Source organism: Sciurus carolinensis, unplaced genomic scaffold (genome assembly GCF_902686445.1).
Source record: "Sciurus carolinensis unplaced genomic scaffold, mSciCar1.2, whole genome shotgun sequence".
NCBI lineage: Eukaryota > Metazoa > Chordata > Mammalia > Rodentia > Sciuridae > Sciurus > Sciurus carolinensis.
This window is the reverse complement of record NW_025920119.1, coordinates 325,560-397,648: the sequence shown is the minus strand read 5'-3', so window position 1 is coordinate 397,648 and position 72,089 is coordinate 325,560. Positions and strand designations below refer to the sequence as shown.

Genomic DNA, 72,089 nt, shown 5'->3' with positions numbered 1-72,089 from the left:
CAATTTATATCAATGCCTTTGTGGCTGTTACTATTATTGTCTTATTCCCATGGGTATTGAAGGGCAGAGTTTAAATATTGATAAAGCACCAAATGAGCATCCTGTGTGCTAGAATTAGTTATAGAATGATAACTGTCTCCTTCTTTGTACATCATTACTAAGGTTGTCACTGTGAACTCTAAACTTTATTATTCTGTTAACTGTCTGTTTAAAAAGACTTCTGAATTTTTCCTACTGTGCAAACAAACATGCACACAAATACAACACTGAACAGGCACTGAAAGGGAAATTTAAAAGGCAGAGTTCTTGTTTTGGTTCTTATGTGTGTGTGTATATGTCTATTTAGGTTTGGGGACTTTGTTTATTTTTTGGTTTGGGATTTTGTGAATAACCAGGTGCACATTGAATAATGATCTTAAAATAAGATCATTCTTTTGGGCATTCATTGGGTATGATATGGGCATTTTTGGTGGTTGAACTGCAGTCATTATTTTCTTGTCATAAAAAATCAAGGATCACTCCCTCATTTGTGAGAATATATAAAAATGAAGAGAGATGTGAAGGACTGTTGTGGAAGGCTCCTTATGGACCATGTGCACCTCTTCTGCATGCGTTGTTTCCAACATGACCTTGGGAGTTAGTTTTAAGACTCTTAAATAAAGGATAAGAATGTCTTAGATCAAGTGCCTCACTTTCTGATGCCCCATCCAACTGCTGACACAGGCAACCGGTGGGCTGTCTGCTTCCTAAGACTGAGCTCTTTTTTTCACACCATGCTAATTACTAAAAAGGCATGAGATTGACATGTGAGACTTATACCTTCTCATAAATGCAAATGCAGAAAAGCAGAGGAAAGAATGCTCACCAGCTCTGGCAGAAGCACAAAGTGACAGATTTATTCTGGCCCTGCACTTAAGTGGTGCTGTAATTTTAATGTAATAAATATTTAGATCTGCTTTTTGTTTTCTACCCACAGAGTTCTGTCCCAATTCTCTGGCTAATGGGTGTATGGGAGACGCTCTTCATAATAAATTATGGTGTTTATGTGTGAATGGGTGGAAGGACACATCAGAGATATGTAGTGTGTACTGCTTTGGTATTAGCACAATAGGCTGTCTTTATGAAGTTTAATATTCAAATCTATGTACCAGTGCACTTGGAAATCGAGAATTTGCTTCCTATTTTTACTTAAAACTATCTTTATTTTAGTTAACAGGAATGCAGTTTAATCATCCATCTTTATAGTTAAAGGAGTTCTACAGGCTTATAATACTGTCAGATTCTAGGTTATATAAATAAGAAATAGAAAGACAATTTTAGAGAAGAAATGGGCCTTCTTTTTCTCCCCCCCCCTTCCCCTTTCTTGTCTGTTCTCTCCTTCTCTATGAAGAAACTATTCTGCAAGCTAGGAAGTATCATTGAAGGTATATGATTTCACTAGTTGGATTTCATCTCAGGATATCTGTCAGATTCATACCTGTCTGAAGCTTCATTCCAATGTTATCACCCCAAGGGTTAACCTGGAATGTGAGCACTTTTTTATAGTGGTAAGAGAAAAAAATTGTAGGAGTGTCTATGTGTTAGAATCAGAGGTGAGTTGGTTTAACAACCAGCTATTCAGGGGTTTCATGGGGGAGTGCAGAAAGAATGGGGTAGGGAAAGACTGAATTATGATGTTTGCCAAATTCTGTGGTGTAAATATTCCCACCATGGCCAATTTCAAGGTTTTTTGTCCCCCTATGTTTCAATACGACAATTCAAGATGTTTTAAGAAGCAACAGTAATAGAAACTCATGTGGTTCAACTGATACTCACTTGTAAACTGAGATAGCATTTCATTTATGCAATTCAAATAGCTATTAGTTTGGATACCTTAGTGTTATTTCCACAAGAAATATTTTCATTGTTTCCTAAAAAGATAATAATAGACATTCATGATATAATTCAGGAGATATCATTTTTGTTTGTTTTATCAAGCATCTCATCATTAATGCTTTGTATAAAACTAGATTTATGAAAAGACCCAGGAATTTCACATTATTATATCATCTCCTGTTAGTTTGAAAATATGAGACATTTATTTTCCTAGTATGCTTTCCTGATTAAGATATTGAGACAGCAGGCTCTTAAACATTTTTCTCAAGGCAATACAATAGTAGACTAGGAATTGTCAAATTAAATAGTGATAATTTTTATTATATAAATTTTTTATTGTAAACAAATGGGATACATATTGTTTCTCTGCCTGTACATGGCTTAAAGGCATACCATTTGTATAATCATAAATTTACATAGGGTAATGTTGTTTGATTCATTCTGCCATTTTTTTCCCTTCTCCCCCACCCCTCTCACCCCTCCCCTCCCTCTATACAGTCCTTCCTTCCTCCATTCCTGCCCTCCTCCCTAAACCCAACTCCAACCCCAACACTAACCCCTCCCACCCCCCATTATGTGTCATCATCCACTTATTAGCGATGTCATTCTTCCTTTGGTTTTTTGAGATTGGCTTATCTCACTTAGCATGATATTCTCCAGTTTCATCCATTTGCCTGCAAATGCCATATTTTTATCATTCTTTATGGCTGAGTAATATTCCATTGTATATATATACCACATTTTCTTTATCCATTCATCAATTGAAGGACATCTAGGTTGGTTCCACAATCTGGCTATTGTGAACTGAGCAGCTATGAACATTGATGTGGCTGTATCTCTGTAATATGCTGATTTTAAGTCCTTTGGGTATAGTCCAAGGAGTGGGATAGCTGGGTCAAATGGTGTTTCCATTCCAAGTTTTCTAAGGAGTCTCCATACTGCTTTCCAGAGTGGCTGCACTAATTTGCAACCCCACCAGCAATGTATGAGTATACCTTTCTCCCCACATCCTCGCCAACACCTGTTGTTGCTTGTATTCTTGATAATCACCATTCTAATTGGAGTGAGATGGAATCTTTATTATATAAATTTTAATCATAATTATAAAGAATCCTTAAGTCCACAGAACATCGTTGAGAGTCCTCAAAATATACTAATATAGGATTTTTTTTCTAGAGATATTAGAATTATCCCACTGGGAATTTATTTTATTTTTAATTTATTTATTTTTAATTACTTTTAGTATTTGATTAACATGTAATAATTGCACATGTTTAATGGGGTACAGTGTGATTTTATAGGGAGTAAAATATATGTATACAGCATGTACTGATCAAATCAGGGCAATCAGCATTTCTATCTTTTTATCATTACTTTTTGTTGGGAGTCTTCAAGCCCCTCTCTTGTAGTTCTTTATAAAGTATAAGAGGTTATTGTGAACTGTAGTCAGTTCACTGTACTGTGGATCACCAGAACTTTTTCCTTTGTTCTGTGTTTTGGTATTCATCATGCAATACCTCTGTATGTCCCCTACCCACTTCCTTCCATTCAAATTGACTTTTCTTTTTGGTTTCATGTATAAGATAGAATATGTAGTATTTCACTTGACTTTCTGTGTCTGGCTTCTTTCACTTAATATAATGTCTTTCAGTTGCATCCACTTAGCTGAAAATGATAGGATTTCTTTCCTTTCATAGTTGAATAATATTTTTTTGTGTGTGTGACCTTTTCATCTACTGATGGATATCTAAGTAGATTCCATAGCTTTACTATTATGAATAGTGCTGCAATAAACATGGGCATACAGGTATCTCTTCAGTATGCTGATTTCATTTCCTTAAGCTATATACCCAGAAGTTGGATAACTGGATCATACAGGAGATGTATTTTTAATTTTCTTTTGGAACTTTCAAACTGTTTCCTATAATAGCTGTATTAATTTCTAGTCCCCAAAACAGTATATTAGAGATGCCTTTCCTCTACATATTCTCCAGCATTTTTTAATTATTGTCTTCTTGATAGCATTTGTTGTTTTTTGTCTTTTTGTCCATTTTAACTAGGGCAAGAGATCTTGTGGTTTTGGTTTGCATTTCCTGGATGGCTTATGATATTGAACATCTTTTTTACATATATGCTGGCATCTTGTGCTTTTTATCCCATTGGATAAACATGGTAGAAAATTTAATTTTATCCAACTAAATGGAAAGGTCCCATGGAGACTTGGACTCAGATGGCTGGATTCAGAGTCCAGAGTGCTCACCATTACACCATGCAGCCACTATATTTAATTTTAAACTGCAATTCTCTCAAATTGTGAAAGAAGCTAATACATTCTATGTTCAAAGACAAAGTTTCTTTTTTTATTTTTAGTTATATATGACAATAGAATATATTTGACATACATAAAATATGACTTATTCTATTAGGTTTCTACTCTTGTGGTCATACATAACATGGAGTTACCCTGGTAATACGTACAAGTATAAGGCTAGGAAAGTTATGAGCAATTAATTATAATTTTCTTCCTGTTTCCCTCCTCCTCCCCTCCCTCCATTGTCCCCTGTCCAGTCCAAAATATTTCTATTATTACCCTCCACAACCTCCCCTTCAGGGTTAGAATCCACAAATCAGAGAGAGCATTTGGCCTTTGACTTTTTTGGGGATTGGCTTATTTCACTTAGCATGATATTCTCCAGTTCCATCCATTTACTGGCAAGTGCCATAATTTCATTCGTCTTTATGGCATAGTAATATTCCATTGTGCATTACCGCATTTTCTTTATCCATTCATCCATTGAAGAACACCTAGGTTGTTTCCATAACTTGACTATTGTGCGTTGAGCTGCTATGACCATGCACGTGGCTGCAAAAGTGTACTATGCTGTTTTTAAGTCCTTTGGGTATAGACCAGGAGTGGGATAATTGGGTGAAGTGGTGGTTCCACTCCAAGTTTTCTAAGGAATTTCCATGCTGCTTTCCATAGTGGTTGCACCGATTTGCAGTCTCACAAACAATATATAAGAATACCTTTCTCCCCACATCCTCACCAACATTTATTTTTACTTGTATTCTTTATACATGCCATTCTGACTAGAGTGAGATGGAATCTCAGTGTAGTTTTAATTTACATTTCTCTAATTGCTAGAGATGTTGAACATTTTTCATATTTTTTCACCATTCATCTTCTGTGAAGTGTTGTTCTGATCCTTTGCCCATTTTTTGAATGGTGCTGGGAAAACTGGAAATCCATATGTAATAAAATTGAACTCCTATATCTTGGCCTGCACAAAACTCAACTCTAAGTGGGTCAAAGACCTAGGTATTAGACCACAGACTCTGTACTTCCTAGAAGAAAAAGGTAGGCCCAACTCTCCAACAAATCAGTTTGAGAACTGAATTCCTCAACAAGACTCCTAAAGCATAAGAACTAAAATCAAGAATCAACAAATGGGATGGTATGAAACTAAAGAGCTTCTTCACATCAAAGGAAGCAATCAGGAACGTGTACAGAAATCCTACACATAGGGAGAAGATCTTCACCACCAGTACCTCAGATAAGGCATTAATTTCCAGGATATACAAATAACTAAAAAACAACACCAGAAAAATTTTGTATTTTTTTGAGAAATGTTTATTCACACCATTTACTTATTTTTAAATTGGATTTTTTGTTTTTTGTTGTTGAGGTGCTTTTGAGTTCTTTATATAATCTGGATATTAATCCTTTGTCAGAAGAACAGTTGGCAAATATTTTCTCACATTCTCTAGGTTTTCTCCTCATCCTCTTCATTGTTTTCTTAACTGTGCAGAAACTTATTAGTTTGATTTAATCCTATTTGTTTAGTTTTCCTTTTGTCACTTATGCTTTTCGGCTCTGAGCACTGCCCAACTTTCAAGTTTCTACATGATGATTACACAAAAAAGACTAAACTTTTTTTAAAAATTAATTAATTTAAATGATAAAAATAATAATTTTGTTATCATTTAAATTAATTACATGATAAATGATGTATTTAATTTCCAATATAAATGCTTACTTAGTAGGAAATTCAGAAGTTTATGTTCACCTGAAAGTGATTTTAAAACTCTTCCTGTATCTGAAAGTATAAGTTGAAGTAGTTCATGTTCAAATTAAGACTTTCAGATGGTTAAATACCTTTTATGTACATGGGTCAACCAGACTATGCCAAAACATAATAAAAAGAACCCTATTGTTTTAATTACTTCTGTTCTCCAACAACCTGCACCCTGACCTTTGTTGCAGATGTTATTTATTCACTCATTCATTCATCCATCCATTTATTGAAGACACATCAATAGTACCAGGTGCTGCTTAGACAGCAAATGTGCCAAAGTGATAAAGACACATACAAGAAACCATTGTTCTCAGAAGTTCACATTAATGAGAGCTTCAGTTCATAAAAAAAGTAATACCAGATATTGATGAGTATTACTAATATAATTTTAAAAGGATGATGTGACCTGATGATAACTAGGTGATGATTGTAGATTATTCATAAATAATGTGTTCATGTATTCATGAATAAAATAACATTTTCAATGAGACTTGGATGACAAGAAATAGTCACACATGCAAGACTCAGATGGGAAGGATTTCAGGTATGGCAAGTGTCCAGTGAGCCTGACATAAGTTTCTTTTTCTTGAACAGATCAGAGGCTAAAGAATAAGGGGTATGAAGAAAGCTGGTGTAAGATGAAGACAGTGAGTGAGGCAGGTCCAAATCATCAGGGACTTTACAACCAGACCAAGAAGTTCACATTTAATTCTCTACGGGGACAGAACACATTGGAGGGAGTTATTCTGGGGTGTGATGTAATTTGATTTACATTTTAAAAGATCATCTGGCTGTTGTGTAAAAATGGATTATATATGACATGACAGAAAGCAGTTGGGGAGGCTAGGTAGAAGATTATTTAGGGATTCTGGTGGAACACAATGGAGACTTGGTCTAGGATACTAGTAGTAGAGATGCAAAGTAGATTCTATAAATGTTTTGGAGATAGAAGAATAAAGATGTGCTAAGGAATTGGCATATGGAGTTGGGAACAAAGAAAACAGAATTAAAGTCTAACTAAAATTTTCAGTCACAGTAACTGAGTAAATGGTGCTGGCATTTACTAAGATAGGTAATATGAAGAGAAGGGTAGACTTGGGAAGACAAAACCTTATTCTTTTAGGTTGGCCATGTTCATATTTTGAGATGTCTATTAAATATCTAAGTCGAACTGTCATGTGGGCAGTTGTTACATAAGTTTTAGTTCATGGGAGAAACACAGAATGGAGATGGATTTTGTGAGCCTATAACACAAAGATAGTTCACAGATAGTACATACAGATAGAAAAGAGAAAGGAGCCCAGGATCAAGCTCATGGGCACTCTGACATTTACAAATGAGCCTAGAAAATAAAAGCCAGAAAAAGAAATTGAGAAGGGGCAAAAATAAAGTAGAAGAAAACTAAAGGGCATGGAATAAGGTACATGGGCATGGTGATTAGAATATTTAATTGGGGATTTATTTAAAAGAGTGATGAAATTAAATACAACACAGAAAAGGATAAGATGAGGAGACAATTTATGAGTCTTTTTGCATTTGTTTTTCTCATCTTAAAATCAGAGTTTCTAAAAAAAAATCAGAGTTTCTGACTCTTTCAATACTGTATAGTGAACAGCTTTGAGAAATGTAAGGTACTCCTCCAGAGCAAGAGAATAAATGCATTAGCTATTCAGTACGATAAAGATAATAGATCCTTCTGGAGCAAAGATTAGACAGGCTTACTACCCATTATAAAATACAGATTCCTAAGCACATGGTTCCTATTCTATAACAGTTACTTGTGTGTATCAGGGGCATCTGGTCTTCTCTATATTGCCAGGAGAGAAATGGGACTCAGGGAGCCAGAACAAATGCTAACACTCTGACTACTGCTTTTGTTATAATACAAAGTACTTGATCTCTGACTGAAACTTTCATATCCTCTGCTGGCATCCATGAAACAGTGACAAGTTGACTTTGTAGGTAGAGTAGGCTAAAATCTCACATCCTTCACTGTTCTTCACACATGGTAGATGATTTTGATTGTTCCCTTGGGATCTGTGGTCATGGGGACTTTTTTTTCTGCAGCAGTATTCACTGGATCTGATGCAGAGATAGTGCAAGGAGATGAATTTATGGCTTAGATCTTTAATATGAGTGTCTTACTGAATGATCACATAGCTCCATTCATGTACTCATAGTGTCCTACTACCTGAGTGTGTAGTTTCAAGAAGACCAGTATTCAGACACTGGTGGGTAGTATGCTAATAAATATGCCAGCACATTTAGATTTTTCTAGGAGTTACTAAAATAGCACATACTTAATCGCTTGTTACAACCAAATTTTATATTCTTGTATTTAGATGACAAAATTCCAATTAAAGAACTGGGTCTTATCTGATACCCTAATATTAGTAGTACTTCACAGAGGCCATGAACTACATTTAATTAATATCAATAATTAATAATATATGACACATTTTAGAGCATATAAGAAAGTAATTAAGTATTACATAGGAATGCACTCTATATCTGTTTTATTAGGTTGAAAATCAATAAATATAGTTGGCTTTTTAAAAAAAAAGTGATTTAATTCATGAATTTTTAATTGAGTTGAGGGAAGTTCCTTTACCACCTGGTTGCCAATGTCTCTCTGTAAAAGACTATTATCCCTAAAGGGCAGTTAAGTAGATACTGTCTATAAAGCAATTTATTGAAAATGACATTGTCGCTGCATATGTGCACTGAATACGGATATAACATATTGTGGGACCCTGAGTATTTAACAGTCAGCGTTGTCTACAGTGAATTGTACAAGGGAGAGCCATGTATGAATCCAATCTTTGCTCCTAGGTTTATACTTCCTCTCCTACACTTCCTTTTCCATTTTTGTTTCTGATATACAAAGGCATCTATAATCTCCCAAGTTCTGATTGACTTATATCCAATTGAGTACCAGAAAATTGCCTTCCCTCCCTTGTGTGTGCTGCTGCAGGCCAGGAAGTATTTGTTCAATTCTAATCTGAATCCTGTCACTCATTAAGTGTCTATTTTGTATGTAGTTCCTTTGGCAGAAGCAGCTTTATATTAAGATTGAAGTTTTCTTAAGTTTTTTTGCATACCTAACATTTATCTTGTGTCTGCTGGGATTCTTTCATTGTTGAAGGGTCTAGGAATAGAGAGTGGAGGATTTTGATATTGTGGAATCATGTCCAGTGTCCTCGATGGAGAAAAAATGAGGGGCAGAAAGCCCCATTAAATCCACCTCTCCACTTTTCTCCTGCTTTACTCGTCTACGTATCCAGCAACTCTGCTTGAGTTGGCAGAGACAAGCAGCAGTGAAACAGCCTCAGTTATGACAGTAGTTCATGGATTTAAACTTCAGGGGCACTATATCAAGAGAATAGATAAAATATATAATTGTTGGACTGAGGACAGAACGTGTCTATGTTCTCTACTGGGGTCCTCATTTAATACTAATACCCAAGAAAGACAAACATCTGATATTGAGAATGGGATCACTAAGGCAGGGAAATATAAACAGATTTAGGATTTTACCTCCAAGACATGCTGCCAGTCAGAAGATGGCTTTCCCCTGCCAGGAGCCTGAAATGGTAATCAGGAACCATTGTGTTCAGAAGTAGCCCAGAAAATTAAAAGCAAAGTACATTTGCAGAAGGGTGTGCTACCAAATCAGACTTTCAGAGCAATCACATATAGGTGGGCAGTCCACAATCTTTTATCCCTAATGCAGCTCTGACCCTTGACCTGATGAAACAAACTTAGGGGTACAATTTATGCATTTGACTATAATTGAGGTATAATTGAGACTCTTCATTTCTGTCTAAAATATACTTAAAAATAAGATTTAGTCCTACTGGTAAACATTAACATATAATGGTAGGATCATTGGATTAGAAGAGCACTTGACTTTGGTTTGGTGGGGACATAATTAGTTAATATTGCTGATGTGTTACCTCCCATTATGGACATAACAAAGGCACTAGACTGTGTTGGCTTTGAGCCATTCTCCAGTAAGTAATATTCACTTTGGAAAATCAATATAGCCTCCCTTGATTTCTTTTGATTGAGAGAAAGAAGTACAGTGGGAGGCTTTAACCTCACATTTGGTGCTACATAATCCTATGGAACCAGTCTTTTAGCACCATCTTACTTGGTAGCATGTAGTCCCAGACCACAATTATTGAACAATTCCCAGGATGTTTAAAGGTCTTTCATATCCAGCTTTTTATGCTGTTGTAACATGACTGCTTCAACTCTTTTCATCTGAATGGTGTATAATGCTAACTTGTATTATAGGTTGTGTACCCCTTCTGCAAAATCTTTGGGACTAGAAATGTTTGACATTTCCAAATATTTGCATATATACAATGAGATAGCTTGCTTAAGGGAAGTCACTTCAAAACATGAAACATTTATATTTCATATACATGTAGCTTGATATTTAGGATGGGGTGCATTTCTTTCTTCCTTTATTGTTGTGTTCTCTGCAGTTGGGAGTCTTGAACTAAGGACCTTGCACATGCTAGGCAAGCACTGTGCCACTGAGTTACATCCCCAGCCTCTGATGAAATCTTATGCAGTATTTGAAAACACCTTCTTTTTTCTAGTACTGGGGATGGAACCCAGCAGCACATAACTACTGGGTCACATCCTCAGCTCCTTTAACTTTTTATATCATATTTTGAGACAGTGTTCTGCTAAGTTGCTTAGGGCCTCACTCAATTGGCAGGCCTTAAACTACCAATTGTCCTACCTCGGCCTCCTGAGCTGCTGAGATTAGAGGCATGTGCCACCACACCGTGCACACCTTCTTTTGACTGTGACCCATCACATGAGCGTGCATGTGGAATTTTCCCCTTATGTGATATTGGCACTCAAGAAATGGCAGATTTATGAGTATTTCAGGCTTTTTTGTTAGGAATGGTCAAACTGCATATCATACTCCGATGAGGAACATCTATTGAAAACTGAAGTAATATACACTTGATTCACCTTCACTTGTCTATAGACATCTCAATGCAAACCTTTAACTTCACAGTTAGTATGCTACATAATTTTCAACTATTTCTCTTATATTAATACATGAATGAATGCCCTACAAGACCTTTGATACTAGTATACTTGGGTGTGAGATTTGATTGTAGTAAAGCATACATGTTTTTACAGATCAAATACAGAGTTTCACATCAAAGCCATCAGCACTGTCAAAAGTTTCAATTTCTTGGAGACCGAATTGCAAAAGCTCCCCAACTATGGACAATCTCCCTACTGAGAATTTCTGGCACTGAAGGTAAAATGTACACTTTGGGATGACTGTAGGATTGTTTTAAATAACTGTTCTGTGTTTTTTTACTTACCAAAAAATTCATCTAATATTTATTGAGTACTTCCTATGGACACTTGTTAGGTATCATGGCATAATCCTGTGACTATCCTGTGAACATACGTATTCTTATGCAATTCCCATTTTATTGATGTGGAAAATTCCTAAGTCTGACCATCAAATAGTTGGTTAAGGCAGAATTCAAGCTGACACACTATGACTGCAAAGCTTGCATTCTTAATCAGTATACCATCTGGTTTCTCCATTGATGTTTCTTGTGAGCTTCATTCATTCACTAAGTGCCTCATTAAACCACATAGTAAGCAGTGAGGATACCATGTAAGATGCAGCCTCACTCTCTTTCCTCAGAGATAATGGAGAGGGTAGAAAAGCAAACATGATACTGAGAAAATAGTAAAATAAATTTAAAATAAGCCTCCTCCCACTCCCCTGGATCTTGAGAAAAAAAAAACTGCATTGTTTTGTCCATTTATGGATTCCATCTTCCTTTGAAAGTAAGGGCTAACAGATGTTGGGCATAAAGCAGTGTTTTCGTGAAGTCTCAGTCTCAGGCATCTGCATGTTTGAAAGCACCAATGATAAGAAGTGACAATGAGAGGAAGGAGTGAACCTCTGCCGCTGTTCTATCAAGGAACATCCACTTAGTCCTGTTTTATATTTTGAGTTACAATATAAGATCATACTTACAGAAGGGGAAAATGCTACCACTTACCTTCCCAAAATAAAAGAAAAAGATTTAAAAGCCATTGCTAGAGATAGGTCACATAGGTAGGACTAGGGCTTTCTTTTCACTTGCTGCCCTAATCCCTTCAGTCCAAACACGAAAAAATAAAAATAAATTACCTAAGATTAGTAAGAGCCAAAATCACATTCTCTCACAACCTCTGCCTCTCTCTCTCTCTCTCTCTCTCTCTCTTTCTCTTTCACAAAAACACACACAGTCACACACAAATACATAAGCACATGCATGCAGAGATACCATCACCACCACAAAATAATCAAAAACTGGCCTTTCCTCTCAGGGAAATCTACATTTAACATTTAGAGCAACTACAGTGAGTGGGTTTCTCATTACCAAGGCAATGGGTTAAAGAGTTTTGCATGTTCCAGGCATTCTCTTCTTTAAACTCTAGGCAAATACTTCATAATCTTATTTGTCTCTACTTTAAGAATCATTTCCAGAAAGTATTCAAGATGTTCCCATGTATCTGAGTTGCATGGGACTCTTCACTTTTGGGCAGCCATGGATCTCTATTTGCTACGGATGTATTCCTGTGTATAATTCTAGGAGGAACTCACCAGCCCTTACTCTCAGCAAATCTATAGACCGAACAGATGATTCTGCACGCACTACAGCATCCACCACATAAGTTTGAAGAAGACAGGCTTAGTGAAAAGATACCCTGGGGTATGGTGGAAAGATCAGGAACTCTAATGTCAGGCAGATGCAAATTGGACAACTGGCTGAGGAACAACACAACAACACAAAATATAAGATAATGGCATATGCCCTTGGATCCTTTCTCTTCATCAGTAAGAAAAGACTCATGATAGCCATGTTGCAGTTTTCATGTATAAGAAACAATTCAGAGAAGACAACCTAAGATTCAATCCATCATGGATATCAGCCATTCACCTCATACAGTGGTGCGGTTCATGGGCCTCATGATGACTTGTTTGACCAGTGGCATAGCCATTGTGGACTGCCATTCCTGTGTGCCCTCAGCAACTGTCATTCTTGTGGCAATTGACCTGACCATCCTGCAGAACAGCACTGCCTTGATGGACCTAACCCAGGGTCTTGCATACGTTTGACCTTAAATCCTGGATGGAGGGAACTGAGCTCATCCACAAGTATTGATTCAATGTGTCCCTTCAAAGCCAACCTCCAGTTCTCATTGTATTGGTTAGACTTGTGGCACCATCAAACAGGAGAAGAACATTGGCCTCCTACCGGCAAATGAGACACAACAGACTTACTTTTCCAAAACTCTTTAATAACGTAACATCCATGTGGGCCCTCAGTGTGAGCATGACTGCCATGAGTTTAGCTCTATTTTCTAATCATTCCCTTGGTACATAAAGCTCCCACCTTCAGTGAGTGGAGGCTACAGATATGAAGGCAAAGCTTGGCATTGAAACAGTTCATTCCAGGGCCAGTGTGGGAAGGGAATGGTAGTGGACGTTCCTTTCAGGATAGATGTCCAGCGGGTAGGAGACAGTGTGTTCCAACATGGGAGGCATTTTGTGGAGGGGTGGGGAAAAGGGTATATCCTGAAAGATGAGGATCGGGAGTGGGGATGTGGTCTGGTGCAGTGGCATCTGATTAGATGCGGGCTGCCCTGAGACCACCAGAGCAGCTTGCATAGAAACAGGGGTCTCTGCCCTGCGCATGCTGCCTCTGAGGCCATAATCCCTGGCTTCAGGGGTGTCTGACTCCCACAGACAATCTGGAGTATGGTCTTTCATCTCACTGAAGGTAACAGCTGTGGGAGGGCCTATTTGAATAGCTGCATTGATACCGTGGTGTTTCTGCATATTGATCCAGTACAAGAGTGGACTGTAAATGAAGGTGGAAGCATTCATCACTTCCATCCACTGCTGGGCACAGCACTCCCACCACAGCTTCTTCCTCCAGTGAATAAATATAATGCAGCCACCGGTTACTACACAACACAGTCCCATGAGTCCAAAGTATAGTGAGACCCAGGCTGAGGCAGTAAAAGAAAGAAAAGAGGCAGCTGATTGACTGCTCTGCCTGGGACCTGAACCGTTTCTCATTCCTCTCCTTGATTTGGCTCCTTCATCCATCCATTCCCTCCCTCCCTCCTGACATACCTACCTCATTATTTTATTATTCAGTTAAATCTCGGTCTGCAGGGAGCCTAAGAGTCCATGGTTAACCTTTCAGTGATAAGGGATACTAGGTCTAGAGGAAACAGGACCTGCTGAGACTCAGTCAGGCCTTCTGGCTCCCAGTCCAGGACCCACACCATCCCTCAGACTGATCAACTGAACTTAAGGGCAAGGCCCTCAAGGAACCACTTGACAAGGGCACCAGTGTATCTTTTCTGGTTGGGCACAACATGGTTTCTTCCTTCTCAAACTCCTTAGTTTCCTAGAGGAGTCTGTCTCTTAACTATTTAGCACTCCATGCAGGCAGTCACCACCCCATCAATACAAAGCATCTTCCCTGAAAGTTTGTGCCCACACTCAAAGGACTGAAGGGATACTTACTGCCAGCAAGGCCCAGGTTTGCCATTTGAGGATCCATACCGTTGAGACTTGTTACCAGGCCCATGGCTTGGCAAAGAATCAACTGCCCCAAGAATCTGTCCACCAATGGGAGCCTTCGGAAGGCCCAAGTCCCATTGTTGCCTAAAGATGATGTCACCGGGTTCTGAGCACTGGGCATTCCAGGGCTGGTGCTTGTGGAGTGGCTCTGAGTTGGTGGAAGGAAGGGACTCCATCTTGTGGCATCTCGTGAGCATAGTTCTCTTCCATCAAATACTGTTCCTCCCCAGAATTGTCTGTTCCCAACTTCTTACAGTGAAGTCACAAAACAAACCCCAGATTCGGGGCCTCACACACTCATGGGCTTATATTTATGTTGTTGCTTGTTAGAAAGCCATTTCTGGATATATTTTCCAGTGAGAAGTTGGGCAGTGAACACAGTGAATATTGGGCAGACGTGCCCTCAAGAAGTTGGTGACCAAGGTGTGGGGGAAAAAAGTGAAAAAGCTGTTGTTTGGCTCTGACAGTCTCTCTTTTCCCTCCTCAACAGGGGCTGGCAAAGTTTTCTCTCTGTATCACCAGGCCCCGTGGGAGCTCTCCCCTTTGAAGTCCTGCATCTCTTCCTAACTTCATCTCATCTCGGTCCTTCATATAGCTTTTCCCTCTTGGTGCGCTAGATTCCCCAAAGACCCTGTTTATTCACCTCTGGAGCTTGGCTCAAGCTGTTGGTTCACTCAGTAATGCCTCTCCCATATTTCCACCACTGAACACCGCCTTATCGTCCCAGGTGCTCAGTTATTCCTAGTCTGTGAAAAGAGTCCCTTCAGCTGATTTCCCTGAACCTCATTATCTCCAGTTGGAAGAGACTTGGTGAGTTGTCTAACCCAACTCCTCTCATACGCTTGAGTACTGATGGCACAACTTCCCTACTCAGTAACCCATCCCCCATGGTTCTGTTGACTCAGGGACTTGCTTACCACACCACCTGAGGCAGCTTGCTTCATTTATGACCAGTTCAGATTGAAAGCCATTTCCTAAGCAAGGCTGGCTCAGCCTCCCAGTAGGTTGTGCCTGTGGTCCTGACTTGGCCCCTTGTCACTCTTCAGTTACTCCCATCTTTATCAGTAGCCAGAATGATCCTTTTAAGAATAGATGGTGTTACTCTGCTCAAACATCCCTTGACTTCCCCCTCTCACTCAGTGTGCTTCCTGCAGGCTGTAGGCGGGTCCTGGAAATGCCTTAGTCTCTCCCCCTGTGGTCCAGGTGTGCTCTCATTTACAGTGATTGATGAATTTCTATTTTTCTGTTTAGGACATGTGAAGAAGGCATGGGAAGAAATAGGTGGCTGGTGCTGCAGTGTTTGCCATTGATCCAGAGGTTTGTCAGTGGACCTCAGGTTCCTGCAGGCTGCCTGGGCCCGAGCCAGGGCGTGACCACACAGAAGTTGAGGAAGAGGAGCTCTGCCTGTTCTCTGTTACTCACTTCTTGTCAGCACACCCACATTGAGCTCATCAGAGTGTGGTTTAGTGTTCACAGTCATCAGAAAATGAGTGACATGAATTACAACACCCAACTTTTCAGATCTGAGAATGTTTGACATGCCAGGTGTCATGAGGAATCAGACTTGTGCTCAGAAGTAGCCCAGAAAAGTAAAAGCAAAGTACTTTTGCAGAAGGGTGTGCTACCAAATCAGGTCTGCAGAGCAATCACACGTGGGTGGGCAGTCCACATGCTTTTATCCCTAATGCAGCTCTGACCCTTTTCCTGATGAAACAAACTTAGGGGTACAATTTGTGCATTTGGCTATAATTGAGGTATAATTGAGACTCCTCTTTTCTGTCTACAGTTTACTTAAAAATAGGATTCCATCCTTCTGATAACCATTCACATGTAGTGGTAGAATTATTGGATTAGAAGAGCACTTGACTTTGGTTTGGTAGGGACCTAATTAGTTAATATTGGCTGATGTGTTACCTCCATTATGGACATAACAAAGGCACTAGACTGTGTTGGCTCTGAGCCATTCTCCAGTAAGTATTGTTCACTTTGGAATATCAATATAGCCTCCCTTGATTTCTTTTCATTGGGAGAAAGTACAATGGGAGGGTTTATCCTAACATTTGGTACTTCATAATCTTATGGAACCAGTCTTTTAGCACTGGCTTACTTGGTAGCATGTAGACCCAGACCAGGATTATTGCACAAGTCCCAGGATGTTTAAAGGTCTTTCATATCCATCTTTTTATGCTGTTGTAACTTGACTGCTTCAACTCTTTCCATCTGAATGATGTATAATGCTAACTTGTTCTCTAGGTTGTGTACCCCTTCTGCAAAATGTTTGGGACTAGAAGTGTTTGAGAGTTCCAAATATTTGCATACATACAATGAGATAGCTTGCTTAGGGGTAGTCAATTCACAACATGAAACATTTATAATTCATATACACGTAGCTTGATATTTAGGATGGAGTGCATTTCTTTCTTCCTTTATTGTTGTGTTCTCTGCAGTTGGGAGTCTTGAACTGAGGACCTTGTTCATGCTAGGCAAGCACTGTGCCACTGAGTTACATCCCCAGCCTCTGATGAAATCTTATGCAGTATTTGAAAACACCTTCTTTTTTCTAGTACTGGAGATGGAACCCAGCAGCACATAACTACTGGGTCACATCCTCAGCTCCTTTAACTTTTTATATCATATTTTGAGACAGTGTTCTGCTAAGTTGCTTAGGGCCTCACTCAATTGGCAGGCCTTAAACTACCAATTGTCCTACCTCGGCCTCCTGAGCTGCTGAGATTAGAGGCATGTGCCACCACACCGTGCACACCTTCTTTTGACTGTGACCCATCACATGAGCGCGCATGTGGAATTTTATCCTTATGTGATATTGGCACTCAAGAAATTGCAGATTTATGAGTATTTCAGGTTTTTTTGTTAGGAATGCTCAAACTGCATAACATACTCCGGTGAGGAACATCTATTGCAAACTTAAAGTAATATACACTTGATTCACCTTCACTTGTCTATAGACATCTCAATGCAAACCTTTAACTTCACAGTTAGTATGCTACATAATTTTCAACTATTTCTCTTATATTAATACATGAATGAATGCCCTACAAGACCTTTGATACTAGTATACTTGGATGTGAGATTTGATTGTAGTCGCCAGAGCCTGAACTTGGTGGTGTCCCAGGTGGGGGCCAGGTGGGGCAGGGTGGATGATGTGGGTCCCCAGGTGCCCTGGGCTCCAGCAGGTGTCAGTCCCTCAGTGGTTCGCAGTGGCCCTTGACCTCAGAGGCATGTGTGATAGAACCTCCTCACTGCCGGGGGGTGATGGAGGTCTGTTAGGTGCCTGGATGACAAGTGGACAGTTTAAGCCAGTACCACAGATCTTAATAGATCTGCCTCTGGCTGAGCAGCAGAAGCTCTTTAATAAAGCCACTGCCAGTGTCAGGCACTTGGATGGATAGACGCTGTGCAACTGACTACTCTGGTAATGGGCAGCTAATGGTGATGCTGGTGAACTATGTCTCCAAAGAGCTGAGGACTGAAATTCAGTATGATGACTAGGCTGCTCTTCCTGGGAATTGGGGGTTATGCTTCAATGACTCTGACTCTCCCACAGTAACTGAGGAGTCTGGGGGAAACCCAGTGAATCCCCCTGAGAAATCTGCACATCATCAGTGAATTATCTTACACTGGAGTGGAAGGTCCTCCTGCATACGCTACCACCATACCAGTCATGGCCAACAGTTATTTATGAAGAAGTCGTGTTTCACACTCATGTGTGTTGATGTGCACTGGCAGTACTTCTTAACTGTGAAACTGGAAAGAGCAAAGGCTTAGCATTGTAGGACTTGGCTTTTGGGAATCTGGAAGAGGTTATTGTGTTCAGCTAATTTGCTAAGTATACTTCCTTCTCCTCATCTTGTGAAGATGGCTTCTCTTCCAGACACCTGTTGCAGTACTGGACTCCCAGGATTCAGGGTTTCACTCAGAACCAGTCTATTCCACAGTCATGCTTACCTCATGAGTACATCCCATTTTGCCCAGTGACTTCTCAGTGACCTCATAGGTGTGGCTGGTGTTGAGTGAAGCCTCAAATGCCAAGCAGGCTGGGCCCGTCTCCCACTAGCTACACACCTCAGTCTCCTCTCCCTGGGATCTTGTTTCTCATCTGAAAACTTATGGTAGTTCCCAAGTTAGGCATTTTAAAAGAAATATTTTCAGTAAAAGTATTGCTCTGAGATAGTGGGATCCTAATTCATCTGTAATAAATGTTCCCATCCTAACGATTCCCCTAATATTGTATTCACTTTGCCTTCAGAAATAATTCACAAATCACACTAATTTTTTTTTTGAAAAACAAATTCCTTTTCCTAAATTCTTTTTTTTTTTTGGGGGGGGGAGGGGATATCAGGGCACAGAGGCACATCTGCAGTCCTATTTTATATTTTATTTAGAGACAAAATCTCACTGGGTTGCTGAGCATCTTGCTATAGCTGAGGCTGGCTTTGAACTCATGATTCTCCTGTCTCAGCCTCCCTAGTCACTGGGTTTACAAGCATGTGCCAGTGGGTCCAGTCTAAGCTCTTATTCTACAATGAAATCATTGGTCATTAGCCTTTAAACACAAATTTAAAATCTCTCTCAATTTTATCACCAAGTTCACAAAATACCATTTTACTCTTTGGTTATCTATTAAAGTTTATTATAAATAAAATACATTTGACTATAAGAAAGCTAACAAAGATCATGGTCTAATGCCAAGACTCATTGAAAAAAATGCAATAAAATGTTTCAAAGTTAATGCAGTGAAGTAGACCATGTAACTGTGTTAGAATTATTTTAAATCATATTCTTACTAGGATGCAGAAGATCATTATGTTACTATATGAAAGATAAGAATTTAGCAAATAATTATAAAATTAATTAATTTTAGCAAATAATTATTTAATTACAGTTTGAGTACATATTTATGTATTTAAATACCCATATTTTAAATTAAATTATTTTACAAAATTTTGTTTCCTACTTTTTTTCTAGGAAAAAGTAGAATACATACAATTCTCTCAAAGTGTTCAAGAAGACTAAAAATGATTACTTAAACTTATAATTATCACAGGGAAAGAAAAGAATTCTTAGGCTTGGTTCACACCAAATATTTAAATAACAACAATGAAAGGAGAAATAGGCTTCTGATAGAAAATTCATGTTGTTGCCAGTAAATAGAAACACATGAGTATATGTCAGATTCTTTTCACTTATAGTCTATCTAAACTGAATGCTAAGAATATTAAAGAGCTCTTGGAAAAATCAGGTCAGGCAGTTGTAGCATTTGTTCATTTCATACAGTGAATTGCTAGGCAACAAAACAGAACTTGGAGCATTGAAATTCTTTTAAAAAATATCTTTATTCCACTTCATTGAACCCTGTATCTTCAATCTTCTGATTTTGCTGGGGCTGGGAATGGGGGGTGGTGTGAGGAAATAGGGAGTGGGTATGGAAGGGGGCACAACAGATCAGAGTAATAGTAAGGGCCATACATCAGCCCACACTCAGTTGAGCAAACCCAATCAGCTTCACTTCATCAGAAATCTCTAACCCATAACAGCCAAAAGCCAACTTAAATGTCAATATTTTTAAAGCTTCGGGATCATTTAAAATCTTCTGTAAGTTAGCAGCCACTATAACTTCATCATGACCATAAACCAGGTCAGTAGAGAAGAGCTCCTTAGATAACACCATCTGTTGTATCTCTTCCTGGAGTAAACTCAAGTTGTACATCATTAAGTTTCTTGCTGAAGTTTCCCAATCTTCAGATGAGGTTTGTGGTGCAAGAAGCTTCTCTGTTGTCTTCACTCACATTGGGTTGACCCTGGGAATCATGCATAGAGAAGGACTGTATTTGCTCTGGGCTGCTGATGGTGTTCACTGGGATTTCTAGATTTTCTTCTTTACTCTTTGTAACATTTCCTGAGAAGCAGCTTCTTTCCCCTCTTCACTTTTCTCATCCATTTCCTCATCACTGCACTCCCAGTCCCTTTCTTTGGTTTTCTGGAGGTGACTACCTGAGCCTGGAACTCCTCTTTGGGCTATATGGCATTCTGGTAAGCAGCTTCTCAATCAGGTATTCTATGTTCTTGGCTTTCTAGAAGTAGTTGAATTTAAAAGTTCTGCCACCGTGAGACTTTGGGAAGGATATTTTTTAAAGCACAGTGAAAGTAATTTTCTAACAGACATGCCTTTTTTTATAATTTCTTTATCTTCTATTTAGGTTTCTTAAGTGGGTGGATCATTTTCAAAGTCCATATTAACATGTGCATAGGTAGGTATTTGTGATAAGGTGCTGTTCCTGTTGCTATTTCAATAGACAATATTCCAAAACTCCACGTCAGCGTTGCAGTCATAGGCTCTCACCTGTTCCACAACTTCAGATGCCATCCAACGTGAAGTACAAACAATGCTTTTCTTACTATATTCCTTGTGACATCAGCCCTGTTGCTAAGAATGCACTTACCCCAAAATCTGCAATTTGTACAGAACCATCCTCAACCAGAAGAATATTACCAGTTTTCAAATCTCTATGAATCTGACCATTTCTGTGTAGATAGCTAAGCCTCCCAAAACCTCTTTAATAATTGTTGCTATTACTTCTTCTTCCATTCCTTTCTTATGCTCTCCTTGGTTGACAATGTATTTGATGATGTTTAACACCGAGTCTCCACTTAGCAATTTCATGACCAGGCCAAGTTCAAATTTTACCACAAAAGAGTTGTTATAGGTCACTACGTTGGGATGGCTGCACTGACTCATGACATGAATTTGTTTTAATAGTTCATACATTCTGGACTGGAATTTTTCCAGATTGATCTACTTTATTACTACATGTTCTTGCCTGGACTTGCCTAGGGCAGCCTGAACCACAGCAACAGCTCCAGTGCAGATAACTTCTTGCAGCTCATATGCATCCCTGCAGATGTGCCAGCCCAAGGCCTGGGAAGCTGGGTCAGGTGCCCCTCTTGCAACTGCCAGAATGTGCCAGTCAGAAGACAATCTTCCACTTGAATCTTCCCTTGCCTCACCACCAACACCTCTCCACTGGTGAACACCCTCCCGGCTCCTGCTGCTAAATAATTATTGATCATTTTCTTTGCACATGCAATAAAATTCCATGAGTTAAAGAGTGAGAAAACAGGCCATTCTCAGTTCTAAGAAGGATGGTTATTAGGTTTCAGTGCAAAAGTTAAGATATTGAAAGTTTTCTTTGCAGAGGAAATGATCGTTCAAGAAAAAGGAGCTATAAATGTTGAGTGCTGCTGTTATTCCATCAGTAGGGAAAATAATCACCTTAGCAATGTCCACTAATTAAAACATACTGCTGCTCCACTTGCATTCCAATAAAATTTGTATTACTACTCTAAAATATTTGCTGGAAATAGCTTGCATTAAAACAAAACAAAATAAAACCAAGCAGGAAAGAAATGCAATTTCAAAGATACTAAGACCATGCAATAAGAAACAGAAAAATATAAATTTATTTATATCCCAACAGATGTTTTAAAACATCATACAGTTTCTTTCACACAGAAAAGTATGTCTTTATAATAGATATTTCGGATTAAAAAACTTAGTAGCCAAAAAGAAAAAATTAACTAAATGTATATTTCTTAAAGTAACTAATGCTAAAGAAGCCAAAAAATGATATTTATTTCTCATATTTATTGTTTCACACAGATGCCTCCAGCATGTAGTTAGCTTTATTTCATATATTAAATTAAATGTAGATAAGCTATCATAGAGTTTTGTGCTGAGGTGGTTACAGTTGTATTTGAACATACCTGTCAAATTCTCTGAGCATTCTTTCTGAAGAGGTAATATTTGATAAAGTAAAAAGAAAGAAAGAAGAGTGATTTAATCAGGATAATAGCCAATACTAGGATGGGAATGTGATCCTGTCTCTATAGAAAATATAAAAAAGGGCTGGCACCAAAAAAAAGCCAACACTAATACAGTTGAATAAAGTATTATGGTGGAATAGGTATATGTGTGAATATATGAATACTATATCAACTTATGTAAATTTTACAAAATACATAAATATAACAAGCATATATGATTGTACCATGCATAAAATATAAAGTGAATGTTATATTACAAATGTATACATGAAAGCTAAATAAATACTAATATATATGTTTAAATATGAAAAAATATAATGTATTCAATATACCATTACATTGTATATTTTTTACTGTTATAAATTTTTAAGTAAGTTCCTATTGAATCCTATAAAATAAAATTAACCATGTACCAAATCTCTAATTTTCTTGAAAAGCTGAAATTTATGAAAGTTGATATGAACTTAGTTGGAAATACTATCATTCAGTATAGTTAAAAAAATTCATAGAAATTTCAAAATAACTACCCATAACCAAAATGTCATTCCACTTTTTTCAAATAATGATTTAGAAAGAGATAATTATAATTCTAATAACAATATTAAATAACATACACAAAGAAATGTTTATGATTTGAATATACTTTAGACTTCACAAACCCCCCAAAATAAACATAAGACTTAGAGAACTTATTGAGAAATATTCTGAGCCCTTTGGCTAAAAGAAATTCTTGATTTTCTTTTCTTTCTCTGCCTTTCTCTCTATGTTCCATCACATCCTCTGCTGCCTATACTACATCTGCCCGAGTATTAATTACTCCATATTTACATGTCTTAAAGAGATAGTGGTCTCTCTGACCATGCAGAGGAAATGTACACTCTGTACATATATACATAAATTGCAAACAAGGACATAGAAGATTACACTGTGGAGTCCAGTTGGAAATAAAATCACTTTATACAACAAACCTAGGTCACATTGACAGAAGAAAGTTGCATACTGTGAAGGCACCACATTGAATTTAAGAAATATCCATCCCAGCAGATGAGCAAATCTTACCATAGCAACACAAGCAAGACAGAAAAACAAGGTAATGTGTCAACTTCTAAAATTTAGCATTCCATACTATCATTCCAAAAATACCAATGTGGATGAAATGCCAGACAAAAAATTCAACATACAATTAAAAAAAAACTCAGTGAAATCTGAGAGAATACAAATAAACAATTCAGAGAATTAAAGAAAAAGATACAAAATATAAATGAGCAATCAAATAAAGAGAAAATTTTGGGGAAAAGAACCAAACACAAATCTTAGAAATGAAATACTCAATAAACTTGTCAGATAAAAACTCAGCTGAATATCAATATAGTAAACTAGATCAAAAGGAAGAGAGAATATCTGAACTCAAAGATGATTTTGCCAAAATATTATATTCAGACTGAAATAAATAAAAAGAAGAAACCTCTAAAACACCATTAAAATATCAAACATTCATATAATTGACATACTAGAAGGTGAAAAGCTACATTCAGAGTGCATAGAAAAAATATAAATTGAAATAAGAGCCACAAATTACTCAAATATTAGGAAAGACATGGACATCCATGTTTCAGGGATATTTAGAGCCCCAATATAGAAATAATCAGAGATGAACAACTAAATGACATGTTATAGGTAAATTGTCAAAAATGCAGAAGAATATTAAATTTGCAAGAGAAGGTGAGTCATGCCACAATAAATGATAACTCATTAGACAAACAACAGATTTTACAGTCAAATCTCTAAAGGCTATAAGGGCATGAAATAATGTGCTTCAAGTTCTGAAAGAAAATAACTCAAAGAACATTAATATAAGAGCAAGGTTATCATTCAGAATTGAAGAATAATCAAAGACACGTCAAGATAAGCATAAACAGAGGGAATTCATAATCGCTAGGACAGCATTATAGATGATATTTAAGAGAACTCTATCAAGAGAAATAAAGACAATCATAATCATTAGACTATGTGAAAGAATAAATCACAAAGGTCAGCATGCTAAAGAGATATAGGAAGGAATCAAATATTTATGTAGTAGGCCATCAAACTTATGAGAAGAATAAAAGATGAATAAATGAACATAGAATATTCAAAACGACCAGAAGAAAATCACTGAAATGGCAGGAACAAACACATACATTTTAATAATAATTCTGGAATTAAATAGTCTTAATTCTCTGATTAAACAGACTGACTAAATACATTAAAAATAAATAAGACTTAACAGTGTGCTACATATAAGCAATTTACCCAAAATGCAAAGACAGACTGAAAGTGAAAGGAAGGAAAAAGTATTAAAGGCAAATGGAGAAGTAACTGTTGCAGCCAGCGGGAGCTGGGAGGTGATATCAAGTCTCCAGTCCCGGGAAGTGCCCAGCGGGAAAAGGAGGAGGTGACCTTGGCGGTCCAGAAAGAAGTCCCGGCCATGCCTCTGCTCAGCCAGGATGTCGCGGACTCTGCTGCTCCTGAAACCCCGGGCGTAGCGGCAGGAAGCTGGGAGACTGGGGGCGCCCCAGATGCGGGGTTGGGAGTTGGGGAGCGCGAGCAGCCGCTCGGCGTGGCTCCCCATTCTCCCCTCCGCGCCTCTCGCTGGGCGCCCTGGTCGCTTTTGTCCTTGCCCTGCTGCTAGGTGCGGGGCCCAGGATCTGGGCTGCCAGGGCCACCTGGCTGCAGACGCTGCTGAGCATGTGCTCTCACAGCCACAGACTCCTCTTCAGCATCGCCTGTGCCTTCTTCCTCACCTGCTTCCTGACGCGGACCAAGCGGGCCCGGGCCCTGGCCAGAGGGGCGGCTACTGGTGGCTTCTGGAGCTGCCCGCCTGCTGCTACCGAGGAACTTCTTAGTGTGGCAGTGTTGGTGTTGGCCTGTGGGGGACGTGGCGGCGGCGGTGGGGGGCAGGTTGTTGTTGGTGCTGAGCTGCATGGATCTGCTGACTCGTGCACCTCCTTCCGCTCAGGCACAGCATCCTGGTGCTGCTCTTCGACAGTCACTATGGCGGTGGCAAAATGTTCAGGAGACCTTCGTTGCCATGTGTTTCGAGGGAAACAGATGATTCTTTGGGATTGGGACTTAAATCAGTGGTATAAGCCTCATTACCAGAATTCTGGAGGCAGAAATGGAGTTGATCTTTCAGTGTTAAATGAATCTTGAAATATGGTGTCAGATCTTCTGAATGACCCAAGTCTTCCCCCACACGTCATTTCTTCCCTACAAAGTATCAGTAGCTTGATGGGTGTATTTCCTGGGTCCTGTAGGCCAAAGATTAATCCTCTCACAACATTTCCTGAATTTTACCCCTGCTCCAAAATAGAGGATCCAGCTGAGAAAGGAGATCAAAAACTTCCTCCCAGAGGAAGAAGAAAAATGTAAAGCCAAGGGAAATAAATTGCAGGTAGAGAAAACCTCCTTATCTCAAGTAGATGACATTCAGGTCATTGAAGAAGCAGATGAAGAGGAAGAATGACAGTTCAAATAAAATAAGTCACACAAAAGAAACCTAGAAGGCAGTGCCCAGGGTCAGAAATCATTATCTAATGTTCACTGTGCTGACTTTCAACTGACCAGTCCCACATGGACAGGCCCTGATACTGTGAGAGGATCTTGGCTGTGTTGTCAATTTTCCATTCCTAAGTACTTTCATCACACGTACTAGAAAACTACTCTTCAAGCTAGGTTTCGGCTGATCCTTGTTGCAAAGCCCTTATTCAAAGCCTTCACTGGTGTTTAAGTACTTTGTCAAAATACTGCTTTGCTGGGTAGTGAGCTTTTATTTTTCATGGGGGAGGGTCTGTAATGAAAACCTCAAGTGACTTACTTTAGTTTCCAAAGTGGCCTGAACTTTCTGCTTCTGTGAAAACAGATTCATTTTTATTTCCAAATGTGTCTTTTATGTCTCTGAACATTTTGAAAAGTCTGTTCCTATCTAAAAAGAACCCATGTGGCCTTTCTGAGAAATTTCTGCTAAATCCAATATACTGTTCACTGCTGTTCTACCAGCTAGGATTATGTATGAAGGATTGAGTGACCTTTGTTATATTTAACAAAATCCAGGTGCTTCAATTTCTGATGTGTTTTACTGTTGTGTATTATCTACTATGTGTGTTTTATTTCTGCTCAGCGTATTCAGGTATGCTATGAATATCAGAAGTCTAAATTCTGGTCTTATTGACTTTATGTTCCATGGTTGAATTTTAAAGTTTTTTAACAATGAAGAAATTTTATTCTTTAGTCAAAACTGTTGTTTTTACCCTTGTGCAGGATTTTTGAACATTTAGTTAATATAAACCATATAGATTTGTTAGAAGAAAAAAGCTGTCCTAATATTGATATCAACCTTTTATGATATTAGCATCATTTTCTCTGTTCTTAGATGAATTTGAGACTAATTAAAGCCAAGGAAAAAGATATGTCTTTTGCCTTATTGTAAAATCAAATGAAATTAATTCTATCAAAGATAAAAAACAAAAGAAAGATTGTGAGTTCTAAAGGATAAATATGTTGAATAAAATAATTGGAATATGTAGTTATCTTCACATCCATATCATAGGCATTATGTGTTAATTTTTTTCTGCCTCAAGATCACATGACAGGAATGATCTGTCACTACTCAAAAATTCTAAAGTTCAACTGCAAGACTGATTTCTGAGATAAATGATGGAAATACATAATTTTTATATACAAATGAAATATTTTAGTATACAATTTCACATGAAAGCATATAACTAAATTATCACATTGATGATTGTACATAAAATGAACTATATTTAAAATATTTATGAACTTATTAGGCTGTGGATATGTACTCTATTTGTAAAAATTATTTTAAGTTATAAAGAGCAGTCAAGATGGTATCAAGCTGGTTAACTAATATTTTGGAGCCATGAAACTTTGGAGACAAACTACTAATTTCCAAATTAATCCCTACAATATCAGTAGTTTCTTACCTATCTAGAAATATTTGGGTTATCAGAAAGATACAAATTAAAGCTCTACTGAAGTGTTAGTATTTTTGATCTTGCACAGTGTCATGATAATATTTAATGAATCACTAAGCTTTATTTATTAAATATATTGAGTGCTAAGTTTCTGCTATTTTTGCAAACATTGCCACACCATTTGTAAACTGATCCCACCATATATTACTGAGTAATAAAATTTTAACTGAAAAAAAGCAAATGGAATTCTAAAACAAAGATAGCAATAATTATATTCAACAAAATAGACTTAAACAAGGCCTGTGAAACAAAGAATTTCACTATATATTGATCAAGTGAACAATATATCAAGAATCTATAACAATTACACTTGTAAATGTCCTGAAATATGGAGCCCCCAATTTCATAAAATGAATATTACCATACATAAAGTGTGATATAGGTCTTATTATAAGAATGATGAATAACTTTAATACCATACTCTCATCAACAGATAGATCATCCAGACAAAAATCAATGAATGAACATTAGAGTTATATTACACATCAAGTGTATTTCTCAAATGTCCACAGAATATTCCATCTACCATATGCAGAATACACATTCTTTTCATCAATATGTGGATCTTTTTCCAAAATCTACCACATATATTCCACAAGTAATTCTTTAAAAATTTTTTGAGTTGACATAGTTTATTACATCTTATCTCATCCCAAATGGAATAAAACTAGAAATTAATAACAAGAGAAAATGCAAAAATTATACAAACACATGGAAATTTAGCAGCACACTATTGAATGAACAGTGGTCATTGAAAAAACTAGAGAGGAAATTTAAAGTTTCCTTGAATTAAATGAAAATGGAAACAAAGCACACTTCAATCTGTGAGACATACCAAAAGTTGCCTAAAAGAAAAATTTACAGAATGAATGATTACATTAAAAAAGTAGAGTGATCTTACATAAATAACCTCATGATGCACCTAAAATTCTTACAAAAAGAACAACAAATAAAACCACCAAATTAATGGGAATAAATAGAAAGGCTCAGAGTACAAATGAGTAGTGACTAAATGAACAATACAAGTGATTAGTGAAACTGAGAGTTGGTCCTTTGAAAAGATGAACAAAAGGCCTTAGCTAAATAGCCAAAAGAAAAGGTGAAAACTCAAATTAAAGATGGAGAAGATGACATTAGAACAGACATGAATAAAATGTAAAAGTTCACTAAGAAATATCTTGAAAGACTATATGCCAATAAATTTTAAAATCTTTAAAAAATAGGCAAATTTTGGAGACATAAAACCACTGAAATTTTTTTTTTTTTTTTTTTTTTTTTTTTTTGTGGTGCTGAGGATCGAACCCAGGGCCTTGTGCTTGCAAGGCAAGCACTCTACCGACTGAACTATCTCCCCAGCCCCAAAACCACTGAAATTGAAAGAAGAGGAAATAGAAAATTTAATACATCAGTAACAAGTTATAATATTGAAATAGGAATAGAAAGACAGAACAAGAAAATCCAAGTTCAGTTAGATTCACTGCTGAATTTCAACAGATTTTGGGAAAGAAACACCATTAATTCTCAAACTAAATTGAAAGGAAAGTACCACTTGCCACCGACCAGTGGGAAAAACAACACGTACACCTCAGAGGTTCATGAAGCAGCTTTCTTTATTCAGATAACACCCTCAATATATAAGCAGTCTCATGCATATGCAATTGTAACCAGATATGTCCATCTAATCCTATTAAAGGTCAAGCAATCATTAGCTCAAGTATACATGTAAGATATATCTGTCCACGCTAGGCGGCTGAACCAATTATCATACAGCCAATGGCAAACACTTCCTGTTTTTCTCAAGGCGCATTCAGCACACCGTTTGACTGTCTGCCAGTCGCCATCTTTGGATGCATGTGGCGTAACCTTGGGTCCCAGGTCTCACCAGCCACAGGAAAGAATCACTTTCCAACTCATTTTATGAAGACAGTATTATGTGGTACTAAAATCTGACAAGGTCACAACAAAAAAGAAGACTACAGGCCAGTATCCTTCATGAAAATGAATTAACTGATGAGAAAAACCTTTACAATGAAAATTACAAAACACTGAAGAAATGACCAAAGAAAACACTTCAAGGTGAAAAGACCTCAAATGTTCATAGATTGGTATAATATTGTAAAAATGGCTACACTACCAAAATTAATCTACAGATTCATTTTAGTCATTGAAATGCCAATACTGATACCGCTGTTTACTGGTGACGAGTTCTGCTTCTTCTAATGTTGAAGATTAAGCACTAGAGAAGCACGCCAAGGCAAGCATATTAAGCAGGTTTATTTAAAGGGAATAATACAGACTTCTCCTGGCAGGGAGAAGGGGGCCATGGCTGATGTTCTAAAAGTCCCAAGAAGTGAGCGCACCCTACATCTTTTATAGGTTAAAGTCTCTTTTGTTCTCCAATTCTCTCCTCCCTTATCTCTCTCCTTCCTGCCTACATGACTAGGCCTGGTTTTGCATTACTGAGAAACCATGGGCAAGGGGAGGGCCAAGGTGATTCAGGCAGGTAAGGGCCCAGGGGGCATTAATTAGCAGCTCCTTGCTTGCAGTCCTTGATAAAGGCAGGTAAATTTGGTAATCAATGGGCTCCGGAGATCCTTGACATTCCATTCTTCCAGGGGCAGTCTCCAACTCCAAAGGCAGATGGCTTCATGGCTTCATTTCCTCGAATTGACCCGATTCCCTATTTCTACACTAACTACCTGTCCTTAATTCTGGCTTCAATACTATCTACAATTGTTCATAACAGTTTTATTTGTAATAGCGAAACCCAGAAAAGAATCAGGTATTTTTGAAAGATAAATTATAAGGCAAATTGTGATACCTTCATTTTATGGATAATTCTAAAAAGAAACACTCCATAAATACATACAGATTCATCTGTAGAATTATATTTTCTTATAAATTAAAACTTAAAAGTTTTTATACTGTATAATTCAAATTATGTACCATTTCAAGATGGAAACATTTTGGAAATAGATAACAGATTGTTGATAATTGGATTTTGAGTGCAAAGGGAGTTGTGAGGGAGGTGATCGAGGTTATAAAATGACAGCAAGAGGGATTCTTGTGGTGATGAAACTGCTCAGTATGGTATCTGTGGTAGCACAACAAAAATGTGGGAAACAAAGAGCTAAATGTACACATTTGCACAGACATGCTCACAGATGTGTGCTGTTAAAATTAAGGAAACTAAGATGAGTATATTTTGTCAAAGTCAGTATCTTAGTTGTGACATTATTCCATTATTCTGTGTAATGTTCTCTTTTGTAAGAGTTTGACATTTATTTCTTCATTTATTTTTAATGTGGTGCCGAGGCTCTAATCCAGTTTCTCAACCGTGCTAGGTAAGCACTCTACCACTGAGTTACAATCCTCTGCTGTCAGGGGTGACTGCCACAAGCTGCACCTGGACCTCATCAAGGCGATGTGGCAGTTCTTCCTGATGGTGGCCTATGCCTGCTGCACCATTCCCACCTACCACAGAGGCCAAATTGCCTTCATGCTATGCAGCAAAATCCAGAGCACCAACTTCCAAGGGCCCCAGCAGCGGCTGATACAGACATAGGTGAAGCACATAAAGCTGAAGTACTGCAGCACAGATGTGCACCTTGCAGTCTTTGTGCTGCCTGAATTCACCTGCAAGGCCCTGAACAAAGTGTGCTGAGCCCAGGTGAAACTGCAATGCTGCCCAGGATCTCTGACTAGACTGGGAAGTCTCCCGCCTGGACCATAACCCCCTGTCAGCTAACATCAACCAAGTGGCCCAGGCCCCAGAATGCTGCCAGGCCTGCCCTACTGGGTGAACTCTGTGTGTCTTTCTCTCTAGCATTGAACCCGAGCCTATACCAGCTCTGTACAGCACCATCTCTGCCCTCTCTTGTCCCTCAGCAAACATGTGTATTTATAAAAACAATAAAACATTTTGAGGTGACTGAAGTGTTTTTCTCCTTTCAATACTATAAAAGTATATTCCACTCTCTTCATTCTTTTTTGGTGAGAAGTTTCGTATAATCCCTAACCCTCTTTCTATATATGCAATCATGTTTTTCTCTTACTTGTTTCCAACTTTTCTCCTTTCAATTGCTTTATATATCTATAAATAGTTTTTTAGCTTGTCAGATTTATAGTATTTATTCTACTTGATGTTCTCTGACCTTCCTGAACCTGATTTTGTCTGTCAGTGATGTTGAAAAATTCCAAGCTGTTATTACTTGAAATATTCCTTTTATTGCCTTCCTTCTCTATGTCCCCTGCCTCTCTTCATCTTCTGCCTCCTCTTATTTTCCATTGACACATATGCTATTGTCATAATTCAGGAATAGTTCAGGAATACTCTGTTCATTTTCCCCCATCCTTATTATCCTTTCCATTTCACTTTGAAAAATTTCTACTGGCATACTTTCAAGCTCACTTTTTTCCTCATGTATGTTCAGCCTACTGAGAATTCTCTTTAAGATATTCCTCATTTGTTTCTTATACTTAATTTCTGCACTCTCCTTTGCATAGTTTCTTAGAGTTTGGTTACCTTCCTCAAGTTATAGTATGACACTTATTTTGTATGCTATTTCTTTAGAGGCCATAACATAGCAATCATTGTTTCTAATTTCCCATCCAAAATTTCCCAAACCCGTACATATGTGACTCTCAGTCTCATATTTTTTTTCTTTAGCCTGTATTTTTCTGACCATAAAATTTTGATTAATATAACTTTACAGTATATGTTGAAATTTGGAATGTTTTATTGTTTGAATTTATTCTTCTTTTACAAGATTATTTAGACTATTCAGGGTCCCTTCCAATTCCACATGATTTTCTTAAATTCTCTCTATACAGAAGAATGTTGAATTTTTGATAGGCATTATGTAAACCTGTCAAATTATTTCCTGTAGTATCACCATTATAAGAACAATAAGCCTTTCAATTTCTCAGCACAGATGCCTAGACTTTTATTTCTGTTGCTTTCAATTTCATTCAGTAATGTTTTCTATTATTTTACATGACATTGTAAATGGACTTAAGTTTGGTTTTGAATTGGTTATCACTGATGCATTCAGACAAAATAATTTTACCTTGACTTATACCTTAGGACTTTGCAGAATATGCTGTTCTTTCAATTTTCTTGTGAACTCTTAGAGAACTATGATCTATAGGATCAGGTCCTCTGGAAGTAAAGTTAGTCTGGCCCTTCACCTCAGACTTGGGTGCTTTTAATGTGATTCTTGACTAACTGGTCTAGCCAGAATTTCAAGTACAGTGATAAATAGCAGTGGCAAAAGTAGATATATTTGACCTGCTGCTGATTATGTGAAAGGTTTTCAGGGTTTAATACCACTGAAATGTGAACTTAAAATTGATTTGATGGAAAAATATTAAGAATACTTCATCACAAAAATATTTAACAATCAAATAGAACACATAATAAATGCAGTAAAGGCAGATGTAGATACAAAGAAGCCAAATAATCCTGTCACATGTAAAGAGAAATAGGACACATTTCCTGGCTTTCAAAATGCACCAGAGGATTGACATTCATTTATACAGTGCATTTTCTGTGAACCCTTTTATAAATGTACTATTTCACATTGATTAGGTTGCTGTTAGAAAGTCAGGCTTTGTGTTTTCATTACATTTATTTCCCATTCCTTTCCCTCCCTTATCCACTAGAAAACATATCCAGGAGCAACTTTAGTCTGTGCTTTAATCAACAGCCTCCATCTATTCTATCCTCATATATACACGAAGAAAGCTCTGAAAGTCATTCTTCAACACCACAAATGTACTGACAGTTATTATACATTATCCTGATTCATCCTGAGTTTCTGGTGGAGGAGTTTGAAAGTGACAAGGCAACAGATGTGTTCCAGGGTAACAATGTAAGACTGTCTTTCTTTGCTGTTTTATTTGGTATAATTATTTTTCAATCTACTTCAGACCTTAAAATTGGGCCTAGCCATAAAGCATAATAAAATTATGGCATTTCAGGCAAATGTATGAAATTGGAGAATATCATGCTAAGTGAGATAAGCCAATCTCAAAAAACCAAACGACAAATGATCTCGATGGTAAGTGGATGATGACACATAATGGAGGGTGGGAGGGGGGGCAAGAATGGAGTAAGGAGGGACTGTATAAAGGGAAAAGAGGGGTAGGAGGGGTGGGGGAAGGAAAAAATAACAGAATGAATTAAAAACAATTACCCTAGGTAAATGTATGATTACATAAATGGTATGCCTCTACTTCATGTACAAACAGAGAAACAAGATGTATCCCATTTGTTTACAATAAAAATAAATTTTTAAAAAATTGGGTTTGAACATTTTAGATTACCTAAACAATTTCTTTTATGCAAAAATGACAACAGTATTTTCATTCAACTGACACCTGATTCAGATTGAAATCATATAAGATGGAGTCTGTTACAAGCTATATGGTCCTGAGACTTTCCTTTGCAGCAATTTTCCTGGTTCAAAAGGAATTGGGTGTGTGCCAACAAACTCAGTTTGGGAAATCTTTCATACAAAACTTGAGCCTCTTCTGCAAGTGTACAGAAATACTTTATTTTGTGATCAGTGTCTGGAGTACTACTTCCTATCTGATTTTATCATGCCAACAAAGTAAGCAAAATGTGCGTGGGTTTGGGACTTGATTTCTAAAATAACATACTTATAGTTTTCTTTGCCCCCTGGATTATTGATGTAAGACTATCAAAAATGTGTATGTATTTACACCCTGTTCCATGACATTCTTGTAGTTGTAGAAATATGCTGTATATACACCACATTTGTACCTCACAGTATAGATTGTGTGTTCACTGAAAGTTCTAAGAATCTCTTGTCACTCTGGTTATGTGATTATGTATATCTTTTCTTCATGTGTGAATTCCAGTACCAAAACAAATTTAAAAATTAAAAAATATATAAATAATTAAATAGATTCTACTACCTGTGCTGAGGTTTTCAAGCCTTGTCTTACAATGGTTTGAAATCCTGTTTTCATTTACATAGCATTTTACTACAGGGAATCTGAATTGTTGCAGGAGATATATGCTAATTTTAGTCCTTGAATACTCCTCCTTCATATAATATTTTTAAAAATATTTAAATCCTTTTGGTGTCACATAGAATATGATTTGTTGTTGAATTTTGCTCAATTTATAGTTTTGATTCTGTTAAAAACATTTCTCTTTTAAAATTTTCTTCATCTACAAATGAATTTTATTTTCAATTATTAGCTGCACCCATTGAGCTCCCCCTAATTAGTTATTGCCTTAGGTCAGTAAGGCAAAATATTTTGTAATGCAGATTTTTAAAATTTTTATTGTAAACAAATGGGATAAATGTTGTTTCTGTTTGTACATGGAGTAACAGCATACCATTTGCATATTCATACATTTACATAGAGTAATGATGTTTGATCTATTCTGTTATTTTTTCCTTCCTCCCACCCCTCCCACCTCTCTTTTCCCTCTATACAGTCCCTTCTTTCTACATTCTTGCCCCCCTCCCACCCCCCAATACGTGTCATCATCCGCTTATCAGAGAGATCATTCGCCTTTTAGATTTTTGAGATTGGCTTATCTTACTTAACATGATATTCTCCAATTTCATCCATTTGCCTGCAAATGCCATAATTTTATTATTCCTTATAGCTGAGTAATATTCCATTGTATATATATATATATATACCACAGTTTCTTTATCCATTCATCAATTGAAGAACATCTTGGTTGGTTCCATAGTCCGGCTATTGTGAGTTGAGCAACTATGAACATTGATCTGGCTGTACCTCTGTAGTATGCTGATTTTAAGTCCTTTGGGTATAGGCCAAGGAGTGGGATAGCTGGGTCAAAGGGTAGGTTCATTCCAAGTTTTCTAAGGAATCTCCACACTGCTTTCCAGAGTGGCTGCACTAATTTGCAGTCCCACCAGCAATGTATGAGTGTACCTTTTTCCCCACATCCTCTCCAACACCTATTGTTGCTTGTACTCTTGATAATGGCCATTCTAATTGGGGTGAAATGGAATCTTAGGGTAGTTTTGATTTGCATTTCTCTTATTACTAAAGATGGTGAACATTTTTTCATATGTTTGTTGATTGCATGTAGATCTTCTTCTGTGAAGTGTCTGTTCATATCCTTAGCCCATTTGTTGATTGGGTTATTTGTAAGCTTTGTGTAGAGTTTTTTGAGTTCTTTATATATTCTGGAAATTAGTGCTCTATCTGAAGTATGAGTGGCAAAGATATTCTCCCACTCTGTAGGCTCTCTCTTCGCATTGCTGATAGTTTTAGTTTGAATCTATCCCAGTTATTGATTCTTGTTTTTATTTCTTGTGCCATGGGAGTCCTGTTAAGGAAGTCTGATCCTAAGCCAACAAGGTGAAGATTTGGACCTACTTTTTCTTCTATAAGATGCAGGGTCTCTGGTCTGATTTCAAGGTCCTTGATCCATTGTGAGTTGAGTTTTGTGCAGGGTGAGAAATAGGGGTTTAGTTTCATTCTGTTGCATATGGATTTCCAGTGTTTCCCAGCACCACTTGTTGAAGAGGCTATCTTTTCTCCATTGCATATTTTTGGCCCCTTTGTCTAGTATGAGAAAATTGTATTTATTTGGGTTTGTGTCTGTGTCCTCTACTCTGTACCATTGATCTACCTGTCTATTTTGGTGCCAATACCATTCTGTTTTTGTTACTATTGCTTTGTAGTATAGTTGAAGTTCTGGTATTGCGATACCCCCTGCTTCACTCTTTCTGCCAAGGATTGCTTTAGCTATTCTGGGTTTTTTATTCTTCCAGATGAATTTCATGATTGCCTGCTCTATTTCTGCAAGGTACATCATTGGGATTTTAATTGGAATTGCATTGAATCTGTATAGCACTTTTGGTAGTATGGCCATTTTGACAATATTAATTCTGCCTATCCAAGAACATGGGAGATCTTTCCATCTTCTAAGGTCTTCCTTAATTTCTTTCTTCAATGTTTTGTAGTTTTCATTGTAGAGATCTTTTACCTCTTTGTTAGATTGATGCCCAAGTATTTTATTTTTTTTGAGACTATGTAATGCAGATTTTAATGTGATTGAGGTTCTTTGTATTACAGTTATTCATTTCATAAATTTAAAGTGAATTCAGAATGGTGAGGATGTTTTGAGGAATTTCACACTACATAGTCTGTCTACCTTTGTTTTTAGCATGCCTTTCTGTCTTCTTTTTCCTGAATGGTGTATTTTATTCAGTCAAGTCAGAAGTATGTCATTTCCATTTATATAACACATCATGAGATTGTGTATTACCCATGTGTCTGTAAACTAAATGCCTATTTACTTCCACATTTTCTGGGTTATACAGAATTCTTTTCACAGGTCAACATAATTAAAAACTGCTTTTTTTCCCAATTAACAGATAAGTAGTCACTATCTTAGGACACACAAGTAGAACAATAGGGTGAATTTGTATACACTGATGAACAAGAACATAGAGCTGGACATGTGATTTACCACAGAAACAAGCACATGATATACATATATATGATGACCAATAAGAATTACATATGGACGATTGTTTATGCCTCTACACAGAATTGTAGCTTTTAAAAAAGGCACATTGAAAGTTAATGCTCATATCATGTATTTTATAGTTTAGCTCTCCTGAACCTTCATCCACAGTTATTTTCAGAAGCTATGTTATGTGCTTTCCCATGACTTGGCCCCAGTCCAAATTTAGAGACATTTGTATTTATAATGAATAACTAGAATAATATGATTTTTTTTTTACAAATATTTATTATATTGTATTTTTTTTTGCTACTTGGGATTTAACCCAGGAGTACTCCACCACTAAGCTGCATCCCATGGCCTTTTTCAATTTTATTTTTGAGACAGAGTTATCACTGAGTTGAGGAAGCAGGCCTCAAATTTGTAGTCCTCCAGCCTCAGCCTTCTGAGTAGCTGGAATTACATGTTTGTACCACTGTGCTTAGCAGGATAATAAACTTTTTAATAGATGTTGCTGTGCCACCCAGTCTACTGGGTTTTGTATCTTTCATCATGGTCAGGCAACTAGAACATTCTAGAGAACAATGTTGCTCTTCTTATGGAGTAGATACAAAATGTGCACTCAGAGAGAAAAGGGCAGCATTAAAAAAAAAATCAGATTATTGCAAATCTGAGTGTGGTTGAAATTACAGTGGACTGCTTTCATGCCAAGTAGTCATCTGCTCTAAAATGAACAATGACCTGTGGATTTGAAATCCACAGCCTTAATGAGTGTCTCAGTCATGTCAAGCTATGAGATCTAAGGAAGGACATTTCCACAATAGTTAACCTTCTGATAATTTGCACTGCATGCATTGCATCCGTATTATTCAACTCTCAATACAGACATACGTCCTGGTTTATGGACTCTCCCTATTTTCTGGGAGAGATAATAACACACAGAACTGAATGTACTTGAGAACATGTTCTCCTCATTTAAAAAGCAAAGCAGGCAACCAAGATGTGTGGATCCCTTAAATACTGACCTGTGCTCACTCCTCACAAGAAAATCATCAATCACCTCACAAAGTAAATTCAATAAGTGTGTGGAATTATCTGAGCTTATAGAAATCTAGTATATTATCCCATATTATAAGGTAGTTTCAGAGGTTGTGTACCTCAGGGCAGGTATTATTGCACTGATACCATGGATTTCATCTTGTTCATTGTGTGGAAAGCACAGAGAAAGCCTCAAAGCTTTGAATGAGATCACAGATGCTCAGAGTTGGAACACACCATTTGGGGTAACCAAATTCCGTTAGTGCTGGGTCACTTGTCAGCCCCAGTCCCAAAGTTGAAAAGAAATGGGCCAATCCTTTAGGGATACTTGATGCCATTTTAATTATAAACTCTCAAAGTGATGAAACCCTGGTGAATTTTATACCTTGGGACAGTGATAGGTTAGCCCAGATATCACCATTTTTGTTACTGTCAAGTAAAGCTGATATCTAATATCTTAAAACCAGTGACAAGGTTTAGTACTTCAGGACATGTCATGAACTGGAAAGGAATTGTTTTGAGTCTCCAGATGGGATGAAGAGTTAATAACTTTTAGTCCTGTGGGTTCTTTATTTCAGATCTTAAGGAAAACTGTAATATAATTTTCTTTCCATTGTCTTCATCTTTGTTCAATTTTGATATGAACTTTAAAGTACATATACATATTATTGAAATTTTCAGTAAGATTGAATTAACTTGCTCTATTTTGGCATTAGTTAAAATATTATTGGTGTGTCACATTTGTGTATGAGTGTGTGTGTGTGTTTGTGTGTGTGTGTGTAAGGGAAAGACAAACAGAAATTCTTAGCTACTGATTGAATTTATATGAGAGCTATTTAAGTATTTAAGATGATCATTCCTTCATGTACCATTTTTAAAAAGTTTTTCCATTTTATACATATTTTTATATATATTGGCATACGTCTATTCATAATATATCTTTACTGCCACCTCTTTTATCTGGGGGGATAAATCTTCCTATTAATTTCTAATATGCATGTGAGATTTGCTTCTTGAAACATCTCACCAAAGTCTTGTCCTACTGATCTCAAATAATGTACTTTTGACTTTAATTTTCTATATTAATATCATTTTTAAGAAAATTCCTTAATTTCTAGTCTCACTTGGATGCTCTTTTAAACTATTTTTTGTTAATTGTTCTTTTTTTTCTTCATTATCACTCATCTTCCTCTTAATTTTGACACTTTTATTTGACACATGATAATTTTATATAGTTATGGGTTGCACTATGATGTTTTGATATAACAGTGGTATAATATGTATCTCAATGTTATCATTGTTGTCTCATAATTTATATTTGGTCAATTATTATTATCACTGACTATTAGTATTGTTTAATATTAAATGCTTTTTATGTACATTTGATTTCAAATTAATAAAATTAGGGGTGAAAAAGGAAATGTTATCACAAACTACGGAAATCCAGAGCACCCTTAGAAACTATTTATTAAATTTATACTCTAAGAAGCCAGAAAATCTTGAAGGTATTGACAAATTTCTTAAAGTCTGATTTTAATTTTCTAATGCTACCAAAAATGGCCTTGTACATGAATCTATTCATATCTTTTTCCATCTCTCTTTGGAAAAGGTTTTGAGATTCAGGATTGGTTTGCCAAATGGTCAAAGCCTATGCATATTCCTTTCCATTGGTGTGGAATCATGCTATCCAAGAAATAATGTGTGCACAAGCACATGACAGAGTTGGACATGAGAGTTTTGAAGTTGTGTCACTGTTAAATAAGAACTGGCATAGTATGGCAGTAATGAGGGAACGCATCATTCTCAGGAGAATCAAATACAATAAAGTGCAAAGAAACTTGCCAGAGTGTGGAGGTCCTTATGTGCCATAGTGAGGGGATGTGCTCCTTTCATGATTTGCAGTTGTTAGAGATTGTCAGCAGGAGACATGACCGATACAAATTACAAGTTAGAGAAGTCTCCCTGATGTTAAAGAAAACCTTAGAAGATGGAAAGGTCTCCCATGTTCTTGGATAGGCAGAATTAATATTGTCAAAATGGCCATACTACCAAAAGTGCTACACAGATTCAATGCAATTCCAATTAAAATTCCAATGATGTACCTTACAGAAATAGAGCAAGCAATTATGAAATTCATCTGGAAGAATAATATATTTCTGAACATATAGGGCCAACAATCCAGCATTTAAGCAGAGGCAGCAAATTTCTCAATAAGACCCCTAAAGCTCAGGAAATAATGCCAAGAGTTAATAAATGGAATGACAACATAATAAAAATATTCTACATGGCAACGGAAACAAGTAGGAATGTAAAGAAAAATCTACAGAGGGGAGAAAAATCTTTTCTGCTACTCTTCTGAGAGGACAGAGATCTAAAATATAAAACAGAGCTCAAAAGACTTTACACCAAAAAATTCAAATAACCCAATTAATAAATGGGCAAAAAATTAAACATATACTTTTTTAAAGAAGAAATATATAAATGGTCAGCTAATATATGAAACAACTGTTCAACATCATTAGCAATTAGGGAAGTGTAAATCAAATTGATACTGAGATTTCATCTCACTGATCAGAATGGCAATCATCAAGAATGCAAATAATAATAAATTCTGGAGAGGATGTTAATTAAAAGGAACACTTTTACATCATTGGTTAAATTACTATAACCACTAAGGAAATCAGCATGGAGTTTGCTCAAAAGACTAGGCATAGAACCACCATATGACTGAGGCATACTACTCCCCAGTATTTATCCTGAGGAAATAAACACATCATACTACAGTGCTACATGTGTCCCCATGTATACAGCAGCACAATTCACAATAGTCAGAGTATGGAACCAGTCTAGGTGTCCATCAGTGGATGATCAGATAAACAAAATGTGGTGCATATATATATATACAAAATAGAGATTTATTCAGTCATAAAAATGAAAATATTGCATTTGCAGGAAAATTAATAGAACTAGAAACTATCATGTTAAACAAAATAAGTCAAACTCAGAAGGTTAAAGTTCATATGTCTTCCCTCATAGGCAGAAGCTAGAGAGGAGAGAGAAGAAAAAAAAGGTGGCAGTGGTACTCCTAAAAATAAAAGGGAGATGAGAAGAGGAAAAGGACCAAGAAGGGGAAGATGGGTAGGAAGGGGAGAGTGCTGGGGAATGATACTGGCCAAATCATGTTGTTTTACTGAGGGCATGTATGAATACATAACAATAAATCTCATTCACAACTATAGTTCAGTAATTTAAAAGGAGAGAAGCAAGCACCATAGGAAAACACAATTACTAACAAATTGCTTTGAGAATGGAATATTTTAATATCTTGGGTTTTCTAGTCAAGTGAAACATTATCAGAGATCCTTTATATTGAAAAATGTTATTCAAAATCTTCCTAAAGTCTGTGATGCCCCTAGGACTATGACACAGTGTAAATATTTGAAGGTTGTAAAACAAACAAACAAATATTTTAAGATGGGGTAAAGTTTCTGAGGTCAGCAGAACAAGATAGGAGGTGTCAGCATGTTTGAGTGCTGAACAAAGAGGGATCAGGAGGTGGAAAGAAGTGAAACATGCTCAGGAGACAGAATGCCAAGTGGGTGAATTTGTCCTTCTATGGAGATCCAAGGAGGGATGGTGAGGAGACAAGGAGGATTTTTCCTCATTTGCCCTCATGCGTAGAGACAGGAAGGGAGAGTATAAAATGAATTAAAGGGATGTTAGGTGTTCTTGATAACACATGGTCATTCATTTGCATTAGACTGTTGGAGCTACCATTCAGGTTGAACATCAGAAAATGAGTTCTAGGCACAATATGGATAGAACAAGACCAGGACAAGGACAGAACACAGGGAGACATTCCTACTGACAAAACAGAGGAAAATCTTCAAAGTCAAACAGAACTACACAACAAAATTACACATTTGTTCCTGTGCTTATTCAATCATATAAGTTAAACATGTTCATTAAGGAGCTCCTGGTGTCATTCAGATGGATTTGTTTAATAATTCTCTTCATATATATTTTATATGTATACTTTTTTCTGCTAATTAACTTAACTGAGAAGATTCTGTGCTCATATCCATAACTAGTATGATGGACTGGTAGTTTCTATTTTACTTCTTCCAATTTAGAAGGTTTCATACAGATTCAATATATTTTAGGCATATAATTTATGGGACTGTGCTTTTGCATAAAATGTCCCACTTTTCTGAAGTAAAGTGTCTTTCCTTTTAATGATGTGGGATGATACCAATATAGCCACAGCAGCTCTATGTTGGTTAATGTTCCCATTATATAGGTCTTCAACAATGCTTCTGTTTAGCTTCTTTGCATGCTTATTTCCAGGACATCTCTTTTTTCTGTACTATATCAATCCATTTGCATTTTCTTGAGAAGTATTTTTGTCATATGGGATAATTACTAATGTTGACTTTTTTTATGGTAAAAAAATGGGATACATGTTGTTTCTCTGTTTGTACATGGCGTAAAGGCATACCATTTGTGTAATCATAAATTTACATAGGGTAATGTTGTTTGATTCATTCTGTTATTTTTCCCTTCCCTTTCCCTTCCTACCCCTACCAACCCTCTTTTCCCTCTATACAGTCCTTCCTTCCACCATTCTTTCCACCCTCCTTAACCCTAACCCTAAACCTAACCCTAACCCTAACGCTAAGCCCTCCCACCCCCCATTATGTGTCCTCATCCACTTATCAGCGAGATCATTCATCCTTCAGTTTTTTGAGTTTGGCTTATCTCACTTAGCATGATATTCTCCAATTTCATCCACTTGCCTGCAAATGCCATAATTTTATCATTCTTTATGACTGAGTAATATTCCATTGTATATATATACCACATTTTCTTTATCCATTCATCAATTGAAGGACATATAGGTTGGTTCCACAATCTGGCTATTGTGAACTGAGCAGCTATGAACATTGATGTGGCTGTATCTCTGTAGTATGCTGATTTTAAGTTCTTTGGGTATAGGCCAAGGAGTGGGATAGCTGGGTCAAATGGTGGTTCCATTCCAAGTTTTCTAAGGAATCTCCACACTGCTTTCCAGAGTGGCTGCATTAATTTGCAGCCCCATTGCATATCTCCATTGCATATTTTTGGTCCCTTTGTCTAGTATGAGAAAATTGTGTTTATTTGGGTTTGTGTCCATGTCCTCTATTCTGTACCATTGATCAACCTTTCTATTTTGGTACCAATACCATGCCGTTTTTGTTACTATTGCTTTGTAGTAGAGTTGAAGATCTGGTATTGCGCTACCCCCTGCTTCACTCTTTCTGCTAAGGATTGCTTTAGCTATTCTAGGTTTTTAGGTTTTTTATTCTTCCAGATGAATTTCATAATTGCTTGCTCTATTTCTGTAAGGTACATCATTGGATTTTTAATTGGAATTGTATTGAATCTCTATAGCACTTTTGGTAGTATGGCCATTTTGACAATATTAATTCTTCCTATCCAAGAACATGGGAGACATTTCTATCTTCTAAGGTTTTCTTTAATTTCTTTCTTTAGTGTTCTGTAGTTCTCATTGTAGAGGTCTTTCACCTCTTTTGTGAGATTGATTGCCAAGTATTTTGTTTCGAGGCTATTGTGAATGGGGTAGTTTTCCTAATTTCTCTTTCTGAAGATTCATCACTTATGTATAATAATGCATTAGATTTATGTGCATTGATTTTATATCCCGCTACTTTACTGAATTCACTTATGAGTTCTAAAAGTTTTCTGGTGGAATTTCCTGGTTCCTCTAAGTATATAATCATATCATCAGCAAATAGTGATAGTTTGAGTTCTTCTTTTCCTATTGGTATCCCTTTAATTTTTTTGGTCTGTCTAATTGATCTAGCTAGAATTTCAAGGATGATATTGAATAGAAGTGGTGAAAGAGGGCATCCCTGCCTTGTTCCAGTTTTTAGGGGGAATGCTTTCAGCTTTTCCCCATTTAGAATGATATTAGCCATGGGCTTAGCATAGATGGCCTTTACAGTGTTAATGAATGTTCCAACTATCCCTATTTTTTCTAGTGTTTTGAGCAAGAAGGGGTGATGTATTTTATCAAATGCTTTTTCTGCATCTATTGAAATAATCATGTGATTCTTGACTTTAAGTCTATTGATATGGTGAATTACATTTATTGATTTCCTGATGTTGAACCAACCTTGCATCCCTGGGATGAAACCCACTTGATCATGGTGCACTATCTTTTTAATATGTTTGGGTATGCGATTTGCTAAAATTTTGTTTAGAATTTTTGCATCAATGTTCATTAAGGATATTGGTCTGAAATTTTCTTTCCTCGATGTGTCTCTGTCTGGTTTAGGTATCAGGGTAATATTGGCTTCATAGAATGAGTTTGGGAGGGTTCCCTCCTCTTCTATTTTATGGAATACTTTGAGAAGTATTGGAATGATCTCTTCTTTAAAGGTTTTGTAGAACTCGACAGAGAACCCATCTGGTCCTGAACTTTTCTTTGTTGGTAGGCTTTTGATGACTTCTTCTATTTCATTACTTGAAATTGGTCTATTTAAATTGTGTATGTCCTCCTCGTTCAGTTTAGGCAATTCATATGTCTCTAGAAACCTGTTGATGTCTTTGAAATTTTCTATTTTGTTGGAGTATAGATTTTCAAAATAGCTTCTAATTATGTTTTGTATTTCAATCATGTCTGTTGTGATATTTCCTTGTTCATTCCGAATTTTAGTGATTTGGGTTTTCTCTCATCTTCTCTTTGTTAGTGTGGCTAAAGGTTTATCAATTTTGTTTATTTTTTCAAAGAACCAAATATTTATTTTGTCAACTTTTTGTATTGCTTCTTTTGTTTCACTTTCATTGATTTCAGCTCTGAAATTTAATGATTTCCTGTCTTCTACTACTTTTGATTTTGTCTGTTCTTTTTTTCTAGGACTTTGAGCTGTCGTGTTAGGTCGTTTAATTGTTGAGTTTTACTTCTTTTATTAAATGCACTGCATGAAATAAATTTTCCTCTAAGTACTGCTTTCATAGTGTCCTAGATATTTTGATATGAGGTTTCTTTGTTCTCATTTACCTCTAAGAATTTTTTAATTTCCTTCCTAATATCTTCTATTATCCATTCATCATATAATAGCATATTGTTTAATCTCCAGGTGTTGGAGTAGTTTCTGTTTTTTACTCTTTCATTTATTTCTAACTTCAATCCATTATGATCTGATAGAATACAAGGTAGAGTCTCTATCTTCTTGTATTTGCTATCATTAGCTTTGTGGCATAATATATGGTCTATTTTAGAGAAGGATCCATGTGCTGCTGAGAAGAAAGTGCATTTGCTCTTGGTTGGATGGTATATTCTATAAATGTCTGTTAAGTCTAAATTGTTGATTGTGTTATTGAGATCTATGGTTTCTTTGTTCAATTTTTGTTTGGAAGGTCTGTCCAGTGGTGAGAGAGGCATGTTAAAATCAGCTAGTATTATTGTGTTATGGTCTATTTGGTTTCTAAAATTGAGAAGGATTTGTTTGACATACATAGATGAGCCACTGTTTGGGGCATAGATGTTTGTGATTGTTATAACTTGCTGATTTATGCTTCCCTTAACCAGTATATAATGTCCTTCTTTATCCCTTCTGACTAACTTTGGCTTGAAGTCCACATTATCTTAAATGAGGATGGATACTCCAGCTTTTTTGCTGAGTCCATGTACATGGTATGTTTTTCCCCACCCTTTCACCTTTAGTCTATGGGTATCTCTTTCTATGAGGTGAGTATCTTGCAGGCAACATATTGTTGGATCTTTCTTTTTAATCCAATCTGCCAGTCTATGTCTTTTGATTGATGAATTCAGACCATTAACATTCAGGGTTATTATTGAGATATGATTTGTATTCTCGGTCATTTGGTTCATTTTTTAAATTTTTATTTATTTATTTATTTTTTGGACACCACTTGGTTCCTCCTTTATTTGACAGTTCTTTAGGAAAATTCCTCCCTTTGCTGATTTGCTTCTTTGTTTTTTATCTCTTCCTCATGGAATATTTTGCTGATGTTCTGTAATGCTGGCTTTCTTTTTGTAAGTTCTTTTAGCTTTTTTTATCATGGAATGATTTTATTTCATCGTCAAATTTGAAGGTAAGTTTTGCTGGGTATAAGATTTTTGATTGGCATCCATTTTCTTTCAGAGCTTGAAAAATGTTTTTCCAGGCCCTTCTAGCTTTTAGGGTCTGGATTGAAAAATCTGCTGATATCTGTATTGGTTTCCCCTTAATGGAATTTGGTTCTGTTCTCTCACAGTCTTTAAAATTCTGTCTTTATTTTGTATGTTAGGTATTTTCATTATAATGTGCGTTGGTGTGCGTCTGTTGTAATTTTGTGTATTTGGAGTCCTATAAGCCTCTTGAACTTGATTTTCCATTTCATTCTTCAGATTTGGGAAATTTTCTGCTATTATTTCATTGAATAGATTGTTCATTCCTTTGGTTTGTTTCTCTAAGCCTTCCTCAATCCCAATAATTTTCAAATTTGGCCTTTTCATGATATCCCATAGTTCTTGGAGATTCTGTTCATGATTTCTTTCCATCTTCTGTTTGTTCAACTTTGTTTTCAAGGTTAAATATTTTGTCTTCAATATCTGAGGTTCTGTCTTCCAGATGTTCTATCCTGCTGGTTATGCTTTCTATGGAGTTCTTAATTTGGTTTATTGTTTCCTTCATTTCAAGGATTTCTGTTTGGTTTTTTTTCAATATCTCTAACTCTTTATTGAAATGGTCTTTTGCTTCCTGTATTTGCTCTTTTAACTGTCGATTGGTGTGATCATTCAATGCCTGCATTTGCTGTTTCATCTCATCATTCAATGCCTGCATTTGCTCTTTCATCTCATCATTCGTTTCCCTGATCATTTTAATTACATACATTCTGAACTCCCTTTCTGTCATTTCTTCTGCCATGCTGTTGTTGGATTTTATTGATGTAACGTCTAGATTTGTTTGGGGCATTTTCTTCCCTTGTTTTCTCATATTGTTCAGGTATCAGTGGATCGCTAATGTATTGCAGATTTCCTCGATTGACTTATAATGTCCCTGAAGATTGCTAGTATATCCCCTCTTAGACTTCAGTATCCTGAAGTCTTGGAGGAAGTCGATAATGCAGTGCTCCACAAGGAAGCTGCCTCTCTAGGAGTGGTGGCCTTCAGGTGGGGTATATTCCCTGCTAGTGGGCAGAGGTGCCTCCACTTGTTGACCAATGTTCATCCAAAGCAGAACTAGGCTGTGGGCTGAGGCAAGGCCTGTTTGTGCCTCTGTCTGTGGTTTTACCATCTTTGTGGGAAAACCTCTCCTGGCAGGGAAGTCTCACCCGGTGGGGAGGTCTTGCTGGTCAGTTCCCTGCCTAGAGGTCCCCCTCAATCTACAACTACTGCCTGGGCTGGGCTGCCCTCCTCTGCAATGTTCCCAGGGGCCCAGACCTACCTGCTGGGCCTGGGAGCCTCATCCTTCACAGACGAGTCTCCTTAGGCTGCCTCTCCTCAGAGAATCTGCCTGAAGTCCTGGAAACTTCGCTCCACCCTAAGCGTGTCTCTGTGCGTCTTTTCCACCAAGAAGCCACCTAGGTCCTGGGAACCTTCTCTGCACCTAATCACCTGGCTATGTGGCCCCTCCTCTGAGCAACCACCTGGAGCCCTGTACAGTCACTCTGAGTCCCAGCGACCCACCACACACCTCTTCCTCCGGACAGCCGCCTGGTGTTCTGACGCAGTCACTAGGAGTCCAAGCAACTCATTTTGTGTTCCCTCCTCCTGCCATCCGCCCATAGCCCTAGGCAGTCACTTCGAGTCCAAGTGACCTGCCCCGTTCCTCCTCCTCCTCTGGGTAGTCCCCCGGGGTTCAGGAGCGGTCTCTCCGAGACCAAGCGACCCACCGCGTTCCTCCTCTGGGCAGGTCCCCGGTGTTCAGAAGCGGTCGCTTTGAGTCCAAACAACTCACCAGTCGCCTCCTCCTCTGAGCAGCCACCCAGAACTCTGATGCAGTCACTCCTAGTCCAAGTGACCAGCCGCACTCCTCCTCTTCCTCTGGGAAGCCCCCCCGGTGTTCAGAAGCAATCGCTCTGATTCTAAACAACTCGCCACGCAGCTCCTCCACTGGCAACCGCCTGTAGCTCTGGTGCAGTCACTCCGAAACCAAGCAACGTGCCGCGCTCCTCCTCCTCCTCTTGGCAGGCCCCGGTTTTCAGGAGCAGTCACTTTGAGTCCAAACAGCTCGCCACGCAGCTCCTCCTCTAGGTAGCCGCCAGAGCCCCAGTGGTTGCTCCTTGTCCAAGCGCTGTGCTGAGCGGCCTCCTCTACAATGCTCCCAGTTGTCTGAGTTCACTGCTCCAGTGGGGGGAGGGGTGTCTCATAGGGCAGCTCTACTTCACAAAGTTCCCTGCATTCTGGGTCTACTGCCCCATACGGGATGCCTCCCCAACAGGAGAGACTCACCCGGCAGCTTTGAGTTGGTCCCAAGTCTCTCACTATCTCCTCTTTTGAATCCTGAGTCCTGGAGCAACATGAAATGCAGCCACCCTCTAGTCTGCCATCTTCAAAACCTCACTAATGTTGACTTTGTATCTACATTTCTTTTATTTTATGTTTTCTTTATTGCTTTAATCTTCCTTTCTTGCTTTTCTGCTTTTTATTTCATGAATTCCTTTTAGCATACCATTCTATCATTCCTAGGAATTTACTTTGTATTCTACAGTTGTAGTAATATATTCTTAAGAGTTACAACAGAAAAACTTTAGCTTATTGCCCACATTAAGTGAACACTCCTGTTAAATTTCCTATAATTCCAGAATCTTACAAAAGTTGATAAACTGCCTTTCTTTTGTGATAATTATGATTGCAAGATGTAGTAGGTCTACATAGGTATTACCTACAAAAATAATAGCTGGTATTTAAACATCAATATCATTTTATATTTCTAACATATTTTTCTTATCCCAGTCTTTCCCTAGTCTTGTGCTATGACTGTACAAGACTTAAAAGTTCGCAACTGTCAGGGCTCTATCATTTCAGCACTAAGAAACTGCTGAAATCCCGCTTTCCCTGACTTGCTGAGTTTGGATTTATCTCTTTAGCCTCAGATGTTGATGAAAACCACATGCTGGTCTCTTAAATGCAATCTTTTGTTTTAAAGAAAACCTTTCTAGAGCCCAGTCAGGCTTCTGTAATTCTATAATTGGTAGTAAAATGTCAGAAATTTGTTCCTTGGGGATTTTTTCATGAAGTTATGTTTTCTGTCTTAGCCCCAGTGCTCACAACAGAAACTCAGTCCCATAACACCTCATCACTCTTCCACTGTGGGTCCTATGTTGGTCTTGTCATCACAGTTGACCTATTCGTTCATGGCCTTTGAGGATTCAGGAGAGTTGTACTTGGGGTAACTGATTTATGATGGTGACTGAGAGGGTGAGATACATGTGTGTTTCTTCCTGAGGTTCCACCAAAACTGTACAAAGAATGTCAAAAAGTGCTCACAACCAAGGACATCAGAAACAGAATGAAGAGTGACAGATATTTAAAATCAAATAGACCATTTTAATGGACTTGTATCATAGAAAATCAAATGTCCAGTGTGCACTAAGAATCATACTGAAATGCTTGAATGATTCTCAAAGGACTCTGGGTTGGTGATGATGGACATGTGGTAAGCTGAAATCAGAATTAGTGGCAATAGCATAGAAGCAAGATGGTTTCCATCTTTTATCTGCTGGGAGGATAAACCTATTTACCACATGGATGCTGTGTACTGTGACTACATCTCTTTCATGACCATATCCATCAAACCCTTCCCTCAAAGGAAGCTGACTTGCCAAGGCATGGGTAATAGAAATGTCTTATATTTCTGAGGATGTAACACCTAGGAGAGACCCAGATTATTGTCTGTACTTCCCTATCCCTTCAGTTCTTGTCTTGATACTGAGAAGAAAGTTTTCTGTATTCCCTTTATGCCCAAAGACCTAATATTCCAAATATTCTTCAACCCCCTTCCTATCATAAGAAGTATCTGAAACTAGCTACTAGAGACATTGCTTAGCTGAGGAGCAAAGAATATGGGAAACATTATCCACTGACAAGGTTCCTGCTAGAACCTCTTTACCTAGCAGACAGGTCAGCAATGACAGATGACAGCCTGACTGGGGAATATGCTTGTCTTATACCATTATACCTTCCCACTCAGAATGGGTAAATACAGGAGTATAAAGATAGGTTTGCCACTTTTTACAGTTCTTCAAAATTTAAGCTTTATTTTCATGAAAGATTCAACCTAAAAAGCTTCTCAGCAAAGTAAACAATAAGATGAAGAGAGAACCTAAAGAATGGGAGAAATACTTTACTACATGCACATCAGATACATCAGTAATCTCCAGGATATCTAATGAACTCAAAAAACTTAACATCCCAACAACATATAACCCAATAAATAAATGGGCAAATGAACTGAACAGACATTCAGAGAAGATATACAAATGATTAACAAGTATATTTAAAAAATGTTCAACATCTCTAGCATTCAGAGAAATGCAGATCAAAACTACTCTAAGATTTCATCTCACAATCCATTTAGAATGGCAATGATCAAGAATACAAGCAACAGTAAGTGTTGTCAAAGATGTGGGGTAAAAGGTACACTCATACACTGCTGGTGGGACTGAAAATTGGTGTAACCACTCTGGAAAGAAGTATGGAGATTCTTCAGAAAACTTGGAATGGAGTCACTCTTTGACCCAGGTATCCCACTCTTCAGTTTATATGTACAAGACTTAAAATCAGCATACTAAAGTCATGCAGCCACATCAATGTTTATAGCAACTCAATACACAATAGCAAAACTACAGAACCAAGCTAGATGCGCTTCAACAAATGAATAAAGAAAATGTGATTATATACACAATGGAGTATCATTCATTCTTATACAAAATGAAATTGTGGTATTTTCTTGTAAATTATTAGAGTTGGAGAATACCACGCTAACCAAAATAATCCAATCCTAAAAAACCAAAGGTAATTTTTTTCTCTGATATGCTGATGCCCATCTATAATGGGGGAATGTTGGAGAAGAATGTAATAACAGTGAATTGGGAAGAAGGGTGGGAGGGGAGGGGATATGGGGGTGTGAAGGATGGTGGAATTATTACCCTATTTACATGGATTGTACAAATGATGTGACTCTGCATCATGAACAGAGAAATGAGAAGCTGTGTTCCATTTGTGTACAGTGAATTGAAATGCACTCTACTGTCATGTGTAGCTAGTTAAAACAAATTAAACATTAAAAACAAAGAAAATAACCATTATTATTCTTAGGAAACAAATGGGAAGGTAATACTCTAAAGAATGTTTATGCAGCCTTGAATAATCTTAAGAAATAAAGTGACATTTTAGTATTTTCCCTCCTCTGGAAGAAAGAGGGTAATAAATATTCATGTATTTCTCTAAAATTTAAAGCAAGGTTTTCTAAATAAGTTTTAATGTGGACTCAATGTGAAACTCTTATTATTTTAATAGTTGCACTTTCTCTACACATGAAACAATTCTACATGTTTCTTTCCACAAATTACAATTTTGTCTCATGGTAATTTTCTATGCCACAGAGTTTTTCTGTCTGCTTTTATCTCAAAATTCCTTCCACCTACCAAATCCATTTAAATTATTATCCACCACTACTGAAAAAAATTCATCATTACTTTCATGTTATATTAAATCTTATAGCATCCAACCTATAGAAACCATGTAAATCAGACTTACTACATAATTATTTTTCAATGAATAATGTAAGCTAAACTTGTATCTCCATGTGAATACCCTTTTAAAAACAGTATGGGAATATCACTAATTATGAAAAAGAACAATCACTAATTATACATTCAGTTAATTGAGACAATTCATGTAAAAGAAAACCTAAGGACAGGCTATTACATTTTGGAAGCATGTGGTGGGAACCACTTGTGTGGAACACACTGAAGGGGAAGGCATGTTCCATGACATGTGCACCTTGCAATACTGGCTTCCATTATAAGAGGGTGCACCCAACTCCATGTCTATCCAATGGTATTTGAAATACAATTTATACTCATTTTTTTAAAACTGTGGCCACAACAATTCTGTCTACATTCATGTATCTCTTGTAGGTTCCTCATGCCATCTTCTGAAATGTACATACTGGTGCATGATCTCTCTCTAAAGCAAACACATGGGCAATGTTCCAAACACAGTAAAGAGTGAAGAATGGTTCATGGAAAACAAGGATCTTGCAATATATAATTATTTGGATTATATAATTATGAACCATGCTTACTTTTTGTTTTTCAAATAGTAATCCCTCAAAAAAGGAAAAATGCTGAGGGGTGTAGGTTGTCTTCTTGGAACTCAGAAACCAAAGGGAGAAATGAAAGGTCCATGCAAAGCACACAGTGAAATAATCAGTGTTCTTAACAACACAATTGCTCTGATGAATAAATTTTTCTGCCAAGGAGATCCATCCATTCACACTGTGAACATGATCCGTGGCATGGGGTAGGGGGCAAATATCCTCACAGACTTCCAACAGGTTCATACAACACTTATACACAAATGAAGGTTTGTGTGCTTGATATCTGTTCATATTGATGCACAACCCAAATCCCTGCTTTTTTGTCACATCCCAACCCCAGTGCAAGAAGTCACACACACATACACAGGCATGCAATTCCAACATGCACCTAACCCAGTAGACAAGCTGAATGTAATGCTCCAGTTTTCCCCCTACAAGCCTCTGAACTTTAAAAGCAAGCAGAAATGAGCCCTGCTTTAAGGAGGCTGTGCCTGGAGAGGGTTCCAGAGAGGAGATCCAGTGCAATTCAGCAGCCAAGGCTAAGTTAGTATAGACTGGCTGGGTGATTAAAACAGCACACCCTGGTTAAACACCTTCACCTGTGTTACTCTAAGACCAATATTTATCTCTTAAATCCCTTAAGTGTAATTCAATCAAGGGGCTCCTCTAACACAGGATGATCCCCTAAAAATTCTGTGAAAACAAAGGAGGGCCCCATCTGGAACTCTGCACACAAGTATAGGAGTGTGTACACACACACACACACACACACACACACACACACACACACACAGCAGCAGCAGCTCCACCAGTCCTGAAGCTTGTTGCCTTGGATCCTACATCAGAGGGAGAGAAAATCAAAGCCAAATTAAGCTGGGTGGGGTGACCAGGGCTCTCTCCTGGTCCACCTCTTGCCTTATTCTTGTCCCATTACAGGAACTTGGGTGGCAAACCTCTACATTTCCCAGTCCCAGTCCTGGCAGTCCAACTCTGCAGCAGACCACCTTCTAGAGGTTCCAGCCCCAACCCAGCCCCAAATTGACAGAACAACATCTTTCATTCCCTCCTCAGTTCCTTCTTTTAACTTCTCTAGCAAAACCATTTCCTACTAGAGCCAAAAATAATTTACTCTTTAATAAAGAAATAAGCCAATAAACCAAGTCATCCATTACTGCAACTGGCTTTGCTAAGTCCGGGGTGGCAAGTGCAGTCCTTATCTGGCAGTTAAGCTCCAGATGGCCTCCCCACACTGGTCCTCCATGCCTCGTCAAAATGGAGGGCTAGTGTGGGTCACCATCTATAGGTAATCTTTGAGGCATTCAGAGAGTCGCTGTCCTTAGGCTCTTGAGTCCCTGCATGAAGTTGCACTTCGACTCAATTCCTGTCTCCCCAAAAGTGCTGATGCACCTCTGGGGACCCTCGAAGAGCATGGAATCCAGGATGGCACAGACTTGACCCTTGGTATGTGCTCCCAGCTCAGAGAGCTCCACCCACAGGCAGCTGTGTCATATACCACCACAGGTAGCAGCTATGGCACCTGCCCAAATGACAGTGATCCTCTCTGGGAAGAGCTGCCCCCAGACACTGGTTCCCCTGCATTCACTGGTCCTTTCTGTTCACGCTTCCCCACATGCTACTCTCTTCCTTTTTTCCTCTTGTCTGTCTCCTTTATTTTGTATTCCCTTTTTCAAAAGGAGAAAGGAGATACTCTAAGTGGTAGGACTGTTTGTCCCACCCCAAGAACTCTTCCTCTATTTGGTGGTGGCAGTCCTGGCTTCTGCTGGCCAACTCCTCCTCTCCTTCCTCCCAGCCTTCCTCCTTCCCATCCTCCTCCTAGCACTGGTAGCACAGGTGTTATAAGATCACTTTTCTAAATTTTCCCATCATGGCACTGGCCAAGCTTCTTTTCCTGATTTAACTTCCTCATACCTTCTCCTGCTGGCATGAACTCGCACCCAATCAACATTTGACACCCCGCCCAGATGCCTAGCAACAAGGCTCACTCAATTAAACATCGCCCCATTTCACACCCTTACCTATCAGCCTCTTCCTGGCCTTATATAAGTGTGTACATTTTTAAAATGAAACAGAACTGCTCTGGTGATTAGCTTTGACTCGTGTCTCTGCGTCATTCTTTCATTGATGCCAAAACCTGGAGGGGAAACTCCTCAAAATCTTATCTTTCCTGGGTTTGGTGGATACTTTAGGGCATGAATTCCTAATTACTCCCTCTTAGCAAGACCTTTATATGACATGGCAAAAGGTCCCCAAAATGAGCCACTACCCTCCACTGTTGGCCGGCCTTTCAAAATACTCAAAAGGACACTCCTTCAAGCCCCAGCCCTTCAGATGCCTGACCTAACAAATCCCTTTCTCACATCTTCCTGTTTAATTCTTCTAATAACAGTATCTTACAGTAATAGCAGATGTTAATTTATAAAATATATTCATGTTCATTATATTATTTGATCACAGAAGAATAGAGAAATATTCATATCTTATTAATGGGGTTCAAAGAAGTTCAAGAATCAAAGTTTCATCACTAGTGACTAGAATATTAATCCCTCTTTTAAGATTCTATTTCCAGCACATTTTCTGCTAAACATGAATGTTTATGCCATCTTGAGGGCTACAAACCAATAAGAGATAAAGCCTGAACAATTTCCTCTGCATTTGGTGCCTTTTCCTTAATTTTTATTTAACTTTGTATCTTCTAAAACCTACAATGTAATCTGTATTTTCTCAATATCTCCTTGGAATCATTTTTACCTGAAAATAGCATAAAAGATAAGACTCTTTTCTCTAACTTAAATGACTCTCCAAGTTTTAAAAAATAAGATTCTCCAATGATATTTGATCATAATGAATCCAGGCACTAAAGGAACCTCACAAGAACAGTTGTTCCTACATAGTCAAAGACTTAAATCACCACAAACACATGGTTTTCTGCACTGTTTTTTGGGTTTTAAAATTCTAGTTATACATAATAGAAGAATGCATTTATGCATTTTTGATAAATAATACATTAATGAAGTAAAATTTCTCATTTTTCTGATTGCACATGTTGTAGGATCACATCAGTTATGCAATCATATATGTATATGAGGTAGCATTCTGCAGTGACATAACCACATCAATGTTTATAGCATCTCAACACACAGTACCTAAACTATGGAACCAACCTCAGTGTCCTTCAACAGATGAATGGATAAAGAAAATGTAACACACACACACACACACAGTGGAATATTACTCAGCTTTAAAGAATGAAATTATGGCATTTGCCTGTAAATGGATGGAGTTGGATAATATGCTAAGCATAATAAGCCAATTCCATAAAAACAAAGGCTGAGTGTTTTCTCTGACATGTGGATGCTAATTCACAGTAAGGTGGGGGCTCTAGGGAAAAATAGTCGTGCACTATTTTTAACAATCTCCTTTAACCTATTTCCATGTTTAGTCACTTTTACAGTAGAAAACTCATCCTCACATCTAGAAAAATTTTCTTCTGATTACTTGTTAAGCTTATGTTATCATGTTTCAATCCTTTGTGGACATGAGGAACATCTGATTCTCATAACATGAAGAAATATATGGTTGTCTTCTCACACCTACCCCCACCCATTTTTGCAAGTAAACCTGAAGAGATCTAAGTATCTATGCTGTTAAAATTAGAGAACCTGGAAAAGTTAACTTTTCATGCTTTTGAGATAATTTTTATTTTTGTTTTAAATGAAATTCCCTAGATATAACTTAACAGATATATATGATCATTTATTAAACACCTATTCTACTAGGTGCTTTGAAACAAAGAGAATACCAGACACCATTCCTATTTCAAAGTAGTTGATGCTGTAATTCATCAGGCTGTAAAATAAATGTGGGACACTAAGAGGGTAATTTCAAGTAACACATATTTGTTGAGAGCATGGCAGGCCCTGGACTATTTCATTTATCTATTTAGCAATTAGAGTGAAATATCCCAAAATCCTAAAAGAATAGTCATTACCCAGGGAACACAGTATGGAGAAGGCCAACCTAGTGAGGGAGTCTAAAGTAGGCATATGACTTGGGTAGAGGGGAGCGTCTGTGAACATAAGATAGCATCACCAAAAGCCAAGAGTTGGGAATTATCAGGCTGTGCTCAGACTATGAGGGAGAAGCCCATGGCAGGTGGAACAAAGGTCCAGTTTGGGAACAAGATAAGATCAGGTAGATTGAAGGATTGGAGAATAACTTTAGATGGATTTGCCTGGGTACTTCTGTACTGCAGGATGCACACTCACTGCAACATCTAAATACTTGTCATTCACTTTTGTGAGGCCTTGTTTATCAGGTGTTTACTGATAACATTTCTGAATTAGACCATCACTCTTGCCTTGTCAGTGTTTGCTTGTCTTATACACACACACACACACACACACACACAAATTAAATAAATAAATTAATTAATTAAATAAAACAAAACTACTTCTTTCTCTTTGGAAAAACCACCACCTCTTTTATACCTTAAGGTAACTCCATAGATAATTTATTCATTCAAGATACCAATGTTAGCTGAGTGTTTAACATGAACCAAGCTTTATTCTAGATGTTGGTGATGAAGTATTCAATATGAGAGCCCCTGTTCTCAGGTAAGTTATATTCTAAGGGGTTAGATTAGATTAGAGTGAACTACATTCTTGCCTGCAATATTTTGGTTCCAAAGACTACTTGCTATATCACATAATGAAGAGGGGTAAAACTGGTCAAATAAGAAATTAACATGTTTTGAGGGTCTATATGCAGGAAATCCAGAAGGTAATAAAGTATGGTCTCTAGTCAAGGAGAGGATAAGTGTTCCAGGAAAATGGACCACAATAAGATTACTTAGAAATCAAGTCAGACTTATAAGTATATCTAGTGGAAGGAGAGCACCACTGATGGTAGGAATGGACTAAGAAGTTACTGGGGAGCAGAGACCTAGCTTTGGTAAGACTTGGGTGGTCATCTGTATAGAGAAAATAAAGATGGAGAAGGCAGGCAAAGTGGTGTAGCAATTGCCTTGTTTACATTCATATTTTTCATAGGCAGCTAATAAAATTGACTTTCACTGGCTGTTGGCTGGGAAAAGTATCAAAGTTTTGGTGATCACAGAGAACATCTTTCTGCTTATTTCTAGTTTGCTCTTTCACTTTGGGGCAGAGTTGAGTGGTACAGACAACTATCTACACTTGTGAAGATGTGTCATCAATGAACTTAGCAACAAGCAGAAGGAAGGAAAATTATCCAAGTACCATCCCAGTGCCACCACCATTCACTTAAAATAGTGTTCCACTCAAATTGGGGACCAGAAGTGGGCAAAAGTGAAAAAAATAGGGATAGGCATCACCTGATCTCTGCAATCTGTTGCAGTGACTTCTTGCTTTCCTCACCCATAGCCACATCTGAGGGGAATGGAGGGATTGATTTATAGTCTACCCTACTTCATTTCAACCTGTGATCCCATAGCCAGCTCCCTTCATCCCTACCCTCCTTACTAGCTCTTTTTTGGCTGGTTATCCTGGCTTAAATTCAACAGGCAGCTCTTTCTGCATCAATTAGCATCTGTTGAGAACAGTTTAGCCCTTCATTGGCCTCCGAGGGCCAAGAAGGCATCCAAAGGAAGCAAACCTGTAAGTGGTTTCCATGGAGCTTCTCAGCCCAGAGGTAGAGGGGATAACTTTATTTCTGAAATGCTTTAATTACCATAAAAGCTCCATAGCACACTACTCATGGTAATTAACACAATTGTTTCTAGTTTTCTATGAGAACAATACATTAATTTCACTGAGCTGAAAGTGAAATGGTGTTAGAGCAAGTTTGGAGTGGGAAAGGTCCTCATCCCCCGCCACCCTTCCATAGAAGGAATATATGTTGAGAGGCCACTACAGTGCCACATCAAGTAGGTAGAATAATTTTGTCTTGAGATTATATTGCCAATAGATATTATTCTTAAGTATTTCACCTTTTTTTATAAAATAAAGCACAAGCATATTTTAGAGTATTTTGACATTTTTGTACCTTCACATATTTGAGATTGTATTATCTTTATTGTAAAATACAGCACAGAACACAGATCCATATAAAACAAAAGTAAGTATCACCAAAGTTGAACAAAGGGAACTTTGCCAGCCACCCCAGAAATTCTTCCACATGCCTCATCCCAGTCACATCTGCCACCTGCCTTCCAAAGGTTTCCCCTATTCTGACTTTTATGGTCATCTTTCTTGCATTTCTTCATAGTTTAATAGCCAAGAGTGGATCCTTAGACACTAGTTTCTTCTTGCTCACTTTTTAACTTGGTGTCTACATCCTTTCAACATACAAGTTTCTTACCCATCATTTTTCTCTTTACAACCTACCTTTTCAAGAACATGGGTTGCTGAATCGTAGTCTCCAGTATCCAGGATTTTCGTGACTGAGCATGGCTCTTCTCTACATAACATTTTAAATGTAGAAAGTATGTGATTCAACATATCTTTCTTTGTTCCTGAAAAATGGCTGCTTGGTCCAGAGACTTGACTTAAAGTTTTATCCCTTAGGTGAGAAAATGGGAGTAATCAGCGTGGAGACTTCATACAGACCAGTATGTCCTTTCTCTGCCCCCCTTGCTTCTCTGCCACATGGACACCAGTTACACAGACTTCAGGGCTGCTTGTGGTGTCTTCTGCATTAAAGAATGTAATCAGCTACCTTCCCATCTATTTAATGGCAAATGTTTTCCTCATGCTTTAGTTTTACTGAGCAGTTATGTCTTTATATGGATTTGGGAAGATACAAAAATTAGGCTGTCACATCTGGGCCATGTTCCCAGAATTCTACTAAATGTGGCTCTCCTCTATCATATTGTATGCATTTTAAAGGAGTAGATTCTTAACTTTTCTTTTTTTAAGATTATTTATTTTTTATGTGGTGCTGAGGATTACATGCAGTGCCTCACTCATGCTAGGCAAGCGCTTTACCACTGAGCAACAACCCTAGTCCAGATTCTTAAATTTTCAATGAGAAAAATATTTTATACTCAGAAAATCATTTTACTGGTGACTTTTAGAAAGCATGTTTTTTCTGTATGGTGAGAGATGCTTAAACCTGTTGTTTATCATTTAAGAGTGAAATTGCTGCCAGGAACATGTTGTAGACTTACATTAATTCTTAGAAACAGGATTTTCTGTATATGGCTAATATTTCCAGTACAGATTTATGACCACCACCACCCTAAGACACTTCACAGGATAATGAACTTCTATCTAGGCAGACATTGTCAAAGTTCACTCTTGATCTTAGCTCTTTTCTGACTTTTTTATTATGATTTTTTGTTATTGATTTTCTTTTGAAGTTTTTAATTTAATATGTTCTAATTATACACAACAGAATGCATTTTAACACATACATAAATGGGATATAACTTCCTATTCTTCTGGTTCTACATGATGTAGAGTTACACAGATCGTGTAATCATATATGCACATAGGGTAATGGTGTCTGATTCATTCTATCATCTCTACCCCCATACCCCTTCCCCTCCCTTCACTCCCCTCTGTCTAATCCAAAGTATCTCTCTTCTCCCACCCTCTTGTTGTGAATCAATATCTGCATATCAGAGAAAATATTGAGCATTTGATTCTTTGGGATTGACTTATTTCACTTAGCATAATATTCTTCAGCTCCATCTACTTACCAGCAAATGCCATAATTTCATTCTTCTCTAAGGCTGAGTAATATTCTACTGTGTATATATGCCAAAATTTCTTTATTCATTCATCTGTTGAAGGGCACCTATATTAGTTCCACAGTTTAGCTATTGTGAATTGAGGTGCTTATAAACATTGATGTGGCCGTGTCACATCAATGCTGATTTTAAGTCCTTTGGGTATAAACCTAGGGATGGGATAACTGGGTCAAATGGTGGTTCCTTTCCAAGTTTCCTGAGGAATCTCCATACTGCTTTCCACAGTGATTGTGCCAATTTGTAGTCCCACCAGCAATGTACAAGTGAACATTTTCCCCACATCCTCACCAACATGTTTTGTTGCTCATATTCTTGATAATTGCCATTCTGACTAGAGTGAGATGGAATCTCAGTGTGGTTTTGTGCTATCAACTTTTTTATTGGTTCTTTTTAGTTATACCTGACAGTAGAATCCATTATAATTATACAAGCATGAAATATCTTATTCTGATTAGATCTATCTGACTTTCTAAATATAACCTTTCCAGTGTCTTCACTACCAAAATCTAAATGTTCACTCCCACTTATTTATAGATCTATAGATTTTTCAGGCCTTTGATCTCTCATTCTTTAAGTATCAGCTTGTGAATATGAGACCTGAACCAATGACCATCTCTTTGTGGAATCTGCCTTTCTTAATCTTACACCAGTCCAATTAGCTCCCATTTTCATCCCAGGCATTGTATTTATCATATCATTGTGTGGTCTGCTTTTTTCCAATAACATAACACAAAATCTTTACGTGTTCCTTAAAAATATTTTAAAATACAAGTTAGAGTATATAATTTCCCATCATATAAATGAGCTAAAATACACTTATGAAGCTATGCCTCTAACATGTAGGTCATTTTCAATAAGAAAAACAACTAAAAATTTGGAAATGTATTTATTAAATCAGGAGCAGGTCACACCTCCAACACCTAAACTGAAGTGCAGAATTGCTTGTAAACACTTTGATAGGGATCACGAATGTCTATCCTTAAGGGGTTCACCTTCCTGGGGAATTCCCTGATTCCCCAAAAGGATATCCAGTACTAAATACGGTTTCCAGAAAGAGGCCACTCCTGTGAGGGCAAAGTCCTTGAATCTTTTCATATCTAAAGTGATCAATTCCTCCTAAGCCCATGTTATTTCTTCTAGCATAATATTTTCATCTCAGCACTTCCTTCTAATGCCATAACAGGGCAGTACTGTGCCAGCAATGTCCTGCCAGCCTTTTAGTTGTTATTTGAGGGACAATTGAAGAAGAATGCCATTATAATTGCATGAGAAAGAGAGTCTTCCCTATAATTAATACATGCATACACATACTGACAAGCCTAATAAACCATTTGGACTTAAGCCTACCTAAATCAAAACAAGCTTTGTTCTCTGTTGAATAATTTCCTCATCTCCAAAGGACAGTGCATCAGCAGGAGAACTTATCCTGGTGTTTGTCCCCAGCTGGGGTTAGGATTTACTGCCTGAGACACAAGATTCAGCATCTGCTGGATAGTGAAACTGGGGGAAAGGGAATCCATGAAAAGACCCCCAGGAAACAGGAGAATATAGTCCCAGGGGAGGGCCAATCTAATTCCTCTTAGCCAGGCAGCACACTTGGCCTTACTGTGCATAATACCCAAAAGGGGTCAATGTTGGGGAAATGTCAACTTCATCAGTGCAGAGTGGGATCATTGAAATTGGTTTTGGAGTTCTGGCTCTGAAGCTGAGTTCCTAGTTTTCCTACCCCAGCACTTTGACCACCCCCATCCCATGCACATACATAGTCTAAGCTAAGTGCTTCTCCTATGGAGCCCCCTGTGTTTTCCATCATAGCACTGATCCTACTGAATCTAATTGCAGGTCTATAGCTCTGCCTTTTCATGGGCACACAGGCTCTTATGAAAAGATTTATTTGTATTGCTTGGGGGCCCTTAACCCAAGAAGCTATCACTAGAGATTTTAGCCTTGGCTGCATATTTATATCACTTGCAGAACTTTAAAAAAATGCAGATGCTTGAGCTCCACCCCAGATATTTTAATATAATTGATTGGGATGGGATCCACACATGTTGTAGAGTTCTTTGGGTGTTTCTAATATACAGCAAGGGCCATAAATCACCAACCACTATGAATTTTAGTGCTAGATATTTAGGAGCCTAGTAAGTGTTTTATGTATGCCTAATGAATAAATGAACAACTGAGTCCTGGATTCCATCAACTAGAATGTTGCTATGGCAGAGCAGGGACTAGTCAAACCCACATTACTCCATGGCTTAAGTGCCTTGGAAGCAATGTGCTCCTTTTCTCTCTTAACAGGCAAAATTTATAAGTATTGCCTCTAAGCAGAAGCATTATTCATGGACACTGGGTCAGTACTGCCTGCAAGAATTGATAACAGGTCTTTGCAGACAGGGAGAATAAATGAGAACTGGCTGTCATACCCTGGGCAGAGCACTCTGTCTCCACTTTCTTTGGAAAGCAAAAATTGAGTATGTGAAAGAAAACACTGCACGGCATTGCTAGACCCCTGTTTCACTATCCTTGTGAGAAGGATGCTGGTTAATAAATAAATCTGTCTTTGGCTAATGATGTGGTAATTTGTTAAATTATAAAAAGAAGCAGATTTATTTTTTAAAAAATATTTTTCATTGTAGTTGGACACAATACCTTTATTTTTGTTTTATTTTTATGTGGTGCTAGGATTGAACCCAGTGCCTCACATGTGCAAGATAAGCACTCTACCCCTGAGCTACAGCCCCAGCTCGAGAAACTGGATTATTAAGCAAACATTCTATTGTTCCTGGCAGGGTAATAGAAGTCATTGAAGCCTTTCTAAACTCTAGATTACATTTCTCTGACAGAGTTGAATCACCTTCTTGTTTTATTTGTAGTTTTCAAACTCTGTAGACACATTTCCAATCTGAAGAAATGTGTTTAAAAAACAACCTGAAAATGCATGTGCTACATACTTTATCAGTAGATTTCTTCAAAGATTTATCTCACTAAAAATCATTTGAACCCAGAAAGTCATTTGTGAGAACCTAGGGGATTAAACTTGTTAAGCTGTCAGGTTTAATTTTAAAAAGTAAATTTCAGCTATGCAAATGTCTTACCAACCCCAGAATGCTGAATGTTTCTGGTTTTTGGTTGAGTGCACCTTAGAGACAATGTCAGTCATCACTATTTTAGTGCTTACTATGTGTCAGGCCCTATACTAAGTACTTTACATTGTCCAATCCTTGCCATAATGAGGTAAATGCTGTTTCTATACCATTTCTCAAGTGAGAAAGTAAGAGTTAAAAAAATTCAGGAAAAGTCACATGCTGATATAGTAGCTCAACTTCCAACTTTGGGCATCTGACCTCAAAAACTGTTCTTAAGCAGTCTGCCATGTTCCATTATTGAGCTCACCTTGAGTTCAAGATGCTGGGTTAGGCAAAGGGATTACACAGATGACTTTATCACAAATCCTGTTTTGGGGAACAATTTAACAATTTACTGAATCATAAAAGTATTTTATATAGAAATAATTAAAATCAAAGTAGAAAATACATAGAACTTTAAGTGAATTTAAGATGAAGTTGTATCAGAGATGTTTTGGTATGAAGGGATCAGAGAAGATGGCATTTGACCTCTACCTTAATTCTCAGGTTTATTTAAATTTTTAAAAAGTATACATTAAGCTTCGCTAATTTTAAAGTGGAGTAGTACCCCATTGGTGGCAAATCCTGATAATAAATGGAATCACTGTTGGGCCATGACAGAGGTCTAATCCTTTACAGTTAAAACAAAGAGAAAAATGAACTGGAAGAATGCTGGCAAGTCTCAAGTTAGCACCTAGCTATAAGATACAGTGATGTACTGAGGCACAAAAACAACTAGAAGCCAGCATTTCCACTGATTCAGAACACTGTTTCTTATCTTTTCTCTGTCCATGTTTGCTCTATTCAGAGTTGAGGTCAACATTCTCTTTATAAAGAGAAAATATTTTTAATGCTATTCCCTACCTGGGCATCCCTCAGCACCATATGAACTTATGAAGTTGTTAGCGACAGTGGTTTTAAAGAATGGAGCTTTGGAAGTCATTTCTGAGTTTTTCTTTGTTTGTTTGTTTTCCCTAATGGCTTCAGATAGTTGCTTTTGTATTTGTGTGTTTACTTCAAAAACTTAAGGTCTCCAAAGTTATGCATTCTCCTTGCATTCTTTAAAATAATGCCAATTTTTCTCCACATATCAGATGAAGTTCAAGATTTGAGGGAGAAAATAAGCTTTACCATATGAGTAGATCATTAAATTATTCTTTTTAATCAAATCCAACACTTGGCTTAAGTCAAGAAATTAATGTATTCTAGGTACTTTCCCTTTAAACAACATATACAGGTATTTAAGTTTCCTGTAAATATAAAACAGGTTTTAAAAACCAATGAATAGATAATTCTATCCAAATCAAACAAAAGACATAAAAAGAATTAATATTTATGACCACCTAAAGATTTACAACTGTAGCCAGGGTTACTTCACTTTGTCCTCATAATCTCATGAAGGCAATGTAATCATCTCAGTTCCACAGAGAAAGAAACTGAGTCTTAAATGCTAAAATGATTGCCCAAGGCAATATCTAGTAAATGGCAAAGCCAGGATTCAAACCTAAGTCTTGCAGATTACAAAGCAATATTTTCTAATATAGTTACTTGTGTATATATTTCTCTGGAGAAATGGAATGAAATGTATTCAGTTAGGATGTTTTTATTTCCCACAATACCTACTTATATGGTAGGCTTAACATAACAATAAAGAGGAAGAAATCATGTTTCTTACATTTAGTCTATATTTTTATATATTCCAGATTCCAAAGTATCCTTAGTACTGTGTAATAATCAATAAACAAAACAAACTAATAAAGGAAAAAATAAAAGGAAACAGAAGGTTTCTTATGATATGCTCTTTAGGTTCACTCTATCTACAGGAAAGCCATATCTGTTCACCATTTCTCTCGTGATAAATATTATTCTTCTGTTCATTACAATTCTTTTATTTTGTTTTGCTGTCCTTGCTGAATTATGCTGGATTGAACCAGTGCCTGATAAAAAGATCAGAGCACTTTATTACCAAGCCCTATTGCCTTGTCTATAGAGGAATGAATTTGTGGATGCCCACCTCCTGCAGAGCACCAGCTTCAAAGTGTTGATGAGAGTTACATTTTACTCTTTTAACATAAACCACTAATTTTGGGGGGATTTTTTTTCTTCAATAAAATCTTTTGTATTAAATAAAATCTCAGCAGTATGCTCTGAACAAGAGACCTGCTGCTAGTAAGGTGGTCAGTCATCTTTTGGATCCACTTGAATTGTTGCTCACAAAAAGCTGATTTCTTTATTTTTTTTCTTCCCTGCTGCTGCTGCTTGGGCATTCTGCTGGGTGACCACTTTTGATTGCTTACTGGAGGGAAGTCAACTCTGGCTTCTGCTGTCACCTAGGTACCTATTATCAGATCACTCTGGACAACTGCTCAATCAACCCATTAAAGCACATTACCAATTTTCCTCACAACACTGTTCAATTACTTTCTCACATGCTAAATTCAGCAATTACAACATAATATCTGCTTGGGAGGGTGGATAACATCCTGGTCAGAGGGAGGGAGTCTCAGAGGGAATGGTGTACCCTTCTAGATAGGAAAGGCACAGGGTTTGATATCAGTAGTCTGAACTTGTCATCTCCATTTTCTTGCTCTGATTATCAGGTTCTTTCTTGGTATATTCAAGAATTTATTTAACAAATGACTGCCAGTGAAAACAATTCAGCCAATATTAAAGTGTGAGAGGCAAAAGCTGATCCATTGTCAACTCTGCATACATTCATATTTATTCTCCCAGAATAAATACATCTATAAAACTTACACAGTGTTCTTTCTTCCCAAATTGTTAATGTACATACTATTTGTTATTTTTAATACATTGCTTTATATCTTAGATTTCTCACTAAGAAAAAGGGATGCTTAACCTACATCTTTGGAAAATAAAAATAATATTCACACTGTCATTTCTTATTGTCACTATTATATGTAGTAAACAATTTCTTTTATTTCAGGTTGCACAGAAATGGTACCTGAATAATCATGTTGCCCATGGTATCATGTAAATGGGGAGAATGGTTTGAGAGCTTGAGCACTGGCTTATGATTTGGGAGAACAGCTTGTAATTGCAGCTCTACTGACAAATCTGCTGTCAGGTAAATCAATATTTTGCTTCTGAGAACCACATTCTCTTTATCCATTTCAGCTCATAGATTCTTAGGTTGTTTCCATTTCTTGACTATCATAAATAGTGCTGCAATGAACAAGGGAGTATAAATGTCTCTTCTACATACTATACTGTACTTTTCACTTAGATGATCTTCATTATGTTTTTAGTCATGCATTGTGTGGTAGTGGTGGTTTTATTACAATGGCATATATTATTTTATAAGTAATTCATACAATTTTGAATACATATCTCTGGCCCTACACAGGATCACCAAATCATAATGTTCAGTGATTTGATAATTTAAAAATACCACCACAGGAACAACTACCATAAAATCTCCCCAGATGATTCTAACAACCAGTCAGACTAAGATCCACTGGTTTCAGCATAATAAAGAGTCAACCTTGGGAAACTGTTCTACATTCAATGTTATATTCTTATGTGGGAACCAGAATATTCCTCACAAAATCCTATAGGCACTTAGAAAACAAAATACACACTATGAAAAAACTTAGTAATCACGATAATTATAATGTCAGTCTCTTAAGAATAAGATTTTTGATTTTCTGCTAGGAAAGTTACTTTTAACTGACTTTAGACTTCAAATCCTGGTAAAGCATACTCACATTTGAACTATGTCATCCTTGAAGAAGTAGGTTCTAGAATATTGAGTACTTCAAACTTTCATTTATAAAGTAGATCAAATATTTGAAGTAGAAAAATAGAATGAGCTATTTCATATCAAAATCTCAGTGTGCCAGAGAATTTAGTGATTTTTCATATTAGTACTGGCTTCTCATGAAAATCCTAAATTGAAATAAATGCCATGGTTGACACTTTTCTCCATCTTTTATTATGTTTTTCCAACTAAAAGCATGAGTAAAATGCAACCTTGGAAGTGAGGAAGCATATAGCTGCTCTAAATAACCAAAGCACCCATCCATTTGATTCTAGATGCATCACCTATTAGTTGTATGATGCTGAGTAAGTTATGCAAGTTTTCAGCATCTCAGCTTCCTTATCTGTAAAGTGTAGTAATAACAGAATCAAATTCACAGTGGGTAGAAGAAGTAAAAGAATTAAAACAGGTAAACTGCCTGAAGTGTGCTAGAACATCATAATGCTGATTAAGTTTTTATCTCTAGCATTCTTCTGAGCTCTCAGAATACAGTCATAGCCTCAGCCATGAAAGGCCACAGTTTGAATTTGGATTTGACTTTGAAATTTGTACTTTTTATTTAGTATCCTTCCAACCTTCATTCAGATATTTATCTAACACCTATTAACTCACTATAATCTCTGCATAAAGTGCTGGTCTAAGCATAGTGCAAATATAAAGGTGAATAAGACAAACCCCACCCCCTGCTGACTCTAGTTAAAAGTTTAGAAGATAAAATAAGAAATGTACATAAGTATAAGGTGGAATCTTGGACCATAAGAGGCAGGCACATAGGAATTTTGAGACAAGAGTAAATTCTACATGGTGGGTGGTATCCAGGTGGAAGTAAGAATAAGTAAGTTCCTATCATGCTATTCAGTTTAGGCCTCCTATAAGAAAGTGGTTCCATTCAACAAGGCCCAAAAACAAGGCAAGAATTTTACTTCATAGATAAGTTTGTGACTATACACACTCTAAAATCTCTTACCATACTCTAATGATGCTCAAAGTGAAAGTCCTCAAAAATACTAACTACCCACATCTACAAAAAATTAGAGTTTTCTTGTCTTCTAGACCCTAAGACAAGAGTTGAAATAAATAATTCAAATAACTGAACATAATTTCATAAAGCTATGTCAAGAGCAAAGAATCTCACAGAGAATTTTAGAGCAAGAACTTTATGGACTAATCTGGCCAGGTTAGTAATGAAGAAAAGATAGCACTGCTACCTAATGACAACTGGGTAGCCATGGAGAGAAAAATCTATTGGCACCTGCCCAACACTCAACAAGCAGATGGCCATGGGCACAAAAATCATCATGACAATTGGCATCTCATTGGAATGCTCCGAGCAGAGAAAGGGCCTGGAAAATATCCTTCTTTGGTCACCCTTCCTTCTGAAGCATATTGGTAGCACAGGATGGGAAAACTGCCTGACTTCTGCCAAAGGGAACAGAGATGACCTTTAAAATCTAGGCTACTGCATCCTCCTGGGTAGTCAATTGGTGCTTTTCAGTAACCAGAGAGCATCTTAAAGATGTGCATGCTGATTTACTCTAGGACAGATGATATCCAATGTTCCATTCAAAATTGGCACATAGGATGACAACAATCCAAGTTCCAACATGATAGAGGGGTCTAAGTCCTCTCTTGTCAGGTCTACTGTGTCAGGTCAATGGTAAAAGATATTTTCTCTGTTTTATAATTATTCCATTTTTAGTACATAGTTAACCAAGTACATTTGTGTTTTCAAGAAGTGCCACTGCATGACTAGATTAGTTAGCTAGCTGAAGGTCAATACCAGTAATAATCTACTTTGTAGAGACATGCTAATTTGGGATTTTTATTTCTTAATTTTTAATAAATTTTATTGTGTATATTTAAAACTTACAACATAATGAGAACCATATAGGTGGTAAAATGGTTATTATAATAAACAAATTAACATATTTATCATCTTACATCATTGCTCTGTGTGTGTGTGTGTGTGTATGTGTATAAGAAACAGTTACAGTTTACTCATATAACATTGGTATACTCACTATTATTAACAATAGTCCTCATATTGTACATTTTATCCCTAGACTTGGTTTATCCTACCTCTCTGCTATTTAGAATTCTCTCACCTAGTTCTTCCATTTCATTTCCCTCCATTCCACTCCTGATAACCATTGTTTTGTTATATATAGAAATATATTTAACCTTTTTAAAAATGATTCCCCATATAGGTGAGATCATGCAATATTTATTTCTGTTTTTGGCGTATTTTACTTAACATACTGTTCTCCAGTTTCATCCTTATTATAATAAATAGCAGTATCTTCTCCTTTTTAAAAGTTAAACAATGATCCATTGTTTATATCAGTTTCTTTCTTAAAATTTGAAGATTTATTTATTTATTTAAAATTTGTGGTCCAGTGCTATTTAAGATATTGACTAATATATCAAAAAGATGCCTTAACCATTTGATATTAAAACATGTATTCTATTACATCATAACACACACACACACACATACACACACACACACACACACACACACGCACATACACACACAGAGATTAGACTTAATTTATCCTTGAGTAGACTCTTCTGAATCAATAGCAAATAAAAAAAAAAACAATGTCAAACTTCTGTCTTCTATCCCTAGAAATTATCAACTTAATTTCAGCAATAAGGACAGCTAACCCTCAAAAATTACTCTGATATGAGATAGATATTCTTCTAATATATGTTCTATTTATATAAAATTTAATTACTTCGCATTTTCAAATCAACTAATTATAGCTAACTACCAACTACCCCCTCACTGAAAAGAAAAAAATAACACTCATAGCCAATGTACCCAAGATCCCCTTGACTTATATTGTTCTTTAAATTATGTAAGCTCTCTTGTGCTACACAGATAGATTTTTAGAACAGAGAAGACTAATTGTGATTTCAATTTTCTTAGGGCTTGAAACATTTTAACAATAAAGATATTTGATTATTCAATAATCTACCCATATTAACCAGAAAATAGTTAGTTTGGAGGCTATTGGTCAAGGCAAAGAAGCTGCAAATTACAAAGTAAGTAAAATATGACATTATTGACCAAAAGCAAGTAAACTTGATCACATAAATCCACACCTTCTTAAAATAGTATGTTGAATAAATATTTGAGATTAAGTAATAAGCATGCAAACAAAGGTTGTGAATACTGATGAAGTTTGAGAAGTTAAAAAAATTACTAAACTCATATATTTATATACAGCTACCATGTATATTATTCAAAGTTGTTCCCCCGGGAAATTAAGAAAAAGTTGTAGATAAGGTGCTTTTCTCATTTCCATAATGGTGAAGAGACTTCTACTCCTCTCACAAAGAGGAAGCTTCACTACTCTAATCCCTTATTAATTTATCCTCAGAGAATGACTTGTGACCACTCAGGCACTGCCTGTGGCTTTGGCTTTATTGTTCTCCCTCAGCTGCATCAGTAGATGGTAAGGAAGTTTCTGGTGGGACTGGCGAAGGTTGGCTGTGGAAACCCAAATTTCCTATCATCAGGCTCCAAATGATGAATTGGATGGGAGGAGTGGTTAAGTCAGAGTTCATCTTCTCAATTTTTTTAATATTAACTGCACCTTTCTCCCCATCCCTATAAACCTAATGGAGCCAAGGAGTAGACATCCAGCTGTTGTCTTTAAGGGCCTATCCTTTAATTTCACTACTCATTTTCTTGACAACTGATGCCACACTTGGTTAATATGAAATGGGGTTTGTGTCATGCCGAAGAATCATACTCCAATGAGTAGGGTTAAATTTGGAGCTCTTTTAATATGATCTATTTGAAATATGTTTTTACTTTAGATTATCAAATCCAACTTGCTGGGAGACCTACTTGCATGAAATCCAGTCCTTCTCAAAGAAGACATGCAAATTCCTCACAAGTACACTCTTCATCCAGGTAAACAGAACACTCAATGGCAAAACACTATTAATTCATACCGTAGCATTTAAGCATTAGTACCTCCAGTCAGGTTCTTCTCTTCCAACTGTGCCATTTGTTTCTTATAGGCCCTTAAAGCTGCCTCTTTGAAAGAAGGATGGATTCTTTTTGGTATTGTGATTTCCACCAGTTGCTCAGGGATATTTTGGTTTTCATCTTCCCTTATTTCCATTTCAGATGCTGGGTCGTGTAAGGGTTCCAGTTCTCCTTCACTAACCACATCATCTGCCTGCCCATCATAACCCTCATCTTGTGGGGTTTCATAGGGTGTTTCATATGAATGGTGATCATATTCCTGCATTTGTTCATCTGTTTCAGTAACACAAGTTCTGTTTTCTAGCTTAGCAAGGACTTATTCCATGACTTTGACACAATCTGTTTCATTATCAGTCACTGGTTCACTGTAGTCCTCCTCGTCCTCTGCTTTGTAGTAGTAGGGCTCTATGTAGACATCAGAGTCAAGGGTGGTACTATATTCATTGGCAGTTGATTGAGATAACATATGAAATCTTCCCATTAAAGAAGAGCCACTGTCCTCATACCCACTAAGACTCTGTGTGCTTTTGTTCCATACTACTTTCAAGGCTGATTTAGCTCTCTGGGGTGTAGATACAAATTTTGGGAAACTGAAAGTCTTATAATAAAGGTCAATGCTTAATTGACTATGCCAAGATTTGGGTGGGGCATCCTCTGAATCATCACTTTGTAGTTCACTTTGACTTTGATACATCATGGGCAACTGGCTTTGGTTTTGGTACAACACATTAGAAGTAGTTTCCTGATACAAATCATATTGGACAACCCACTGGCCTTGTGGTTTATTATCTAAGCCAGGGCATGGAGAAGAGTTGCCATCCTGGGTTAAATCAAAGCTTTCAGAGTCATCTTGCAGGTCACTGTGGCATTTTCCTAAGTCTTCTAGGTCTTTATTGAAGACATCCAGCTGTTGGTCAAATAAACTGTTTGTGTAATAATCAAAAGCTTCCTGGGTGGATGAGTCTAAACATAAATCAGCTCCTTGTTCTACTTGATTCCATTCCTTCCATGGGGAAAGATCCTCAGGGGAAGAGAGCTGAGAATCACTGTAATGACTTTGGTCTCCAGATGGACACACCATGATATTACAAATTCC

General features: G+C 37.2%; 1 protein-coding gene and 3 pseudogenes across 1 annotated transcript; 1 reads left to right on the top strand and 3 right to left on the bottom strand.

The window, feature by feature from the left end:
• Positions 1–13,443: 13,443 nt before the first annotated feature.
• LOC124973666 (testis-expressed protein 38-like) lies at positions 13,444–13,836 on the bottom strand. The gene has a single exon (XM_047537463.1). It carries the CDS (start codon positions 13,834–13,836, stop codon positions 13,444–13,446), a length of 393 nt encoding a protein of 130 aa, XP_047393419.1.
• A 4,052-nt stretch (positions 13,837–17,888) lies between these two features.
• Positions 17,889–18,102, top strand: LOC124973636 (protein C19orf12 homolog; annotated as a pseudogene).
• A 1,978-nt stretch (positions 18,103–20,080) lies between these two features.
• On the bottom strand, positions 20,081–25,045 carry LOC124973665 (STE20/SPS1-related proline-alanine-rich protein kinase-like; annotated as a pseudogene).
• Positions 25,046–70,964: 45,919 nt separating this feature from the next.
• The window catches only part of LOC124973664 (protein unc-13 homolog C-like), a 3,003-nt pseudogene continuing 1,878 nt past the window's right edge, over positions 70,965–72,089 (bottom strand).

Excerpts from the sequence above, each read along its gene's own strand:
- LOC124973666 (XM_047537463.1), bottom strand. The coding sequence starts at position 13,836 with ATGCAGAAACACCACGGTATCAATGCAGCTATTCAAATAGGCCCTCCC.